This window comes from Solanum dulcamara, chromosome 8 (genome assembly GCF_947179165.1).
Source record: "Solanum dulcamara chromosome 8, daSolDulc1.2, whole genome shotgun sequence".
In the NCBI taxonomy this organism is placed as follows: domain Eukaryota; kingdom Viridiplantae; phylum Streptophyta; class Magnoliopsida; order Solanales; family Solanaceae; genus Solanum; species Solanum dulcamara.
Window position 1 is genome coordinate 42441973 of NC_077244.1, and position 72089 is coordinate 42514061.

Sequence of the window (72089 nt, forward strand, 5' to 3'; positions counted from 1 at the left end):
TAGAGACTCCACCGGTGCTTGTTAGACATCAGAGTGAACCAGATCTAGTATTTCCTTGCTTTTAGCAGAGAAACTGTTAAAGTTTAGTCTATTTTGCTTGCTGGTAACACAATGCTCACAAAAGGGTAGTGAAACCTTTTTGAGCCCTAGAAGAAGTTTTTGCTCAGCAAGAATCTTCAAACCTCGTTCCGACATATGGCCATGTTTACAATGCCACATCATTGTTGATTCTTCAAATGAACTTACTGACGCGGTTGATGCTTCTCCTTCTTGGTGTGTTTCACCTTTAAGAACATATAGATTTGCAGCAAGTTTTTCTGCTTTCATCACTACAAGCGCTTCTTTGGATATTCGCATGACTCCACCATGAGTCTTATACGAACATCTAGTTGTCCTAAAGACAATAGATTCTTCTTTATGTATTTTACATGTCGTACCTCCTGGATGGTGCGAATCGTACCATCATACATCTTTATTTTGATGGACCCAATACCAATAACATCCAAAGCATGATCGTTTCCCATGAACACAGACCCTCCTAAGATAGGATTATATTGATGTAACCATTCTCTCCTGGAAGTCATGTGCCATGTTGCTCCTGTGTCCATGATCTAGACATCAGCGAAACGTTTTTTGCCTTCATTATTTGATATTGCCTCACTACATAAAATATCGCCATCATCCGAGGTACATGCAACATTCCCTTGAGCATTTGATGGCTCAGGATTTTCACTCTTCTTCTTGAACCGACAATCTTTCTTGAAGTGCCCTTTCTTGCCATAGTTGTAGCACTTGATATTCTTCTTACTTCTTGATTGAGATCTGCCATGATTGTGACTCCCACTAGGGCCACGTTCCGTTGGTCTTCCTCTCACCATCATCAAGGCTTCAGCTTGCTGCGAACTTGCTTGTCTGTCTTCCTTATTTTTGCGCCGATTTTCTTCTTCCAAAACAGCGGCTGCAATTTCATCGAAAACTAGACTGTCTGTATTGTTCGTCAGGTTGATGATGAGTTGATCATATGAGTCAGGCAGACTTTGAAGTAGAAGCTCCGCATGTTCAGTCCCCTCTATTTTGCAACCCATTGTCGTAAGTTGTGAAAACAGAGTATTTAAAGTATTGATGTGTTCAGTAACTGACATGGGCTCTGCCATTCGAAGAGTATACAGTCTTCTTTTTAAGAAGATTTTATTATGCAAAGACTTGGCCTCATACAACCCTGTAAGAGTATCACATATTTCCTTCGCCGTCCCCTTTTCTGCCATACTAGACAATACTTGATCAGCTAGTGCCAAGTGTAGATCAGCAACTGCGTTGCTGTCTATGTCATTCCACTTGTTGTCATCAACAAAGTCTGTGGGCCTGCCTTCAATTACAGCTAAGCAATTATCTTTTCTCAGTATTACTTTTATTTTCAATTTCCACAATGAGAAATTAGTCCCATTGAATTTCTCCTAATTTCTCAACGTCAAACTTTATTGTACTCGACATTGTTATTTGCTTCACACCCTTCTAGATCGTTTCTGAATATTTTTGCGAACAATCGTGACAAACTGTATCGTCACCGAAATTTACTATTCACGTGAATAGTACTATTCACGTGAATAGTACTATTCACCGAATTTTACTATTCACGAAAAGTTACTATTCACAAATAGTACCTCCGCATAAAATAGACAGAATAACCGAGGGCTCTGATACCACTGTTGGGGGGAGGAAGTACCACAATTAAAGTTTGATATGATAAAAATAATGAAAATAAATTGGACACAAGAATTTTACGTGGAAACCCCTCTAATTGATAGAAGGGAAAAACCACGGGGTAGAAGGATTTCACTATTATTGTATGAAGTACACAACTCTCAAATACAAGGAGAAAACAACAATTAATATTTCTCTCTTGTAAAAGGAACAACTACTAAAGAGGACACTCAAGACTACAATATTTATCTTGGTGTATTACTCTCTTTGTATTCTTACTCTCTCTTTTTGGGATGATTTCAAATGAGGGCAAGAGACCCTATTTATAGAAGAATGAAAACGCATAAAATTATTTTACGAATTTTCAAAACGCGTATGATCAATTCAACAAAGGAAGGCTGCAACAAAGTCATTAGGGAGGCAGCCTTTTTGACTTTGTTGGCCTCCCTTTTTGACTCTGTTGGCCTCCTTTGTTGACTTTCTTTCACCTACATCATTGAGCAGGAATACGATAAACCACTCTAAATGAATTTTTATATATTTCTGTATTTGACCCAAACATCACAAACTAGGTACATTTTCATCCTAGCTTCTAATCTATCTACAAATTAACCCTAATTCCCTTATCCATATTTTATTCCTAACTTTCTTGTGTACATTTCTACTAACAATTATTCATGCATTTTATGGATTGGAAAACTATAAAATAGTCAAGTATAAGATTAAAAAAACAAAATATATATGTATGGTAGAACGCACTAAATGATCATATAATCATAAGAAGATGTTCATACAATGATCATAACCTTAGAATGAGGAATTTTAATCACCCATTATCTGATTACATATAAAAAAACTCATGAACACTAAATAAAGTAATAATCTAATGGTGAAGTTTCGAAGAAATCCTAAAATATTGATGAATATGTTTCTCATTGTGCCTATAAAGTTCCTAACTTCAAAAAAGTTGAACTCTTCTTTTAAAACACATAAATATGATAATTCATAGAGTTTAAAATATCTTGGAGAGCCCATAAAATTAGTCTAGAAAACTGTCCAAAATTAAAAGCACTAGGACAAATCGCGGTGCGAGGTAAACTGCCTCGCTTTGCCCCTTGACAGGGAAGGTCCCTTCTCTCACCATCCCTTTTCTTCGTGCAGGGGATAAACTTTAGAGGGTGAATTTTTGACCCCTCTCACTTTCTATCTCACCTATCGATCTTCAAATCTCATTTTTAGATTTTGTTTTATGAATTTTATCCAATTTTTGCTCTATACTTAAATTTTGACTCCTTTCACCTACAAAATATAAAACATCATTCATAAATTAAATTTTATGTAATTGAGTAAAAATGAGGAGTATCAATATAGAAATTACTCAAAATAATATTTAAAAATGGTGAAATATCATAAAAGTGTAAATTTCCCCTAATGTTGTTAAATCAAATGAATCTTCATAATCTGATGAACTGAATAAAAAAGAGAGCTAATGACTTTAAAAATTGACATAATTAGAACATGTTAGAGGGGGGGCTGGAATGAATATCATGTGTTGTTGGAGGACATGCTTTAAGCATGTGTTGAAGCCAAAAAGAATGAGGATGACCCTTGTTATTATGCGAAAAAGTGAGCAAATTATTCTAGTGAGTAACATCTGTTGCATAAATTGAAAGAAAACAATGGTGCATGTGAAATAAATCGACTCTAGTAGAAAAAAAATTCAACTTTAGTCCCCGTGGTTATGGTCATTCCAATTTTTAGATTATAAACAACATAATCACTGGGTGAGAATTTTACAACTCAGTTATGATCGATTAGTTGACCAACATAACGAAATTCATTATGTAAGAACATTCAAGAAATTTTCAATAGATTCAATTCTCAATGCATGCAATGTATATCCATTTGTCGTACGAATAACATATTATTAACATTCGATAATAAATAAAATTGGGAGAAATCTCCCATATATTACTATCACAATTTGAGACTACGCCTTGTCGTAATATGGTGTTTAGAGACACACGTGATCCTAATCTAACCCATGATCTGGCATGACACTAAGATTCATATAAATGACAACTAAAAATAAATAATGCAAAAACTAAGCCTGATAAATAAATAAAGTTTAAATCACAAAATTTAATACTCAAACTGGAGTTAATCTGAATATAACATAAACCGAAGAACTAACATCTGACCGCCTGTCTGAAAATCTCTACTAAGATGAGTTACTAGGATAAATCCCTAGCTAACTCTAACGGTCTGAAAACTAGAAGATAAAATAAATGACATAAACTCACCAACACTGCTCTCAGGCTGATCGAAAATTGTACTAACCAAAACATGAATGTTGAGCGTCTAAACCTATATTATAAAATAATATAATGTAAAAAAGTTTATGGTCAGTATTTTGAGTATATCGAGTATGTGAGACATGCACTATAAACTAATATGATGAACATGATAAATATGAGATATTGGACCAAATATGAAACGAACATATATATATATAGAAGAACTTATACAATGACCAAGTAAGAAACATGCGATTGATCAATACTGAATTGAAATAATTAAGACGTGGGAGATGCTATTAACCAAGATATAACCATATGAGCTAAATATGGAGTTCGATGTATAATTTTCATCGAAAAGGGCCAAATATTCCTTGTTAGGGTATGGAGGTTGATATGATCTGATATGATACCAATAAACTGAAAGCATGTGCCCACAGAAGGTTAAATAAATCTATGGTGGCACATAGTTCTGGGACTTAGGTAAATTGTGTCTAGTTCAACTCGGTGCTAAGTACTACTCCATTTGAATATAACTGATAGCTCCTGAAAATGTTATCCATAATCATGGATGCCATACTACTAGTGAACTTTGCTTCTATAAGAAAACTGATCCACAATTATTGATGGCATTTTAAATACCATACTAATCGAGCACTTATGTTTGAAAAAAATATTCAAAAGTATTAATGGCATATATGGATGTCATGTATATCATGTATCTTACTATTATAAGCCGAATCTTCTGATTTTTGAGATGAGTACACATATATATAAGTTATGTATTTGTGAATTTTGAGACTTATAAGTATATGGGAGACATGATATGACTGAAGTAAAATGCATAAAAAAATACCAGTACTGAAATTTTGAAAGGAATCCATAAGGTTGGACCTAAATCCTAAATCTCGACTCATGAAACTACTAATAACTAAAAAATTATATATATTATCTAAACATACTTTTGAGAGTATACTTCATCGGAAATCACTCTAATGTTCTGTAAACGGATAATACTGAAGTTTACTAACTCTGATGTCTGAGATGAGTGATAGACACTTTATCTAAAAGCATCCTAAAATTTTCAGAACTGATAAACCAATTATAAAGCTAATCATGACAATTTCAATATCTTGAAAAAATATGCAAATTAAAATAACACAATCCAGAGACATGAAATATTGGTATTCTGAGGGTTCATGAGAATATACTTTAAGTAAAAATACTGAATCATAGAAAACTATGTATTTATAGACTATTCATGAGAAGAGACTGATATAAAAGGTAATCATGCTTTTCGTAAAACTCTAAATTTTCATAGAAGTGAAATACTAGAGAACCGAGTTTTCTTTCTGAATCAATGGGTTAAACGATAAACACTGATGAAATTTCATATACCTGAAAGGATAACACTTGATGGAACTCTTAAACTTGCTTGAAGATGAAGAATTCCAGTTTCTTGCTTTGAAGAGGAAGGGTCGCTTATTTTTCTGATTTTACTAAATTTGATATTTTCTTAGGGAATTAAGGGATTAAGAGCAGTTTACACTTAATATTCTCTTTTGGAATAGTCAAAAAGTCATAGTCTAGGAGTTAACAGAGTGGAAAAAGACTGAAACAATCCTAAGAGAAAACTGTCGGCACGTTCCACGAGGGTCATCTACAAGCTGTGGTTTGATCTATGGGTTGTAGATCCTGTCCATGAAATTCAAGATGGAATTTTAAGTCTCTAAATTTCATTCCAAGAGATCCATCTACAATCTGTAGATTGATCCACGATTAGTAGATTGGGTCCATGAAAATCAGGCCTAAAAATCAAGTTTCAAAAGTTTATTCTACGAGCCCAATTTACTATCCGTAGATAAATTTACAACTCATAGTTGAATCTTTGAAAATTAAGTTGAAACATTACCTGCAAAAGTTCATTTTATGAGCTCAAACTACGGACCACCATTTGATTTATGACTCGTAGATTGGACCCGTAAAATTCAGGTCCTGAAATATCAATTGGGAGTGTCTCTGGTAAAATGATCATGACTTTTTACTCTAGATTCAGATTGATGCGATCTTGGTGGTTTCAAAAAGAATGGTCATAAACCTTTAATTTGATTGGTTATGGGCCACCTAACTCTTAATATGCTATGAGCTATAATCGTTTGAATGTGACTCTTATAGGAACTCGTGTGAAAACTTACCTAATAAGAAATCTATGAGCTCAACTTAGTGCTAGAGGTCCCTTATGACCTAACCATATACGATATGCTTCCTACACTTGTTAATGAACCTTAACACACATGAACAAGTAGGACATCTCGCGATCCAAATTGATATACATACGATGAATGTCTCGCGATCCAAATTGATATGCTTATGATGAATGATTTGAATCTTTAACATATAATTTTGTGAGGTGTTATAATTACTCGAAGAAGCTAACTTTAGATGCTGAATAGATTTAATAAAATTACTTGTACTTGAAGAGGATATTGAGAGTTCACTTAAGATGACTTTGGAAAGGAAAGCTTCTATAAAATCTCAAATTAGTCTTTCGAGATCATAATCAACATGGAAGGAGCCATATGGTGAAGTGAAGCATATCTAGTATATTTGCCTACAAAGTCTCGAATGGTTTGAATAATGATGACAGTCTAAAATATGGCTGTAAGCACATCTTCTTAGGATAATTGATTATGTGATCGAAGTCTTGACATTTATAGCACTGGACATGTTGCTTAATATTTTTAATCGAATCAATAACAATTGATCTTTTTGTAAGAATGCAATAACAAGTAATGACATATATGGACTCCATAACAACCTGAGTTTCAAGACTGGTTTTTTCACGCAAGATGACTACCAACACAACGTCAAGAGTAGGTGTCACTTCTCTATTAAATCAACTATCATGAAATGACTCAAATTCTGGCTTGAGTTTCATTAATAATTGCACCATCCTTATCTTGTGTCATTCTCTCAAGACCTCCTTAATTCCTTTCTAGATATATTCTAACTAAAATTTTGATCATGTTCTGACTAGAGTAACTGCAAGCTAGCATACAAGGAGCAAACATTTTTCTCCCCCTTTTTATATTTGACAATGTTGCGTTTCACTTAAAACTCTCGTGTGAGATTGCATTGTTGATAGACTATACTCTAGTGGAGCCATATCTCAAAAGCACAACAGAATACCTGTGATCCACAACGATATCAACATGTACGGAATTCAACATCCAAGTGATTATCTTTGCATTATTCAATTTTAGAAATTCAACTCTTTTGTATTTGGTGGTGAACGAGCAGAAATATCTAACCGACCATAAAAGCTCTTACCTTGAACAAAGATTCCAAAATGGAATTTTTATATAGAAAAATTAGAACCATCCAATATTATGAAGAGCAAATAGTGCGAGGATGGGTGTGAACTATTAAGCGACAACATATATCAAGAAAAAAATGGAAGAGGAAAAATGTGTAGAAAAATAAGAGAGAACAGAAGGAATGCATGAGTTACCAAAGTACATGTACAAAGAAAATAGAGAGCACATGAAAAAGAATTAGATGGTATTCCTGATACCATCCTAGATAGACGTGAGATATTTTGAATGGTATTTTCTATTATTCAATGATACAATTGGAAATATTTCTAGATACATAATTGTAAGGTTAAAGTCTTATTCTAGAAAGTTGTATCTATTTTTTTTGGTAAGTAAATTTTATTTACCAAAGTGAGCATTACAAGTATCAAAACTCCAGTAGCCTTGGACAAGAAATCTCCAAGATATGCCAAACATAAATCACTCTATCTCTACTCCTTTAGTAAAAAAATCCTAAGGATAACCATTTTTAAAGTATTCTTGAGTTATGCTCCATTCATAGGTGATAGATAGTACCATCCATAGTCATCCTGTACACTTGTGCTATAGTGTTCCTGCATTTCATGTGTGTGACTTCCTATTGTATTTCGTCTGACCATTTCATCCCTACTCTTTGTATTCCTTGCCAAGTAAGCAGCTTATTCCATACTCCTGCAGTAAAAGAGAATTCAAAGAAAAGGTGTTCTATGTCCTCATCCTTCATTTTACATAAAGGGCATGTCATTGTATCTATTAGCCCCCATTTTGAAAACTGATCCTTTGATGAGAGCCTCTTGTTCAATGCAATATATTATATGAATAACCATTTAGGAGCTCTATAGTTATTCCATACCAGCTTCCTCCATTTCACTTTTCCTATGTCACCTCTCATCTTCCCATAGACATTTTTAATGGAGTACTGTTCCATTTGCATCAAATTTTATTCACTGTAACCCATAGCTTGAAGGTGTTTGTGAGTCTTGCGAATTCTCTAAACTATCCAAGATGCATGCTTAGCCTCAATGCACTATATTTCTTCTTGTCCATAGTAGCTATGTATCCATTCGACCCACAACTTGTCCTTCTTTTTGCACAAATTCCACAAGAGTTTTCCTATTGCAACATTATTCCATGTATACATATCAAGAAAATTTAACCCCCCACTAGCTTTGGGCCAACATAATTTTTCCCATGCAATGAGTGTTTTTTAGATGCCTCTACACTTTCTATCCATATAAATCTTTTGCAAATACTTTCAACAGCCTGAATGATCTTCTTAGGCAAGGAAAAGATTTGTGACCAAAAGGTTTGCATAGCAAATAATACATACTTAACTAGTCGAGATCTTCCAGTATAAGATAAGAACTTTGTAGTCCAACTAGTAACTCTTCTTATCATCTTGTTAATAAGAGGCTTACATTGTACTATAGACATTTTTTTAGTACTCAAGGGAACCTCAAGTATCTAAAAGGTAGCTCTCCCTTCACAAATTGTAACTCTTGAAATATTTATTCTTGGACATACATCTTTACCTTTTCAAAGTATACACTGCTTTTCTCCACATTTGTCACCAGTCCTGCAGTAGTAGAAAACAACAAATAACATTTATGTAAGTTCTTCACAGACTTTATATCACCTCTGCAAAATAGCAATAAATCATCAACAAAGCTTAATTGGATAATTCTCTGTCTCTTGCATTTGGGATGATAATGGAACTCATGATTTATGTGTAGACTCCTTAATATTCTTGTGAGATAGTCCATAGCCAACACAAAGAGACAAGTGATAAAGGGTCCCCTTGTCTAACACCTCTTTGAACTTGAAGAGGCTTTGTGTTTTTTTCATTGACCAGGAATGAATAGCTTACAGATGTGACACACTTTAGTATCCATTTGATCATTACGAAAAGAAACTTCATTTCAAATAAGATTTGTTCCAAGAATTTCCACTCAATTGAGTCATACGCTTTCTTCATGTCCACCTTTATCATACATCTAGTAGAAATATCCTTCCTACCATAACCTTTTACTAGTTCATGGCTTAAGATAATATTATCATTTATTGCTCTCCTCGGCACAAAAACTGATTGGATAGGATCAATTATGGAATTCATCACCTTCTGCAATCTAGTTATGATCACTTTAGAGATAATTTTATAAATTATTGTGCAACAAGAAATAGGTTTGTACTCCCCAATCATTGTAGGACTAACAACCTTAGGAATAAGAGTCATTCTTGTACAATTTATGGGTGAATACATATGCCCTGTGTCAAAGAAATTTATTACTTCTCCAATAACATCTTCTCCTATTATAGGCCAAGTCTTCTTAAAAAAATAAGCATTGATACCATCTAGTCCAGGTGCCTTCATATCACTTATACTTTTAAGAGTTATCTCCACCTCCTTCCTTGTCACCTTTGCTGCCAGCATGAGTTGTTCTCTATTTAGAGTATTACCATTTCTCATAATAATGGGATTAACACTAGGTAGATTCTGAGTAGCCTTACCAAGTAGATTTTTATAGAATGTATTCATTTCCATCTCTATTTCTTCCTGCTATTGGATTTTAATACCATATATTGTCATGAGACTAGTAATTGTATTTTGAGCCACCTCATTTTTCATGTGAGAAAAGAAATATGCAAAGTATTTAGTATTTGCATCCTCTAGCTTCAACCATTGTACTCTGGAGTTCTGTTGCATATCATTCTCTTCAACCATACTCCATTTTTCTATCTAGATTTGCAGTTTCTTTTCTTTTTGTCTATTCAAGTCTACTATTAATGGATCCCTCATGTTCTCTTGTAGCTGCTATAATTTCTCTTTAAGGTCGGTCATTTTAATTTTTACACCCTTAAACTCACTATTGTTGAGTTGTTTGATGCTTATTTTCACCTTCTTGAACTTCTGCCATACTATTTGTAAATCTTTCTATTGTCCACCCCTACATGCTTCTCTCACTCTTTGAAAGAACTCTGGATGCTTAGAAATACAATTAAAAAATTTAAAGGCCCTGTTAGTGCTTCCTATATTCCTGTCCAATTCCAAGCCCAATGGAAAGTGATCAGATAAACCTGACTGCATAATAGTGATTTCAAGCTGCTCCATATTCAACATCCATTCAACATTCACCATAGCTCTATCTATCTTGCTATAAGTGCGACCATTAGACCAAGTATAAGCTTTGCCTATTGATTTTAGTTCTGTCATACCAGCATCAATCATAAATTCATTAAAGTCTTTTATTTCTGCCACCTGAGCTGGATTACCTTGAAGCCTATCATCCCCTGATAAAACAGTATTGAAATCACCCATACATATCATAGGCTCCTTTATACCTAATATCAAGACCTTCAAATCCTCCCATAGCTTTAGTCTTGAATGTACAGTATGTAGACCATAGACTGCCACCAAGCAAAAGGTCATGTTACTTCTTTTCACTGTCACTCTTCCATGGATATATTGCTCAGACTTGTTTAAGATCAGACAATCAATTATTTGAGGATCCCACATTATCCAGATTCTTCCCCTATCTGTGTATTCATAATTTGCTTCTCACTTCCATCCTTGTGCTATTTTATGTATTTCTCTACTAGCTACATGCTCCTTTACTTTATGTTCCCAAACTACTATAATACCTATATTATTTTACTTCATAAACAATTTGAGTTCCTTTTGTTTATGAAGTTTATTTTTCTCCCTTGTATTTCAACTGACAAATTTCATGGGATCAAATCAGCAAAATTGCCTCCACCCCCTTCTTCTCTTCCCTTTTCCTCTCCTGATGTACTAGTTGTGTCTTTCCCCAAAGCTATTAGAGTTCCAAATCCACTTGTTGTACATCCCTCTTTGTTCTATATAATTGGAGAACCTCGAGGAACTGCTTTAGGAGTTACTTGCTGCCATAGCCCTACATCATCAGTTTGTATTGCCTTACTCCTTTCCTTTACTTCAATAGTTGTTTTTGGTATCCCACTCTCTATAAAAACCACTTGTTTCTGAAGCTATTTATTAACCACCTTAGGAGATGCTTTAGGTCGCAATCCTTCTCTATCTTGGCATTTGTATCCAACCTGCATACATTTGGTACAATACTCTGGTACCCATTCATATTGCACTATCTGTTCAAACACTCTTCCATTCAGATCTTCAACCTTGAGCTTTTTTGGCAGGTCCCTAGCTACATCCATTTCTACTAGCACTCTTGCAAATGATATTCTATTAACCTTTGTAGTGCATTCATCTATGTACAATAGTATTCCCAGACCACTTCTTATTCTACTTAGCGAATCCATACTCCAGCAGTTCAAAGGCAGGTTGAGATATTTCACCCAGATTGGTACTGTCTATAAAACTTTCTTATTGAAGTCAAAATCTGCACTCCACACCTTAACTATAATGGGTTTATTATTTAGCATATGAGGCCCAGAGTATAACAATTCACTCCTATCATCCATACTAGCAAATCGAACTAAGAAGTAGCCGTCATTGTGATAGTACACCTTAGGCTTACTTACAATATTCATATATATTGCAATGTATCTCTCAATAGCAATAATTATGGGAGAATCCCCAACCACATGTAGTATGAGAGCTTGCTTCCACTGCCCTGTTGCTTTGTTAATTTCCTTCTTCTTCATCTCTATGACCTTCTCCCCATTTTTCATAACTGGAGTGACATAGCTCAGACTCATCCTTTAGCCGATAAACTATTTGTATCAAAGAAATTTTCCCATTTCTTAGTAGGTTCAGTGTTCATATCTAGCTTCCTCTGCACATCTGCTCTTTGTACATTTTCCTTTTCTCGAATCTCCAAGGGTTGATTCGATCTAGCAAGAGTTTCATTCTCTTCATTAATTTTTGATTTTTCTGAGCCACGCACATTTAGGGTGACCTCGTTCGTCGGAAGTTGTGGCCACTGTTCCATTGCCTGTTTTCCCTTTGCGCCCTCATTTTCTTTTGAGTTCTCCAAATCTGCTTTCTCCAGTCCCGTAGGTGTCATTACCAGCTTAGTTACTTTCTTTTTCTTCTGTCCTCTCTCCATTCCGATCAGTGGGCGCACGTTAGCAGGTCACGCTATCGTGCACCTAGAGAGAGTATGTTATCCCTTTTACAAATTACTTGTTAGGGATTCAAGAATATACTGATGTATATATTGTTATAACTATACAGTCTGTACTTAACTCTATTTTAAGAAGGCGTATATTTTGTAATTACTATACAATTATAACATTGCCTAATAGATAGAATATGTAACAAGAATGTAAATATTAGTAATGCATGTCGATTAAAACTACTAAAATGACAAATCCAACTCCTAATTGTATGAAATATGTTATTTTGCTTAATAACTACTCAAATATTTCAATTATACATTGTATACTAGGTTGCATTATCAAATTACAAATTTCATGAAAAATAGTTTCTAGAATACATATTCATGTATTACGAATCTTTACATTAATAAAATTCAAAATTCCTGCATAACTTACCACAGATTAACCAAACTTGCCCTATACATAATATATCTATCTGATCACGAGATGTCATGATACTGCTAATTAATAGTAGTGTACGGTAGAAAGGTAAAAAGTAAATTGATCATGCATTAGGAATATTGAATTATATATTTCAAATAATGAATACTTAGATAGATATTTATTTTTGAAAAAATAGAGAAAAAGAAATAGTGATGGAGGAAGAAAGGCACGTGTAGAAAGAGAGGAAAATAAAGAGGACTGAGGAGTGAAGACAAAGGTGACGGCTGGAGTAAAGGGGGAACTCCAAATTCCCCGTGAAAACTATTTGGATTCATCCAAAATTCACAAAAATATAAACATCCATCCATTTTTTTTCCCTCCACTACTTTCCATATTATAAATGCCTCCATGTAAACTATATATGCATGGATTATTACCACTTCCAATCCTTCATGTCCCATCTCACTGGTAGATGCTTTTTTTTTAAAAAAAATAATTTAACTTCCACTGTACAATCTAATTATTGAGTACTAGTATATATTATATTTCATTTTCACTACCGATTGGAAATTTTGAGTTTTGACGGGTAAAATAAAAAATCTAGTTGAAAAAATATTCTTGTCCGCGGTAATTTCATATTCGACATGACCCTTAGGTTGTCAATAATATATAGCTAGCATTCTGAACTACTTTTCAAATGTATAATTTTATACAGTGATACCATAAGATATTTTTATACTATCAACATTGTAAGTATTAAAATTTTATTGAATTTAAATTCGTAAATTAAATTGGACTATATTAAATTCAAGAAAATAATCTAAATGTTGTGGCAATTCAAGTCAAATTAAATGAGCCACTAAAAGCACACCACCTGTCAAAGTTATGTGGCAATCCAAGTCAAACTAAATGAGCCATTAGAATCATGCCACGTGCCAAAATTATGTGGCAATCCAAGTCAAATTAAATAAGCCACTAAAATCATACCACATGTCGAAGTTATGTGGCAATCTAAATCAAATTAAATGAGCCACTAGAATAATGTCACGTATATATGTGACATGTTCTAACCAATCAAATTAAAGTTCTTCACCAAAAGAATCTGATTGGTCAGTTCAAACTGACCAATCAAATCACACCGGCATACTACTCCCTACAACTATTAATAGAGGTCCTCGTTATTCTGAGAGAGCGGAGTTTTTGAAGAACAAGAAGCAAGAAGAGAGCTTGTGGATCAAAGGCCGTAAATTTTCTACAAAGCTATAAAGTTCAAGTAATCAAATTCAAAGTTCAAGTTCAAGATCAAGAACGAAGGCAAATATCAAAAGTTCAAGATCAAGTTACTTGTTCATAATTATTATTCGTCATAACCATACAAGTGTTCGTGACGAATAATTCAAATCCAAATTTGAAGACGAAGATTAAAGATCAAGTTATTCAAGCCCTTGACTCTAAATCAAATTCAAGTTCAACATATTCCATATTATTTGAAGAATCAGAGGATTATCATAGAGATTGTAACATGCACTACATTTTGAAATCAAATATTATTCTTTGTTACTCCAATTTTTCGGTCTTGATTATTTATTTTCTTGGCTCGAAAATTTGTTGTTTACAAATTTTGGCACGTCCAGTGGGACAATCTCTACCTCTCATTTCTTTACATCGATCATCAAACTTCAAGAATACTTAAATGGCATCTAAGAAGTTTGACTATAGGACTATTGTTGCTAAGGCTACTGATTCCAAGTTTTCCTATACGGTGGAGAACATACTGGATGCTACTATGGGAAGTTTGGGACCCATCACTAGGAACAGAGCAAACTTGCTAGGACAACAAGCACTTCAAGTGTCGTCCGCATCAGTTCCCATTTTTGATCTTCCATCTTCAAAGAGGGCAAGATTCTTTTCGAATGAATTAGAAAAAGGAGAGAATGTAGATGATATTGTTGAAAAGACATTGGCTTAACTAGTCCTTTTAACACAAGGAATTATACTGTTCAAGATAAAGATGATGTCTTGATCACTAGATCTGCCCCAATCACTCCATGTAACCTGTTTCAAAGAAATTTCAATTTGAGGGAAAATCCATGATCTACTCCATCACCCATAATGGCCATCCAAGTGATGATGACTAACGCCTCAACTGTTGAAGAACAACTGGCGAGTTTGACAAAGGCAATTGAAGGTATAATAAAATATATGCAAGATCAGGATAATTGAATTGTCAAATTGACAGACAGAGTTGAAAATTTTATGGAGGGGGACTCAAGTCATGCACCTGAAAAACGTCCCATGATACAAGAAAAGGGAGATTCAGTTACAAAGCAAATAAATGTGGGTGATGAGCTGCAAGTATCCATTGAAGAAGGAATTCTTATTCATCAACTGAAGGACTTCATTATGGGAACAATCAAAGATAAGTATGACGTGTCTTCAAAGTTATCATTTATGTATTCAAAACCATACACTTTAAGAATGGATGTTTTGAAGATGCCTGCAGGTTATCAACCTCCAAAATTTCAACAATTTGATGGAAAGGGAAATCCAAAGCAATAAATTGTTAATTTTGTTGAAACTTGCAATAATGCTGGAACATATGGAGATTATCTGATCAAAAAATTTGTGCTCTCCTTACAAGAAAATACCTTTGACTGGTATATGGATCTCGAGTCTAGCTCTATTGATAATTGGGAATAACTTGAGCATGTTTTTCTCAATCGTTTCTATAGCACAAGGCGTAATGTGATCATGGTTGAACTCACAAATACACGTCAATGGGAAGATGAATATGTCATCGAGTTCATCAACCGATGGAGAAATGCAAGCCTCAATTGTAAATATAGTCTTAGTGAAACTTCCAAAATAGAAATGTGTATTCAAGAAATGCATTGGGGACTTCGTTATATCCTATAGGGTATTAAACCCAAATCATTTGAGGAGCTATCCACACGTGCTCATGATATGGAGTTGAGCATGTCTGCAAGCGGAATTGAAGGACTACTTATTTATGAGCCTTGCAAGGGAAAAGACAAAATGAAGGTAAAAAAAAGAGGAAAATTGGCACCTAAATTTGGAAATAAGGAGTCAATGAATGTTAATGTCGTTCCTTTAAAAGTGGTTACAAATCTAAGCAAGAATCAAAGGGTGAAGACCACAACTTTTTAGAATAACGCTATTAGAAAGCTGACTTTGAAGGAAATGCAGGCAAAAGAGTATCCTTTCTTGGACTCAGATGTCCCAATAATTTTTGAAGAGCTTCTGACATTAAGACTCTTTAAGCTACCTGAAATAAAGTATCCTGATAAGGCTGGGAGGATTAATAATCCAAATTACTGTAAATATCACTATTTGATGGGTCATTCTATTGAAAAGTATTTTATCTTTAAGGAAAAGATTATGGACTTGGCCCGTGAAGGAAAGATATTGCTTGAAGATGAGAAGGAGAGTTCAAATCAAGTCTCTGTCACTTTTGGTTCACTCGACCCCATAATTCTTTGCAACTTTATTGAAATACATGATGATGGTGATGTCCTAGCCATATCACCATAAGAAATGGTTAAATTTGGTGACTTCAAACCGATGTTAACACATCATCGCTCGTTCCTTTGATGAATGAAGTAATAGGGAAAGATAAACCTCTAGAGGAAAACCAATCTTGCGATGCTTATACTGATGATGAAGGATGGATTTTAGTGATACGATGAAGACGTTGTAAAACAAGCTTGGAAAGAGATCCAAGTAAGAAAGTGACAAGAGCAAAGATGAAAAAAACTACCTAAAACTCAAAGGGTAAAGAAGAATGTGAAGAAGTCAAGAGTTGGGGAGAATTACTATCAAAAGCAATGTTCTCCGGTGATATTAGAGAAATTCTTGCCAAGCTGGTTCCTTGAAAAGATTTCTCATTGGGACACGAAGGCCTTGTGTTATAACATTGATAAAGAAGAGAAAATGGGACAAGGCTCATAGCCATCATTACTTCCATCACATGAAGGCCCTATCAAGTCTCACTCTGAAGAAGTGGACACTTGTGATGCGAAGTTTATATTCACTAATGATGATCTTTTATTAGGTGAAGTGTTGCATAATCGTCCTTTATATATGGTAGGTTTTTTGCATAGAGATAAAGTAAATAGGATCATGGTGGATGATGGATCTAGGGTCAATATTCTCCCTATTCGTATTGTGAAGGAACTTGGAATCCCGATAAATAAACTGTGTGAAAGTCGTCTACTGATTCAAGGATTTAACCAGGGGGCAGAGAGCCATTTGTGCTGTCAAATTAGATATAACGATGGAAAATATGTGTTTGAGTGCATAGATGCATGTTATTGACTCAAAGACCTCGTATAATATCTTGTTAGGAAGGCCATGGATACATGAGAACAAAGTGGTACCGTCCACCTACCATCAGTGTTTTAAATACTTTGAAGAAGGGGTTCAAAAGAAGGTAGTTACTGATGATGAACCTTTCACCGAGATAGAAGCGCACTTTGCTGATGCGAAATTCTACTTAAAGAATCATATTTCAAAAGAAGTCAAAGTTGATAACACGATACCTACTGATGTCACAAAAAAGGTTGATGTAGTACCTCATAATGCGAGGGTCATGATTGAAAAGAATAAAATGCTTTCAGATATAAGTAAAGTATCTATGGCAAGTGAGGCATCTTAAAGTAAGAGAATGATTTCTATTTCTCACTATGTCCCAAAGACAAACAAGGTCAAAATCCCACCCTCTGAGTTGTAGAGTAGCAAGTTGACATTTCCTATCAAGCAAACTAATGTAATCAAATCACCTTAAAAAATAATAGAAAAATTTGTCAGACCATCGAATCATGATTCATATGAATCACTTCCTAAAAAGTATACAAATAAGGGTTTTGACCCAAATGCATATAGGTTGTTGGTGAAAGAAGGATACAATCCCAATGAAGCTTTTAAAGTAGGGAAGCTTCCAAATGAAGTTATTGAAAAGGCAAATCACGGCCTAAAACCAACTCAAAGGATGATGATAGAGAGATGGTATGTTGTCAAGCAATTACGCGAAGGCTTGGGTTACAAACAACCATCGCCAATTCGAATCTCTATAAAAAGGATGAGCATAAACTACATTACCCCTGTGGAAAAACCTATGATATTCAACAAGAAGCCTTCTGTGTTTGATCGACTTAGTGGCATGACTCCTAACATTTCTTTATTTGATCGGCTAATCGAATCAACTCCAAAACCTTTAGTGTTTTATCGATTCGGACCAATGAAGAAGAAATACAAGCGCTAAGGAAATTATAAAATAATGGAAGAACGGGTATATGCTCGAGAGCATAATTCACCTAAGAATTGCCCCAGTTTGATTCCTTCTAGAATGAGGCGAGAAACAAAACTTGTAGTTTCATGTGGAGATGTCTTGAGAGTAAGAACTCATACCATAGTTCACACTAGGGAGAGAGATGAAGATGAAGAAAGTGTGGGATCATCAAATCACATCACAATTTGTGACAAGGAAAGTACTTCACTATATGCAAAAATTGAGGATGGTTTGTTGATATTCATGCATGCCATCACATATCTTTTAACGATGGTGAAGAAGATGAGGATGCTGAAGATGCACCACCTGAACTCGAGGAAGGGATAAAGAATATTTTTGATGCATTGAAGGAAGTAAATATTGGGGTTGATGATGATATAAGGCCTACATATGTAAGTGTTTCACTGGATGATGATGAAGAGAAGAAATATATTGAGTTACTTATGAAATTTAGAGATGTATTTGTTTGGAGTTACAAAGAGATGCCAGGATTAGACCCTAAAGTTGAAGTTCATCGTCTTGCTGCGAAACGAGGCACTCATCCTGTTAAACAAGATCAACGTCGCTTTAGACCTGAATTAGTTCCTTTGATCAAAACTAAAGTTAACAAGCTCATTGAAGCAGGTTTTATTCGTGAAGTCAAATATCCTACATGAATTTCAAGCATTGTACTTGTAAGAAAGAAGAATGGCTAAATACGAGTTTGTGTTGACTTTAGAGATCTTAATAATGCATGCCCTAAGGATGAATTTCCTCTTCTAATCCCTGAAATTATGATTGATGCCACAACTAGATACGAGACAATGTCTTTCATGGATGGTTCATCTTGATATAATCAAATTTGAATTGCACCAAGGGATGAAGAACTTACTGCATTTCGCACTCCTAAAGGTATATATTGCTACAAAGTAATTCCTTTTGGTTTAAAAAATATTGGGGCTACTTATCAACGAGCCATGCAGAATATCTTTGATGACATGCTTCATAAAACCATTGAATGTTATGTTGATGATTTAGTGATGAAATAAAGAAAGAGTGATGACCACTTGCAAGATTTGAGAATGGTGTTCGAACGACTTCGAAGATACCAACTCAAAATGAACCCTTTAAAATGTGCCTTTGGAGTTACTTTGAAAAAGTTTCTCAGTTTTATTGTTCGACATCGAAGAATCGAGATTGACCAAGATAAGATAGATGCTGCTTTGAAAATGCCTGAGCCAAAAAATATTCATGAGTTAAAAAACTTACAGGAAAAAATAGCATATCTTAGGAGGTTTATCTCAAATCTGATCGGGAGATGTCAATCATTCAGTCGCCTTATGAAGAAAGATGTTCCTTTTGAATGGGACCAAGCTTGTACCAATGCTTTCAAGAACATAAAGTTTTATTTGATGAAGCCTCCAGTACTTGTAGCTCCTATACCTAGAAAACCATTGATTTTATACATTGTAGCACAAGAAAGGTCAGTAGGAGCACTTCTCGCACAAGAAAATAATGAAGGAAAAGAAAATGCCCTATATTACTTGAGTAGGATGATAACACAAAACGATATCAAATATTCACCTATTGAGAAGTTATGTCTAGCACTCATATTCTCAATTCAAAAGATGAAGCATTACTTCCAAGCTCATATTGTACAACTTGTCTCTAAAGCGAATCCTATCAAGTTTGTCATGTTCAAGCCTGTCTTAAGTGATCGACTAGAAAGGTGGTACCTCTAATTTAAACAATTTGAAATTGAGTATATATCTCAGAAGTCAGTACAAGGACAAGTACTAGCAGATTTCTTGGCCAATCATCCAATTTCGAATGATTGGGAGTTATCTGATGAATTGCCTGACAAAAATGCAATGCTAGTGGAAATTCAGCCACCTTGGAAGATGTATTTTGATGGTACTGCACATTATAAAGGAGCCGGTGCTGGAGTGATATTTTTCACTTCCAATAAAGAAGTTTTGCCATACTCCTTCACTCTAACACAACACTGCTCCAATAATGTTGTTGAATATCCAGCACTTTAACTTAGACTTAAAATGGCCGATTGAAATGAAATAATTGCAACTACAATTTTTTGGGGATTCTAAGTTGGTGATCAATCAAGTCTTGGGTAATTATGAAGTAAAGAAGCATGAGTTACTCCCATATTGCAATTATGCTCAAAAGATGATAGGATGGCTTGGAGAGGTGACTATTCAACATGTTCCTAGAAAGGAAAATAAGAAGGATGATGCGTTGGCAGCTTTAGCTTTTCCATTAGTATCGCCTGATGAAATACAAGTTGTGGTTTACCAAAAATGGATAAATCTTCCTCCAGATGAGCATGAAGAAGAATTTCGATAAATTATCGCCACTTCGGAGGCTAAAATTGAAGATTGGCGACAACCAATAATAGATTACTTGTGTTATGGAATATTTCCAGAAAAGCTTCAAAGAAGGACAAAAACCCAATGATGGGCCCTTTTTTTTATTATAAAAATACACTTTACAGGCGGTTGTTTGATGGAGTTCTTTTACGATATTTGGGGGAAGATGAACCTACTCAAGCTATGCAAGAAGCACATTTTGGAGTATGTGGAGTGCATCAATCTGGGCCAAAACTTCATTTTCACATAAAAAGAATGGGATATTACTGACAAACCATGGTGAAAGATTGTCTGGATTACCTTTGAAGATGTAAAGCTTGCCAATTCCATGAGAATTTTATACATCAACCCCCAGAAGTATTGCACCTAACTATTGTCTCATGGCCATTTGAAGCTTGGGGTTTGGATGTTGTTGGACCATTGCCTAAGTCCTCTGGTGGACATTTATACATCCTAGATGCAACTCACTAATTCTCAAAATGAACAGAAGTTGTTTCTCTCAGAGAAGTGAAGAAAGAGAATGTTGCTAACTTCATTCGAGTCAATATTATCTACCGTTATGGTATTCCTCGATACATATTGACAGATAATGGCAAGCTATTTGATAACAAGTTAATGACTAAGATATGTGATCTTTTTGTCTTCAAGAAACACAATTCTTCTATGTATCATGCGGCTGCTAATGGTCTCGCTGAAGGATTTAACAAGACACTCTGCAACTTATTGAAGAAAGTTGTTTCCAATTCTAAGAGAGATTGGTATGAAAGAATGGAAGAAGCACTTTGGGCATATAGGACTACGTATCGCATGCCAATACAAGCGACTCCCTATTCTCTTGTTTATAGAGTTGAAGCAGTCCTTCCACTTGAGCATCAAATTACATCATTGCACCTTTTCATTCAAGAAGGACTCACTAATGAAGAAAATGATCGATTACGGCTTGAAGAATTGGAGGCTCTTGATGAAAAAAGACTAGAGGCCCAACAAAGTTTGGAATGTTATCAAGCTTGATCTTTTAATAAGAAGGTTCATCTTAGATGCTTCCAAGTAGGTGATCAAGTTCTTATTGTAAGAAGGCCTATTATTATTTCTCGTCGGTCTAGAAGCAAATTCTCCGCTAAATGGGATGGACCATATGTGGTACAAGAAGTATACTCAAGTGGCGCTTACAAACTGGTTGACTTAGAAGAATTGCGCATTGGCTCCATTAATGGAAAGTTCATAAAGAGATACTATCATTGAAGAAAAGAAGCACGCTTCTTAAGGTACGAGCATAAACTGCATGTTACTCCTGGCTCGCAAAAGCATAAACTGTGCACAACATAAAAAAAAATAAAAAAAATATCCACTAGGTTGAAAATATCGAAAATGGCGGCCTAGGCAAAATTTAGGACACAAAAAAATAAAAATAAAAAATAAAAAATCACTCTTTCAGAACTACGTTATGACTTGATCCTCTTCACTAAGGTACGTAGGCACTTGGAATTACATTCTGAGTTCAGTCGCATGAGTATTCAAAAAATACATAGTCTCACTTGACCCTCTTTGCCGAGGTCCGTGGTGCTTAGAGTTACATCCTAAGTTTAGTCTGATAAGTTCAAAAAAATGGGGTACGCTATAATTTGAGCATCACAATGTTCTTGTAGATTGTCATATATAACGTGTGAATTAGAGAAGTCCAATCAAGACAGAATTTGAATTGACTTCAAGGAAATATTCGTACAAATCCGTAAAGCTATTAGCTATAATTATTGTATATGATATAGTTCTATGAATCTTCTTTTCGACTTCTCTATGCTAAGATATGAGTATTTTAATAAGATCATGCGAATATGAATCTGTCAGCTTTTTTGCATGTGAAATTCATTTTTGATGTTTGTTTAGAATGATCCTGAGGGACTTGAGCTATAAATTTTGGATATGTTTTAGATTAAGAAGTTTGGTTTCTTATTAAAAAAAATTATTAGCTCTTAAATTAGTAATTCAATAATCATGGTCATGAATCTCAATAATGAACGATTATATTCTTTGAGCAATAACTATGCCTAATCTAAATGGTGGAAAGTCTTTACAAATCACGTAAAGTCTTTGCCTTAGATGTTATAAAGTCTTTGGGCTTGGACTATGGGATGCCTTTGACTCAGGCGGTGTAAAGTCTTTGCCTCAAATCATGTAAAGTCTTTGCCTTAGATGATGTAAAGTCTTTGGCTTGGACTATGAGATACTTTTGACTCAGACGGTGTAAAGTCTTTGCCACAAATCATGTAAAGTCTTTGCCTTAGATGGTGTAAAGTCTTTGTCTTGGACGAGTGATACCTTCAATTCAAATCATGTAAAGTCTTTGTCTTAGACGGTGTAAAGTCTTTGTCTTGAACTATGTGATGTCGTTGACTTAAACGGTATAAAGTTTTTATCTTGGACTATGTGGTGTTTTTTGACTCAAATAGTGTAAAGTCTTTGCCATAAATTATGTAAAATATTTGCCGTAGATAGTGTAAAGCCTTTGGCTCAAACAATGCGGCACCTTTAAGTCAGATGGTGTAAAGTCTTCGCCAAGGATGATGTAAAATTATTGGCTTCATAAGATACAACTATTTCTTCTATTGATTAAAAAACACACACAAAAGAACAAAGCAAAAAAAAAGATAAAAAAAACGTACCTCATATCTTGATTCTGCACGATGAACTCAAGAGTGTATGCAAAAAGGAGCATCAAAATTGTCAATGTCAATGTTAAAAATAAATAAAAGGAGAGAGTCTATTTATAGACAAATAGTGACGGTGAAGGAGTCCTTCTCCCAAAGTAACTATAATTACTTTTTGGGTTAGGACTCTAGTGGAATGGTGCAAATTTATTTTCTCCAAATCCTAATTGATTGTGGAATTGTGAAAATTTGGGCTATCCGTATTCTTAAAGAAGTGTGTCCTTTTCGAATTCTAATTGGATTATTATTATTATTATTATTATTATTATTATTATTATTATTATTGGTTAGCAAATACCTACCCTTTATTTTGTTGATCTCTATGCTATTCTAATTGTTCAAATCTAGTTAAAAAATTGCATTAGCCACGTGATCAAGTTTCAATTGCAGTCTTATTATTTACACCAACTATGTCACTCTAATTGGAGGAACGTATTAATTTAATATGTTCATGGTGCATATTAAATTGTATGACATACGATTATCGTTTAGTTAATACTTCAAGGCTAGTCTTTGTATAAAATACTTCGACAAGACTTGAAGTAGGGGGCATTTGTAAGTATTAAACTTTTTTTGAATTTAAATCCGTAAATTAAATTGGACTATATTAAATTTAATAAAATAATCTAAATGATGTGGCAATTCAAGTCAAATTAAACGAGCCACTAAAAGCACACCACGTGTCAAAGTTATGTGGCAATCCAAGTCAAATTAAATAAGCCACTAAAATTACACCAAGTGTCAAAGTTATATGGCAATCCAAGCCAAATTAAATGAGCCATTAGAATTATGCCACGTGCCAAAATTATATGACAATTCAAGTCAAATTAAATAAGCCACTAAACTCATGCCACGTGTTGAAGTTATGTGGCAATCTAAATCAAATTAAATGAGCCACTAGAATAATGTCACGTATATATGTGACATGTTCTGACCAATCAAATTAAAGTTCTTCACCAAAAGAATCTGATTGGTCAGTTCAAACCGACCAATTCAATCACACCAGCACACTACTCCCTACAACTATTAATAGAGGTCCTCATTATTCTGAGAGGGCGGAGTTTTTGAAGAACATGAAGCAAGAAGAGAGCTCGTGGATCAAAGGCTGTAAATTCTCTACAAAGCTACAAAGTTCAAGTAATCAAATTTAAGTTCAAGTTCAAGATCAAGTTACTTGTTCATATTTATTATTCGTCATAACCATACAAGTGTTTGTGACGAATAATTCAAATCCAAATTTGAAGACGAAGATTAAAGATCAAGTTATTCAAGCCCTTGACTCTAAATCAAATTCAAGTTCAACATATTCCATATTATTTGAAGAATCAGAGGATTATCATAAAGATTATAACACACACTACATTTTGAAATCAAATATTACTCTTTATTACTCCAAATTTTCGATCTTGATTATTTATTTTTCTCGGCTCGAAAATTTGTTGTTTACTAACATAGTTTTGCTAGTGGCAAGATTAATACTATGTAATTGGCATTAAATGAAAATATAAACAATTGTGAGATTTATTCAACATAGTCCAAACGTGGGAATATTAATTAATGATACTACCATGAAAAAAAGGTTTCTACGTACATTAGTGCCTAAAAAGCTAGCCTCCGGGGTTTCTACGTATATATATATATATATATATATATATATATATATATATATATATATATATATGTCACGAGCCCATTATTACTAACTTATGTTGCTGATACTATTAGACATTAAAAAAAAAGTTCTAATGTTAGTAGGAAAAATAAGAAATATAAAAAATTGACCTTCGAAAAGAGTGTCAAATTATAACAAGGCATCAAGCTAATTACTCTCTTCGATCTTAAGTAATTGATATTTTAGTTTTGGGCACATGGATTAAGAAATGCACTTATTTCTTAATTATTCTTAAAAAGTAAGAGAAGTTTTGACTAAAATATTTTTATAGGTTGAAATAACTGTCATTAAATTTATAGATTGAATTAGGAATGTGACAAGGATAAATTTGAGAAACAGAATTAAATAGCTTGTTGATTTTGTGGAACATTAGTTAATTATTTTGGATCAACTTTTAAAAGTTAACACATCAATTATTTTTTACTAGAGGGAATATATATTAGTGCATTCATTATTGCTCATCCATGTCTAGTAATGATAAATACCCAACTAACAATATTCATTTAACCAATATGAGTTGTGTTAAGATTGTTATCCTTAATCAGAGGTCTCGAGTTCATGAGTAATTGTAGGCTAATGTTTATTATGTTTTGTCGTGAAGGCGAGTGAATTATTAATTTATGTGTTTCTTATCCAAAGGGCATCTTTTGTTTGATAATAATGTATGAGAATAAGAAATAAACTTGTGATGGGATGAGGTGTCATGGAAGCAAACAAATTAAAGAGGGGATATTGATATGAGAGGAGACCTCCTTTACTTTATTTATTTAAAGAGACTTAGAGCTGAGGAAGAGAAAATATTAAAACTTAGAAAAGAAAGAATGGTATCAAGGGAGCAGAAAAGAGCTGCAGTGCTGCATGAGAAATTGCAACTTCTTCGATCAATCACTAAATCTCATGCTGTAATTATCCCATGCGTCTTTTCAATCCATTCCACTTATATATTTATATTTACACAACAACAATATATATTCTCCATCTATTAAAACTACACTTTTTCTTCTTCTCCTCATTTTTCCTTTAGAAAATGAAATACCTTCATTCTTCAACACTGATCATTTTTCATTGATTTAGTCTTTTTGTGCCAATCCCCACCTTAAACACAGTAACTGAAAAGGGAATTAAACACAAAGTCTTGTTGAGTTCTTCTTCTTCTTCTATATATGTAGGCATTCATTTTCTAATACTTTTTGTAGTAGTAAATATATAGATGAATTATTGATGAATATACAAGTACAAAATTACCAAGTTTGAGGTTTTAAAATTTTGACCCTCTCAATTGTAGATTTGCTTCTTTAATTTGTTGCAATTCCAAAGTGTGACTAATTATTATGACATGCAGCTTAGTGAAAGCTCAATCATAGTAGATGCGTCAAAGTATATTCAAGAACTCAAAGACAAAGTGGAAAGGCTAAATCAAGACATAACTACCACTTCCCCTCAAATTAATTCAAACAACACGACTTCTTCATGGCCCGTAAGTGTATATATATAATATTTCTTCATGACCCATCTCCTTTCCTTGAGATGATTCAAAAGTGATCGACGATTCTCTATTTTGCTTTACAGCAAATTGAAGTGGAAACCCTAGAAAAAGGTTTCTTGGTAAATGTATATTCAGAAAGAAGTTGCCCTGGCTTGCTTGTTGCCATATTACAAGTTCTTGAAGACCTTGGCCTTAACGTCCTTGAAGCTAGGGTTTCTTGCACCGACACCTTTCGTTTAGAAGCATTTGGGGGAGAGGTACGTCTACTATTACTCTTCAATTTACAAATTAAACCCGCCCGGACCCCTTTAATTTGCTTCTTCTTCTTTGTAGTATTATCTTTGTTTTATAAAAGACGTCGTCAATATATTATACAAATTAGTTTTTGCAGGATGAAGATGCCATGATTAATGCCCAAGTGGTGACAGAGGCAGTTTTTCAAGCTATTAAGAACTGGAGTGAAAGCAACGAACAAGGCTAATTAATCAAATCAATATAATGTAGCTTAATTAGCTATTATTACTATCATTCCTCTTTATTTTAAACTTTCCCCCTCATCTTCCTAGCTAGCTATCATAGTTATATTAATCGATAAGGAATTATTGGCTAGTACATTGATTCATCAATATTAATGATCAAAGATCATTCATTTTGCCCAGTCAAATGACTCTTGAGGGTTCTGTTTAATTTTCACGTGACAGGTGTAATTACAATTTCAATTTTTTAAAAAAAGTAGGCTAGCTACTCTTTAAATTATTTGTTCTGTATACTCTAAAGTTTGGTTCTTTGTGTATAAGTTGAATAGTGTTATCCCTATTCTGTTAAGTAGTACTCACTATGTCAGTTTATTCAAATTTAGTCTCCAGGAAAGTGGGAAAGGCATACGCCTTCTGGCTACTTATGTGTGTCTATTACAAGAAGTTACCGTAACTAATTAAATTACTTAAAAGGTGTGATTAATTTAAGCAGATCAATCTTAAAAAAATTATTATTAAAAATTTATGAGTTGAGGTAGGTGCTATTATATATATGTGTGTATGTTGTTGTCTGAGGTACATTAGAAGACAATTTGAAGTGTCTTATGCGTGTATGTGATTTAGACACTTGCTGGTGTTTCTGTTTGTTATATATAATAATTTAAGATTCTGAATGAAAAAAAAACAGATATTCAAAATAATTAATGTCATGGGAAAAACTGGCCATTTTACCAACTTTCTCCTGACAATATTTGTTTGAGAAACGCGAAATCTACATTTTATCAAGTACAGTCGGGCCATTCTTGCCAGCCTAATATATACCTGTGATAAATGCCAAAAGGTAATCTTTTACATTCAGAAAATGGAACCCTAAGTAAAAAAAAAAAGTTTTTAGTGCAACATATGTATATTTCCTTCTGGTAAAGTTACTGTCATGTGACCAGGAGGTTATCGGTTCAAGCCTTGGAAACAGTCTCTTACAAAAATGCAAGGTAAGGCTGCGTACAATAGACTCTTGTGGTCGGACCCTTCCCCTGACCCTGCACATAGCGGGAGCTTTAGTGCATCGAGCTGCCCTTTATACGTATGTTTCCTTCTCTTCTTTTGTCCTTTAATTATTGATGGTCAGTGTCCTCGTGATACTAGGCGCAGTAATACTAGATTAAATGTGTTACAGTAAATTAACCAGGATTGATATGGTATATATAGCTCCGTATAGAAGGTCATATAATTCTATAAGTAGCCTAATTTTTCTGAAGTTTCATCATATTTTTGCCAAAAATGAATACAAAGGTATGCTATTATTGAAGTACAGTAGACACACAATATATATGCTTATTCAAATAAGTATCACAATGATGTTTATCAAAATTGAAATTCATCAATTGAGATCTAGGTCAAAATGCTCAACATGCTTGAATTAGGAAAGAGGAATAAAAGGAGTTTTTTTTTCTTTCAATCCTTTGATTAAATGTTTTGTATTGCCATGATAAAGGTTAAGGTGTCATGTGCAAAACATGGTATGGCAGCAGTATAAGCTACATACAATATATTAGTGTAAATTATTTTTTATATTATCAGGTTATTAAGAATAAGACAAATGTTTTAGGCGGTAAATATGACGTAATCATGTAAAAAATCTTTACATTTTGACGATATATATACAATTTAAACTCAAATTGAATTTGAACTCAGTAAATATTGTCAAACATACATTTGTGGTGTAGAAAGGAGAAATACGGAAGTATGGATGGAGAGCGATAGTTTCATAGTCCCTTTTATCATTCCTTTCCTTTTCATTCACACATGTCAACACACTGAATAAGCATCATCACCCTTTTCTCCCTTTTATTCCTGGTTTCCCGCCCCGACAATATCCACTTGCATGCTTGTTATTGTGCTAAAACAAAGGCAAATGTAGAACGATAGATTTTTATGGATTGAATCGAACTCATAACTTTTGTCCTCAATTTAAATTGACTCTAAATTTTGAATTAAAATTTTAAATTAGGAAATGAATTAATGAGTTCATACTTCATAAGCACACTTTTAAATATGAGAAACTTACAAAAATCCTACTATTTAAGAGTTAATTACCTTGATACACTCTAGTTTGTAGTAGTATGAATCTTACTAGATTTTGATGCATTCAGATACGTCTAGATACATGTATCTCGGGATACATGAGGTCCAAATTAAGTGTAATTTGTTCTAGATACATTGTATCTAAGTGAATTCGCATGTATTTGAAATACATAACAAATCTTGCTCGCCTCGAATCACACCAAATACATGTAGATACATGTATCTAGTGTGATTCACATGTATTTGGGATACATGACTATCTCGCTTGTCTCTCTTCCTATTTTAGTGTATCTGATATTAAAAATACATGTATCTAGATGTATATTTCTCAATATATGATAGAAAGCTCTTAATTAGTGATAATATACGTAATTATTTGAAAGCATAGGTAGAATTAGTATATATGGTATGACTGTATGTCTAATAAGGTAGTTTTCCTTTAAACATCCACCACATAGAAACTTCACATGATCTTAAGATCAACACCACACAAGGGGGTTGGGCCTTTTGGGCTTGGACAGCACAAGGTGCCTATGCTATGGTTTCAGGCCCAATATTTAGCTCCAATCCCATCGAACACATAATTCTATGGGCCGAGCCGAAGACTAAATAATACAAGAAGAGATTATAGAAGTAACAAGCTAAGCAAGCAACATTGTATAATTTGCCAATTTCCTTTGTCCATGCATGTATCCCTCTTCTAGGTGTTTGTGTAGCATACAATTATATTAACACAAGAATCAAAGAGCAAGCCTTCTATTTTTAATGTCAATAAAAGAAGCCCTAGTAATCTGTACAGTTAAATGAGGATTCTTAAGTGCAAATGCATCAAATCTAGGTGTAAATACAATATCCTCCATGTTCTTAACAATAAAGTTCAAGGCTGTTTCCTTTAAAGAGTGATTAGAACAAGTGTCAGAAATCTCTAATACATCGAGAGAATTCGATGTGTTCAATGATCCCAACATTTGATTGTCGCAGAATTTCTGCAAGAAGGGGATTTCGTACTTATCTGCTGCAATTGACAAGGAGTAAACGTGTTTGTCCATCTTCTCTTTAGGCAAATCTCCACTGTAGAGGAACTCTAGTAGACACTCTAATTCATCGTAGTTTAGTTCAGGCAAGGTTATTGTGTCGTCAATTGGTGGAGCTTTACATCCATCTGACTCCAGTATGTTCTTGAAGATATCAGATCTTGCTGCCTGTTACATAAAATGCTTTACATTTGTGAGGAAACCAAAAATCCCCTTAGCTTGAACCATGTTAAATTGTTCAGTTAATAGTTAGTCTAAATATGTCTTTAATTTGCCGTCAATAGTTTGATCTCTCTATTATTAATTAATGGGTTAATAACAACTTTCACATAGTTCAATGACATTTTTGACCCGTATTTGTTAAGGAAATACCAAATATTATTACCAGAAGAGCTCTATGTGCTGGTATAGAAGGAGCATCATTCCCAGGCTTAATTAAAATATCTGTATGAATATGATCTCTCAAGGCAACAACAAAACCACTAAGATAATTCAGCTTCTCCTTTAATTCCTCCTCCATCTCCTTCATTTCTTTCACCCATTTCAACGCATTTCCAAATCCCTGTACGTAATTATTTTAAATATGTGAATTTTGAGTCCAAAAACAAAATAATCAACCATATATATCATTATTTATGATAGATAAGCAAGCAAGTAAAACAAATAGGTTTTGAATTTATATTAGAGCATTGGGTTTTCCAATTTCTCTTTGTGCTGCATAAGCTTAGCTTAGCCACAATCTACTGCTTTGCAAATTGTTTTTGCACGCTATACTTTTCAAAATTTCTCTTTTTACAGAATAACTCCATGCTCATTTATAATCAAAATTAAAGGAAATATAACCTCCTCCCAATTATCTCCTTTCTTTTATCTTGAAAATGTCTTACAATGGAGCCTACTATTAATATTGTCTGTTTCTATCCTAGATTCCCAAATCTTTAATTAGGAACTAAGACTAGCTTCTTTACACACACATCTCTACTGTATTTTGCTGAGAGATTTGCCTAGGATTTAATGTCGTACAAGCCTAGGCTGTTACAAAATGTTAGACAACACCCATCATCAAAGGACAATGATGTGAAGTTGTAAAAATTTAGCTGGTCTAGTCTTGGGGTCGAACTTTTTTTTTATTTTTTTTTTATTTTTTTTTTGTGGGTGTAAACAATAATTGTTATAGCATTTATGATGGAGGAAATCCTCTATCGCACCAAAAAATTAAAAAAATTAAAAAACACTTAAAAAGAAGAAGAAAAAACTTATATTCCATTTCCATCTTGTCATCATATATATGCATGATGTCTCCATGTAGGAATAATGTATTACTACTAGAAAACATGAAATTAGTTAGCAATCCATAACTAATCCATCGCTAAAAAACTCCTAGATAATTGAATTTTCTTATAATCCATTATTAATCCATAGCTAAATGAAATTAACATGAAATTTTTGTTGTTTAGGTACGAAATCTTATATATTGCTAATTCTATGTTTTCTAGTAGTAGTGTATTATAAGCAACCATGAGAAAGAGATGATGATATATATATATATAGATATATACCTTAATAGATGGATTTGATGAAGAAGCAGAAAGTAGTCCAGTTACTGTTTTATTATTATCACTTCCTTTTGTGTTGTCAATATGATCAAGCTTGTTGGTCGTCAACGTAATTACGGTTCTGGCTCCCTCGTAACAAGTTGCACATATTGTATTCCTCGGTGGCCTTAGAATAAATGGCATCGCGCTACATATTGAACAATCCATCTTTAATTCCTTCTATTAATTTTTCTGATCAAATATTGGATGAAGAAACTGAAATGATCAATGAAGAAGAGATGATGATGGAAAACAAGACAAGTGGGACTTGGAAATGCTTTTTTCATTTCTCCATAATTATAAAGTTTAATAGACTTTATGCTCCATTAATATTAAAGAATTGAAAAGGGGAGGCAAAACTATTTGTCATGCTTCTTTTATAAGCTGACATTTATTAATTAGTCGCAACTTAATTATCTCCGTTTGTATAATAAGTATGATTGATCCATATGATGTGGGGTAAGCTAGCTAGCATTATGTTCCTACTTTTATACAAAAGTGTAAATAAATGCTTTATTCTTAATTCAAAACCTTCATCTAAGCAGATCTTAGAAAAATTAAAGAAAAAAAGGGCTCAATGTACGTTTTTGAGAAAGATGCAAGAATATCTTTTTTATTAACTCTTAACCGAAATTATATTTGATTCGAAGAAGGGAATATTAAACTAATAATCCACCAGCTTGACTTAATTATTAAGTTCATGTAATCTACCAGCTAATTAGAGGACATCATTTAGTTCCAGCGAGGCAGGAGTATTAAATATTGGGTAAAAGAGAATAAAAAAAGAATGGGTTTGTTTAAAAGCATTAAGAAATAAAATTAATTGAGGGTGTTGGTTGGCCATGTCTCTTTTGAGTAGGTTTCAAGAAGAAACAAATTGGTTAAGAATTGAGCTTAAAGAATATAAAGGTAGGAAGTGGAAAAGGACTTTCCAACCTCACAAAGAGCTAAAATAAGGTAAGCCAAGCACCTCCTTCAATACAAATTACTCCCTCCCGTCAATATTAGTTGACACATTTTTTTACACTTTCCTTAAAAACTCATAAATAAAACAATATTTTTTTATATTAATTTCGTAAACAAGGCTAAGCTAATCTTTTTTAAATATAAGCCCAATCACCCTGGTCAATGACCAAATCAAAGGGCTTTAATTTGGGGGATTTAACATGACCCCAACCTTGTATACTTCATTTTTGAACCAACAAAAAGAGTAGAGGGGGACAAGGATCTAACCTCAATTTTACATAAGGTTGAATGATCAAACATAACAAAAAAGGGACATGAAAGGGAAAAGAACCACATACAAGATACATTGTTACAAAAGTAAAGTTAACTAACCAAAAAATTAGCCTTGTCATATCTACTCCTCAAGCATGGCAGCTACCAATTGTCCAAATGCAAAGTGTCTTTCACATTCCTTGGAAGCTGCTGGTAGGAAAAGAAGTAGCAAGCATTACCGCTATGAGCAGGGTTTTTTTCTAGCAAATTGGACACTTGGTTGGCTTTTCTATAGCAATGATTAGTAGTAGCACAAGCCCCTTCTAGAACACTGATTGTGTTGTGAATAATTTTCTTTGGCATGAGATTGTTGGTCTCCTTGATATTATCACTACAAAAAAAAACATATTTCCAAACTAGTGACCTCACAAGGAGTCTTTAACAAAAAACATAATACGCAATCTCATAAGGTTGTCTTTTTCAAAAATAAAAACTCCAGAAAGGCGACCTCCTTTGTAAGGTCGCCTTTACACATTTTATGGAAAATGAAATTGCAGAAAAAAGACCTCAAGAAGTCTCTTTTATGAAGAAAAAAATCGGTAGTAGATTGCTTCTTTTACAGCTGCCCACGTGTCATTTTAATTCAATTCAACAATATATACATTCTAATTAGTTAAATCAAGCTCAAAGAGTTGAAAACGATTAATCTAACTACAACAAATACATATACTAAGTATCCTTCAATCAACACTACATGAAAATTAACGATAGAATACTTTGAAATTGAACAAATCAAATCATAGAAGTCATAAGTTATACAATAGGATTTCAAACTACTTCAACGTTCTCAAGCATTCACAAAACACATAATAAGTCTTTAAAATCACCATAAAGTATATAATTTAGATTATCTAATACAACTCTAATTATCACTATTGGAATCATCTATCAAACATCTGCATTGACCATATACTTGATGTTGAATAGGTCGATAACGGGAAGGTCGAGGAGGGAAAACTGTATCACTAGGACAAAGGGGAATCCTCCCGAAGTAAGTAATGCATCTAATTAGATTTAAACCCCGCATACTCTATGTTTCTCTGCCTTTTCTATCCTGAGAGGCTTTGACTTGGCTAGATAGCTCAACTATCTTCTGCCAATTGTGGAATATTTTAATCTGATTTGATAATTAATAACCTAACAACAATAGATAGTTGGGAGCAGGCTCCCCTCATATAAAGGCCTACTAGAAACTTCCAATTGTTTAAAGAAAATTCTAGATTCAGCATTGGGAGCATCTTCAACATGGTCATGAAATTCAAAATCAGATGCACCCCCATATGTATTCTGAACCATGTCGTTCATTTTATAATTTTGGTCATTAGGTTTCACTACCCTACTACTTTCATCAATGACATAGTGTTGGAATATATCAAAACTATTAATCATTCTATCTCATTTTATGTGGCACCGCTGACTTGGGATATTGTCTTTAAAAAAGAAGACTTTTGAAACTTGTGGTCTAAGACAATCCTTAGATATTTGTGTGATTGTAAATTATTTTATTAAAGGTAAAAGGAAAATTTTTAAGCTAAATTATTTCTAATTTATCACGATCCAATCCTAGGGTCTAGACGTGTATCACGACTCAAGCCTAGGGCGTAGACGCGACATGGCGAATGAGACACCCGTAGGTACCTCACCCAAGCCTCTTAGCATTCATTTAGCTTTTCATAGGTAATGACATTCAAAATAAGCGGAAATCAAAAGGGAAACGGGACTAAGGGAAACATCATAGAACAAGATTCATTAACAACTTCAAAATATCATCTATTTGTCCAACGATACCTCTACTTTTCTTAGACTTGGCGGTAATATGTCCCTAGCTCACCTTCAAATGTAGTACCAAAAATACCAAAAGATAACCAAAGTCTATACATGTCATAAGCAAGAAAAGAAATGGAATGTTGTTACCGAAATATGGAAACTCACCAACTAAATAGCCTTCAAGGATCAAACTAGCCATGTGGAGGAGAATGTGGAGCAACACCGGTCCCTACATGGTGATATCATGTAGTCAATAGAGTATGCGTTAGTAGTTTGAATGTACTAAGTATGTGCGCAATGCAATGCATGCCATTATAATGTGCAATTGATCAAGTTAGAAAACAGATTAAGTAAATAATTAAATCATGATAGTAATTCATGAACAACTTCAGTGCAATTTGGAAACTATAATGGAGTCACTTGAAGACATAAACACTATAGTGATCATCATAAGTCAATGTAAGAAGTCATTTCCCTTATAGAATGCCATGATACAATAAGGTGATACAATGGGCCATTTTAAAACCATGAAGTCATTTGAAATACTATTTGAAATCATGAGACTTGGCCAATGCAATATAGGAACCATCATGAATCATAAAAGAACTTAAACACTATAATAGAAATCATGAGTTATTATAGGAGAACATATACTTTGAACTACCATGAATTGTAACGAAGTATACCATAAATCCTTTGGGAGAAACTTTTAATCTTGTTAGAGCACATACTTTACCCTGTGAGAGATACCGCTGTAGTAAGAAATACCTTAAACATTTTGAGAGAGACTTTTTATATTTTTGTTAGAGCAATCGTTAACCGACATAAACTATGCGAGCTATAACATGGAGTCCCAATGTTACCCCTACATTGGAGAAAAGGGGGAGACTACTTACCAAGGTAGACCCTATACGCCTAAATGGATCCATTAAGCTATTGTGTGAACCAGGTACTCACCCCTAGATCTTAGACTTGGGTACTCATCTCCAAGCCTTGATATCACTACAAGAAATAAGACTTATTGTGGCGCCAAACGTCGCTACAAAATAATCCAAAGTCGCCACTAAAGGTATATATCAGCGACAATTGCTCCGTTCGTAGTAGTTCCATAACTAAAGGTTATTTGTGAAGATTAAATAATATCGCCACAATAAAACTCCATCTGTGGCGACATAATTCGTCACAATATATAAACAAATATGCCATAAAAAATAATAATTTACAACATAAATATTTGGAAAGTCGCTCCTAAAATATGTTGTTTAGTGGCGACATAGTTGCCACAAAATCTTATACGCTAACTGTGGCAACTGTTATGTCGCTCCTAAAATATGACCTATAGTGGCGACATAATTGCCACAAAAACTTATTAACTGACTGTGGAAACTTTTATGTCGCTCCTAAAGTATGCCCTATAGTGGCGACATAGTTGCCACAAAAACTTATAAGCTAACTCTGGCAACTTTTATGTCGCTGATAAATATTGATATTAATTAGTAGCGTCTCCTATCGCTGCAAAAAAGTATAAACTATTAACATCAACTTTTATGTCGCTGCTACACGTCATTAATTAACAGCCGCAAAAATCCGCTAAATATCAGTGGCAACGTTTTTGTCATTGCAAAAGGTAATATTCATCTCGTTACTAAAGACCAATATTTAGTGTTTTAAAAACAAATTCTCTAAAATTAGTAAATATATAGATATTAAAAACATCTAATATATAGTATTTCACAAAATTAGAACAAAAGCATTTACGAGTACGTACATATTAGCTAGTACTTCAGTTATCATTGTATCTCACAAAATTAGAACAAAAATATTTCGTGTTTGCATATACAAGTACGAAAAGCAAAAACTCCCATTGGACGCCTTCAAACTACTTCTTGATTGGGCCCTATTGCATAAGAACCTTGTCCCTGAAAATAGAAAAAAAATATCAACTTCCTCGAATGACTTCAATGTCTCAAATTGTCTTCCATAGTATTCCTTTTCTCCTATAATCAGTAAAAAAGTAGTCAAAAAAGGATTGAGGGTGTTAAAGATAAGAGCTTTTCATATAGCTTCTATTGAGTCCTAATTTAACATCAAACAATACTTAGTCTACAGAAAAGGAAAATTACCACTTTTTTCCTTGCCAAGAACATGTTTCTTGGGATGTTACTCTTCATATCCCAACCTAAAATCTTAACTTTTCCTTATACTTCACAACATAAAGTAGCAGCTAAAGCAACAATATTTTGTAAATAACAACTAAAAGAAGTAGGATTTTGACTCCAAAAATGGAAACACAAAAACTAAAAAGTTTACAAAACAAAAACCTACAATAACACAAGACTTGAGCACTTTATCTGGAAGCCTTAACAAAAAATCATGCCTTAGTGACTTATTAAATGAGTTTCGCTGGCTGAAACCAAGAGAAGCTTTCCCAAAAGTGTCCTATAGATAATGATGAGGTTATTGATAGCTTATCAGAAGCCTTCACTAGTTTTCAGTAAATAGATAACACAAAAAACTTCCAACAATCTTCCACTTACTGTTGATAACTAAAGTAGTTCTTGTTGGCCATAAGCCATAGCTTTATTGGATTCGGCATGTCTAAAGCCATGTAAAGCTTTCCAGAAAACATTTCAGTTATTGTATTTCCCAAATAACTAGTCCAACTTTTAATGTAACTATTTTCTACACCAAGATAACAATTTATTATATTCCAAAAGAGCAAGAGAAAGTACCTGTTGCATTCTAGTCATAATAGTAGCCATTTGTTCTTGGAACATCTTGTCTACCTCGCCTTTCATGTGTTCACGCTCCTCTTCCAATTTTTTCTGCAAATTTTCTTTCATATTCTTTTTTAAATCAGCAGTCATTTGTTCACGTTCTTCTTGTAACTTTTGATCCATGTCAACTTGCATTTCTTGATGAATACTTTCCATTGCTGTTGATACACTTGCCTCTATGTCTGACTGATGTAGTTGAGTCTTTTTAGGAGGATTCTTTCCATATCCTTTTCCCCGAACATAGCCTGATCTCTCACCGAGAACCGATGATAAAATCTCATCCCTAGTCATGAGATGCTCGATCTCTTCAGATTATTGTTCAACAACAAGTTATTGAAGCTCACCCTGCAATAACATTTAATTATTTCACCAAAATATAATGTACATATTGAAAGTAACTTTGGAATTTCTTTGGTCCAGATTTTGGACTTCTTCCAATGCAAACATGTAATCCGAGAAGCAAACTTCCCTGCAGATACATTGTCCAAATGCAGTCATATGCTTGAACATACATAATATTTCTATAATTTTCAGCAACTACCATAAGAAACTATGGGCTACATCAAGTTGGACAAGCTAGGGATGACAAGTTTTAGAAGAAGAAAACTAAAAAGTATCAAACAACCTCCTTGAACTCTTCTTACAACGTTAGTGTTCTAACTTCTTCTTCTTCTTCAATTTGGATGTATCTATTTCATAGCTATATCGACTTTGAAGATTTAATAGTTAGGACCTTTGTAAAGGGGAGAGTCTCTCGTTTATAGTTTTCCTAGACTAAACAACTTATCATTAGAGATAAGGACTAGAGTAGGTATTTCTTTTCTATTTTTGCTGTGCAGGTACATTGCAGACCTGCAATACTTGATACAACACTTGAAATTCCTCTCTTTTTTGCTTCCATTGTGCAGGTAAATAAAGTGCTGCAGCACTTGATGACTTGGTTGTCGAATTGCAGCATACATCTAAAACCTGCAGGTTGATTTAGCATGGTGCAATGGAGTAGATTACTACATCAACATCTAAGTTTACTACAGAGCTGCAACATCCAATAACAAATACCTCAACTACACAACCATGTACACATCTACAATACAACCATACTTAGAACCTTTAGCATCCAACAACCTGCAACACCTTACAATAGTCATCCTTATCTTCACCTTCAGAACCTGCAGAAATATAGGGCAGAAACTGCAGCTGCAGTTAAGTCCTCAATGGTGTTCTCATTTCCATGTCTTCAAGGGTGTTTATTTACATAGACAAAGCAAATTTACCGCTGATGTTTTGCCCAAACATAGCCACAAATCCAAAGAAGAAAGATTACATATTGAAGTAGACAAGGTGAAAATGACTATCTTGAGAAGAAGTTGTCTCCAAAAAAAAGAAGAAAGTAACTTGTAGTAGATCAAAAAGATAATAAGGCAATGTCTTTAGGGAATTACATGAATCTGTTGGGATTGCGGATCCAACCATACACGTTCTCCGTTATCTTTTTTACGTACATGCCAACACTAATAGTAAAGTGTTGTTTTAGTGAACACTTACACGTGCACGAAACCAAACAATAAACTCATTATTATGCATCCCATGAGATCTCGTTGAACCTTGTATTTCAATATCTCTCATGTATTCCCTACATTTTGTGTTGGTTAAGATTAGTTAAATTATATTAATATAAAATTATATTTGAATTAATAAGAGACTTACTCCATGAATTTTGAAACCTCTTCGCAATTTTGAAGAACATACATACATGCTTGGTTGAACTCATAATGAGGTAGTTTCTTTCGCACTGAAGCCCCTTTTGTTTTCCCACTTAATTTAAATATAGACATCCCACCATGTAATTCAAATCCATCATCATTTCTTATTGGTTGATTGAACTTGGTTGAGATATTTTTTAAATATTGTGAGTAAAGAGTAAGGTTTTCCCTTGCCATATGACCTTCAGCAATTGAACCTTCTGGACGACCTGGGTTGCGAACATCTCCCTTAAGTGTTCGCAAATACCTACATATAGATTTCTCATCAATAGAGTTATAGAATATGATAGTTTAAAAATATTGGTTTTCAATAAATAGAATAAGATGTTACCTCTCAATAGGGTACATATCCTGGTATTGAACTGGTCCACCAAGTTTTGCCTCTCTTGCCAAGTGTATTAGCAAATGAATCATGACATCAAACAATGTCAGAGGAAAATCCATTTGAAGTTTGCATAATATGATAGGAATTTCAGCTTCTAGGATATCAAGATCTTCAATTTTCAGGCACTTAGCATATGGATTCTTGAAAAATTTACCTAAGGCTATAATTGGTTCACACACTTCCTTAGGTAACAAACCACGTAGAGCTACGGGTAAAATATCTTGCAATAATACATGATGATCATGACACTTCAATCCATGTATTTTTTTTCAAGTACATTAACACACCTTGAAATATTTGATGAAAAGATATCTGGAACCTTGAAATTAGCTAAGAAATTGCATAACTTCAACTTCTCTTGAGGGGACAATGCATAGCAAGCTGCCGGCAACAAAATATTATCCCCGTCCTCAATTGGATGCAACCCTTGCCTAATACCAAAGTCCACCAAATTATATCTATTTTTCAATGTGTCCTTTGTCTTACCAACCATAGTCATCACAGTTGATAAAATATTATCGGATACATTTCTTTCTATGTGCATCACATCAAGGTTATGTCTTAACTTAAGACTCTTCCAATAAGGTAATTAAAAAAATATACTTTTCTTCTTCCAATTGTAAGCATTGTTAGAAAAATTACGCTTTCGCTTTTGAACTTCACCAAAACTCACATTGCCCAACTCATGTAATTGCATAAGTGCTTCATCACCTGTTAAAGGGCTAGGTGCGATCCCTATTTCCACTTTCCCATCAAATAACATCCTATTTTTACGCCATGGATGGTTCATGGGAAGGAAGCAACGATGCCCCATATAACACAATTTGTTGCATAAGGAAAATAATTGTGTGTCTTTATGGCAACAGGGGCATGCAAACTTGCCTTTGGTTGACCATCCTGGAAGATTTCCATATGCTGGAAAGTCATTAATCGTCCAGAGCAGAGCCACATGCATAAAACATTAGATTTTGAGTGTACATCATAAGTCTCCACCCCATCCCATAATTCTTTTAACTCATCAATCATTGGTTGTAAATATACATCAATATCATTCCCTGGAGACTTAGGTCCTGGAATAAGAAGTATCATCATGAAATATGGATCTTTCATACAATCCCATGGTGGCAAATTATAAGTAACTAGAACGACAGGCCATATACTATGATTGGAACTCATATTCCCAAAAGGTTGAAACCCATCACTTGCTAAACCTAATCGCATATTTCTTAACTCAGCTAAAAAAGTAGGATGACGCTCATTGAAAAATTTCCATTCTATTGAGTCAGATGGATGACGCATGACACCGTCATCAATATTCTCCTCCTTGTGCCACCTCATCTTCTTTGATGTCTCTTTGGCCATGTATAATCTTTGAAGCCTTGATTTGATTGGAAAATATCGCAACAATTTATGAGCTACTTTCTTGCCTTTGGGTTTTACTAACTTCCATCTAGACTTGCCACACTTAGGACATGATTGAGCATTGACATAATCGATCCAATATAAAATACAATCATTCTGGCATGCATCTATTTTGGTATATCCCAAGCCTAGGTCATGAAGAACTTTCTTTGCTTCATAGAAAGAACTAGGTACAAATGATCCCTCGAGAAGAACTTCTTTAAAGAACCTTAATAACTCATCCATCGATTTGTTGCTCCAATGGTTAAGTGACTTCAAGTGAAGTAATTTAACAACAAAAGACAACTTTGAGACTTTTGTGCAACCAGGATAAAGTTCTGTCTTACCATCTTCAAACAATTTGTAGAACTTTGTAGCATGCATATTTGGCTCTTCATTTCCCTCCGAATAAGTAGCATTATTATCCAGATTCATATATCTACAAGCATCGTGGATCATTTGAGTAATGTCATTCTCTTCAGCGCTATCAACTTCTACTTCATCATTAAGTGCAACATTAGAATTTTCAACTCTAACCAACACTTCTCCATGCAAGTCACACACCTTATAAGAATCCCAGAATCCCTTCTTCAATAAGTCTACTCTTATATCAATTCTTAGCTTGAACACAGTGTTCATACATCCTTTACAAGGACATCGAATCATAGTGTTCACCTTGGGTTAACTGAATGCCCAATTAAGAAAACCTTCTACTCCATCTCAATATTTTTGGTCAACTCTATTCCTAATATTCAACCAACTTTTATCCATTTCTATTTCAATAAAAAAATCAATAAGTTAATTAATTTAATTATTCATAATGATAAATATTGGATAGACAAGTACTGAGAAATAAATTTATAGGAAAATATCAATAATGAGGTTGTGACTAGAAGTTGGAAATTCTCACAATCAAATGCTAATAATAAAAAGGGAGCGTAGATCACATATGATTGTGACTAGCACAACCTACTGTGTTTGTAGTGATTATCTTGCAAAATACAAGTAAATATTCAGCTGTGCTGTTGAGCCTCATATACATTGGCACTTACTGTGTTGTGCTGCAGACACTCTTTCCAAGCACAGCCATATGGTTGACAGGTTGTATCAAGCCTACAATTTTCAGCAACTTCCTATGAAGACAAGGGGGTACTACATACTAGACAAACTGGAATGTCAAGTTTCAGAAGGCAAAAGCTGAAGAGGATCATGGAACCACCTTAAATGAGCTGCAGACTGTCTCAAGAGGAAGCACCATGAGCTCTTCTTCTAATTTTCTTTTGTTTCTTTCTTTTTTTGTGTTCTCTCTTCTTTCTTTATTTTTTGAGGCTATGTATTTCCTTGAAGTTATAGCCTCTTTGAAGAATCCTTATTTAGGATTATATTGCAAAGGGGAGAGTATCCCTTATTTTATGGTTTTCCTAGATACTTTGTATCGAGAGGAGTCCTCTCATTTATGCTTAGCTACCTAGGATCCATTGTTCTCTATTATCTACTACTGTGCAGGTACATTGCAAATCTGTAGAAGCTGCAGGTTGTGACTAAACCACCTAGGAGAAAATGTTGTGGATAAGATCACCAACTACAGAAACACTGCAGAGCTGCAGCACAAACCTGGAGGATGCTGCAACAATTAATACAAAACTGTAGCTCCTTGTATAATTCAGAGCTGCAACATCCAACAACAACATCACACAACAACCCGAAACACACTGCAGAACTGAAGCAGTACAATGCAGGTAATAAAAAGTTCAACTCGGATGATCTCATGGCCTTTTCTAAGCAACAGGTAGTGAATTTGTTCATATTAGTAGCACTTTTCTGATGCACTCACAATTTACGTAGTTGTTTTAATCAAAAACGTAGATAGACCGTCTATTAGAAAAAAGCTTTTTTCACATAATAGATCAATCGATAATTTATAATCTCCTTTTCACATTCTAATAGCACCAAATTCTTAATTTATCAACTATCTACTGCACAATAATGTCAATCTCATATCTCTCCTCCAAATTATATAATTATACGGTTATTGTTATTCCTATAATTTTTAAGTATTATCATATCTTTTTGTATCTCAGAAAAGATAAGGACAGATACTAAAATTCTCCATACATTCTGCGACTATTTACATTGAGTCTTATCGACTCTACACATCTCCAGAAAATGAAACTTCAAATAAAGAGAATCGATTGATCAGCTAACTAGACAAAACTGCATAAAGTATAAAAAATAAATCTCTGTAAAAATTTTTTATGAATACTTCTTTCTCCAACAAAGGTGTCAATTCTTTAACTAGTCAAAACTACAAATCCATGAAGAGATAAAGATGTAAACAATGAAGAGACTCTCAATTTCAAGATAGATTTTCCAATTTGCAATCCAAATGCAGAATTTCCATCAACAGACATAGAAACACCCACACAAAGGATATCGAGAATACAAAATACAAAATACAAATGAGAATACATAATTTCATCTTCTAGTTTACCTCACAAGATCGAGAATACAAAATACAAAAATATCTTTAGAACTTTCAGCTTTTAACTTACCTCGAACTGATTTTCAAAACTTCAAATGGGCGAACTGGTTCAATCCTTTAGAACTTCGAACTTCTTACGCTCACAGTGATTTTCAAACTAGGAACTCTCTTCCTTCTCCATCGACTTTAGAGAACCCCATTCCTACAAAATTCAAGTGGGTTATAGAAATTACATGTGAAATCTTAAAATACATAAACCTAAAAGCGGATTTGAGCACATACCTGATGAAATACATACTTTATAGAACCCTATTAGTCAAAAATTGAAGAATATTCAGCAAAAAGGAACCCTATTCATATATATTTCACCAACAGATCGACACTACTTGTTCCTATAAATCGAGCAAAGAGGAACCTCTGTTAGCAGTGTTGTCTCTATTTTTCTTTCCTCCGATCCCTTTTCCCGAATCTATATAATATCCATTTTTTTGTTTAGCTTAGCTAAGAGATGTTCTTTTAATATCTCAAAGCTTTCCAAAATTTTACAGATTTTTTAGTTTATTTTTCTTTTAAATTTAATTTAGTTGGATTAACATTAGCGGCGACTAGGTCGCTACAAAATCTTATTTGAGGTGACATTTCAAAATTTGCTACTAAATATTTAGCGCCCAAATTTTATTTTAGCGGGACTTTATAATTTTCGAATTAGTGACAGCTCTTAACAACGACACAAAATAAGTCGCCACTGAAACTAAACATTTTGGAACGACCATATATGTCCCTACTGAATATGAAGCTTTTGTAGCAACAAGTAGGGTCTCCACTAAGTCTCGCCACAATAAGTCTTATTTCTTGTAGTGTATTTTGGATACTCACCTCTTAGAGATTTGAGTATTCGCCTATAATCCTTCTATACCTGCAGTGGCATGCAGTTTTGGGACAAGGGTATTCTCCCCTAGTCCAACTCGGGGCTAGGTAGGCTCTCAATGAAATAGACAAATCATAAAACATAAAGTCAACATCATGTGGGAGGGGCCATATCTACTACCTGTCCACTATTTATAAAATAAAATCATAGAAGCTCCTTAATCATTAATTCGGTGAGAGATCCTCCACCAACATTCTTACTTAACTCGAATTTCATCATTCTTTCATTTTGTAAGACTTTTTTTTGATCATAGACATTGCTTTCAAATATATTCATTTGGAGTCAAAAAGCTTTAAAGTCAAATCTCATTGAAACGTAGTAAAACTAGGTGGGTTCTATTCAATCATCTTTCAAACATATTTTTGAATAGAACCATTCATGAACATTATTAATTAAGTCAATTCAAAACATACTTCAAATAACTCACCATTTATTTCAAAGACCCATAGGTACTTGAGGTAGGAAATTACTTGAAATTAATAATTCATGCAATTGAGTAGTAGTATAAGCTTATTTGAACATAATATCAATAATTTGAACCATAATCTAGCCATTTGAGAAGGATTGAACAAACACCATTTGAAAATTCATAAATCCAAGATAGGAAATTAAGGCATTCATAGGTAGTAATTAATTTAATGCAATTTGAGTCAATAACCAAAATTTCAATCATGCTCCGTGCTAATAAGAAGAAATTAGAATTACCCATAAAGAATCAATACTTGAATTTAAAGGAATTAGTTGGAAAGGGTTTTGGGCTCCATGGGTGCAAGAACCCATGGATGAAGAACCCACATACCTTGAGGGATGAAACCCTTAATGGAAAACTTTGAGAAGAATGGAAGCTTGACCTTCTTAGAGTGAAACTCTAGAACCTTTCTTGAAGATGGAGGAAGACTTTAGAGCACTTGGGAGATAGGGTTTTTGCCCTTAGAGTGTGAGTGAGAGCGAATGAGTGTAGAAATACTTTGGAGTCTTTTAGATAGGTGAAATATACCTTCAAAACGACCTCACTTTGTGTTAAAATACAGGAAAAGACCAAAATATCCCTTTAAAAATCTCGCCAGAATTGGCTTCACGGGGGGGACCTTCATCATTTGTGATGCCCATCACGGACCATGGTGGGGTCCCGTGATGTTTGACTTGGGAGAATATTTTGGAAAGTGTTGTAGAGAATTCTCTGAACTTTCTTCACGAAAGCCAATAGGACCGTACCGAGGTTTACAAAAGACCACCACGGATCGTGGTGCTTATCGGTAATTCCAGGGCTTAAATAGATTGAAAAAGTGGCTTTCACGGGTGGTCACTACAGACCATACTAAGTTTATAGAAGGACACCATGGGTTGTGGTCCTCTCCTGTCTGAGTAGATTCACTAAATTAGCCATAATATTTTACTCCGAACTTCTAATGAGGCAAACTTGGTGGTGTTGGAAATAATTCTCAAAGACCTTTAATTGGATAGGTCATGGGCCACCTAAATATTAATATTCTGAGAGATATGGTCACTTGAAGTTGACCCTTATATGGACTCATTAAAAAACTTAATGGATAGAAATTCTTTGGACTTGGCTTGGTGTCAGAGATCTCTTATGACCCTAAACCACATCTAATACCCTTCAAATACTTAGAAATTGATCCTAACTCATATGTAAAATTAGAAGTCATCGAATTCAAGCCTATACACATAGGAATAATAGTTGGGTCTTGGCATAGAAATTTTCAAGGTGTTACAACGTGACACAGTGAATGAGACATCCGGAGGTACCCCACCCAAGTCTCTTAGAATTCATTTAACTTTGGCTGAAGCCATCAATAACCCCTTAAAGTTGTCACCAAGTTTCATTTAGACACCTCAACTGAGCAATGTTCATTTTAGACACAGTAGGGTCTCATTGTGTCATTTTAACACTTTTTGCTGACTTGCCACATGGTGTGTGTTGCACAGATTCAGAGCGCGTGAACAAATTGTCTTTTCATGAAATAACATTTTTTTTACTTTTTTCTTGACTTTTTCTTCATTCCACCATCCACCTACTCCACCACCATCATATCCACCCTTCTCTTCTCTATTACCACCAAGATCACCAGGCTTTGTTATTTTTTCTCCCCTCGCCACAAGAACTATCAATGTTTCATCCTTCTAATCATTTGTAGTATTAGAAGGTACAAAAAATTAAAAATGGGTTCTAAAATAATTTCCAGTGAAACTCCATTTTTGAATATCCAAAATTTGAATATGTTTCTTGGATAAAAACTATGTGTTAAGATATGTAATTGTTTTTAACCCATTTATTTAATATTCTACATTTTAATGACCTATCTGGGTTATCAAAATAAAAATTATTTTTGCTACAATGATAAAAAAAGATCTGAAAAATGAGGCTTGTATTAAGCACCCATTTGTGCTGAAATTCTTGCCAATAAGAACAATTACATTAATAAGCACTCAAAACCTATGTATCATGATATAGAATTATTCTTATTAAATTTGTTGGATGAAAACCCAAATTTGGAATTCAAATTTGTTGGCTAAATTTTCATTGAAATGAATGATAATCATGGATTTGTGCTAAAAATTTAGATCCACACACTGTCTATTACTTTGCATTGAAGAAATTGAGATGAATTTGAAGACTTCATTAAAGGCCTGTTGAAGTTTCCTGAAAAAAGAAAACACAGATCTTGTTAAAATAGGTAACTTCTTTTATAAACTCAAAAGTCATTATTTAATAATTATTTGGAATCATGGGCTTCGCTAAGGATCAACTGAATCAAGCCCCCAATTTTTGGAACACAGAGATGACCACCAAACCTCAAAACACTATCTGAATCTAGCATAGCCAAGCCAACATCACCTTTCAAAACCTGATCTGAAAGTGCAACTTGGTAGAAAATAGAGAGGTCATAGTCTTTTAGGAGCTCAATCCAATGGCGCTGCCTCAAATTAAGATCCCTCTGGCTCATAATATACTGAAGGCTTATGTGATCCATATAAATATCACATCGAACTTCGTACATGTAGTGTATCCAAATCTTAAGAGCAAATACTACTGCCGCTAACTCTAAGTCATTAGTGGGGTAGTTTTGATCGTGCAACTTAAGCTGCCTCAATGCATAAGAAATAACCTGGCCCTACTGCATCAGTACGCAACCAAAACTAATGCCGGATGCATCATAATAAAAGGTTAAACCCTCGCTCTCAACTGGAAGATTCAATATAGGATCGGTTGTAAGAAACTCCTTGAGCCTCAGAATGCTCCTCTCATACTCCTCCTCTGCACGAATAGAACATCCTGGCGAGTTAATCGAGTTAGAGGTGCCTCTATAGTTGAGAACCCCTCAACAAATCTCCAATAGTACCTTTCTAATCAAAAGAAACTACGAATCTTAGTCACAGATGTGGGTCTAGCCAAATCACGAATAGCCTCAATCTTCGCCGGATCTACCATAATGCCATCCTTGGACACCACTTACCCCAAAAATGCTATGGACTTAAGCTAAAACTTGTACTTTGAGAACTTGGCATAAATCCACTATTCTCTCAATGTCTGGAGCACTACTCTCAAATGTTGTTCATGCTCATCCTGGCTCCATAAGTATACCAGAATGTCATAGATGAGGACTATGACAAATGTGTCCAAGTATGGCCTAAACACTTTAGTCATTAAGTCTATGATCACAGCAGGGGTATTAGTCAACCCAAAAACCATTACTAGGAACTCATAGTGGCCGTAACAAGTCCTAAATACGGTCTTAGGGACATCCGATGCCTTAATCCTCAACTGGTGGTAGCCGGACCTTAAGTAAATCTTAGAAAGTACCACGACACCCTAAAACTGGTCAATTAGGTCATTAATCCTAAGCATGGGGTAACGATTCTTCACCATCACCTATAGTCAATACACATCCGCATAGTATTATACTTTTTCTTAACGAATAGGACTAGGCACCCCATGGTGATACAGTAGGCTAAATAAATCCCTTATCCAAGAGATCTTAAAGCTGAAAACTGAGCTTCTTGAGTTCCGCGGGGGCCATATGGTATGATGGGATGGAAATAGGATGAGTATCCGGATCTAAATCAATGGAAAATTCAATATCATGATCAGGAGGAAAGCCAGGCAGATTGACAGTAAACACCTCCGCATACTCTCGGACTGTATGCACTGAATCAACTGTAAGGCCCTCTCTACTCACATCTCTAACACAAGACATGTATGCCAAACACTCGCTAGCCAATAGCCTTCTAGCTTACGTAAAAGAAATTAGCCCAACCGGTGTGCGACTATACGAGCCCCACTACACCACCAGTGAAATACTAGGCATGGAAAATGTAACGGTCTTGGTATAGAAATCTAAGACTACTCGATGAGGGGATAACCAGTACATGCCTAGAATCAAATCAAAATCCACCATATTAAGAAAATTGAGAATAACCCTAGTGTCACATGCCTGAATAGTCACCACACAGGATCTAAAGACCTGATCCACTACTAAAGAATGACCTACCAAGGTCAAAACACTCAATGGCTCAACTAAGGGCTCGGGGCTCATACTCAGTCGAGGGGTACAATATATAGATATATAAGAATATATGGAGCCTGGATAAAATAAAGCGAATGCGAACTGATTACATAATAGGACCGTACCTATGATCATATCATCTGAGGCCTCAGCCTCTACTCAAGATGGAGCTGCATAGAAGTGGGACTGGGCTCCTCTACCCTACAGATCGACTCTGTCTCCTGATCTGCCTCCTTAAGGACCTTCCCGTGCACCCTGATGACTACCCCTGCAGTCCTTGCCCTTGCCTCTGCCTATAACTAGAGGTACTAGTGCCAGTGGAGGTGTAGGTCTAGCTGCCTGTGGAGCTGGTAAGGCTAGTCTATGGTGAGGGCACTCACGAGACTAGTGATCTAGCTCCCCAAACTCATAGCACCCTTAGGACTGTTGGATGAAACCTGGAGGTCGGCCACCTCACCCAGAAGAACCTATTTGCGAACTACCTCATCCTTGACTCAGACCGATAGTAAAGCCACCCTAAACATGGTGATCACCCTCTGAAGAGAGGTATAGAAGAGGCGACTAGATTGACCTGGGTAAGATCTCTGGCAAGATCTATCAGAGGACTCCCAGGGTCTAAAGCAGCACTCACCCTGACCATCATCCTATCTAGCTGTCTTGCTGCTGTCCCCTTGGGCCTTGCAATGGATCTGCTCAGGTGTGCGAGCATGATCTACCACCTCTAAAAACAAGCGGCCCGTCAAGACTAAAGACTGAGTCTTAATTCGTAGATGAAGTCTCAATCCTCTAACGAAACACCAAACTCTCTCCTCCTCTGTAGGTAAGATGATGGTGGCATAACTGGAGAGCTCATGAAATTGACACTTGACACGATAGGTCATGGAGACCTTCTCCAATCAGGATAAATGATCTTGAAGTTGATCTTTGATGCTCCTGGGAATAAACCAAGCCATGAAGGCCTCTGAAAACTCAGCCTATATCACCGATGGAGACCCAACTGACCTAGTCTCCAAATATGTACGCCACTACTATTAGGTGGGATCGTCTAGCAAATAAGCAGTGAAGTCAGTTCCTCTTGACTCCATTAGACCCAAGGTCTGCAGTCGCTCGCAACAAGTAAGTAGAAACTCGTGGGCATCCTCACCCACAGGCCCTAGAAAACCTCGGTGGTGATAGTCTAAGGAATACCTCGAGCATCGTCTTCTCCCAAAGCGGTATGACACCCTCTAAATCATTCGGCTGAGTGGTTGGTGTTGGTGGCTGTTGAATAACTATTACCTCTGGAATAGTCTGGTCCTGTGAAACTAGAGTAGATAGAGTTAGGGCATACTGCATATCCCCAATGGCAGCCAAAATCTTGGCAAACATCGCCTGTAAGTTTTGAGCTACGACTGGCTCGGGCCGTGGCTGGGCTGGTCCCAGGCCAACTAGCTGTTGATTTACTGGAGCTATTGGTTCCTCCACCGCTGACTTTGGAGTCTGATATTGATCCCTTGCTGGTAATGCAGCCCTGGTCCGACTTCCAGGTCATCTTCTACCTCTAGCACGCGTGCGAGCCATCCTGTAAAAGAGTAGAACAAGTGAGATTTCCAGAAACTGATAAGACACACATTGCACAACAGTGATACATGAGATCCACTCTTCTAAAGACATCCTTTAGCCTCTTAAAGATAAGTCACGGATGTCTCTATATCGATCCATAGGACTATACTAGACGTTAGCTATGTACAAGTGAGACCAGTGAACCTGAGCTCTGATACCAACTTATCACGACCTAATTTCTCAGGTCATGATGGTGCCTACCATGATCCACTAGTAGGCAAGCCGACCCATATCTCGGAACTATGAGTAATAAGATGTCAGGGTAGAAGACCAACAATTCAATCTAAGAACGTTAATGAAATAATAGGAACATAAATAAATAGGCGAAAGCAAAACTAAATATATACAAATAAAATATCCCTCCCAGAACCTGTAAGTCACATGTACAGAGCTATTACAAAATGAATACAAGTCCCAAAAATGAACCATAGAAACAAGACTGTCTTGCAGAGCAAAAGATGAACAAAATATATATAAAGAGGGAGAAGGGTAAATCCAGAATGCAATATGCTCACCCTGGACTTGGATCACGACCCCAACTAGTTCGAATCAATGCCGATAGCTAGTACTCAGACCTACATCACAAAAGTAGATACAAAGTATAGTATAAGTACCAAAACAACACATACTCGATAGGCATCATAGGCCGACTGAGCAAGATAAGCAAAAGTAAATGGGAATGCAAGTAAATAACCACAACTAAAGACAGGGAAAGAAGTAAATGTAGGTATTTACACAAGCGTACTCAACAAACAAAGAGAAAGAATCTAGCTAAATCCGCCAGGCTCCCATAAAACCGATGTGTACACCTGTACACAAATCTAAGGTAACAACTTGAACAACCCCCATAAGACCGACAGGAGTAAAGGTAGTTGAAGTAAAAGAACGGAGTTAATAGAGTTCCAACAATACCACCAATATCTCAGACTTGAACTGAACCATCCCAAAAGCCTGAAACTTTAACCCAAAGCTGAGAGTAGATGTAGACTTGAACTAAAATTCATCAGAGAATCTATCATTGAACCACGTATAAGATGCACCACAGACTTTAATAGGGTAACTATGGAAAATGAGTCGACGCGAGTAAGATAAACCACGAACTTTAACGGGTAATGGTAGCCAAGGGGATCGAACATCGGTAAGATAGACCATGGACTTCGATGGGGTAACTGTAGCTAAGGAGATGATCAAAAGTAACCTAGACTACGGACTTCAATCGGGTAACTGTAGCTAAGGAGCCGAACAAAAGTAGGCTAGGCCACGAGCTCAAATCGGGTAATTGTAGAGAGGGATCGAACCAAATTAGAATCAATGGCTAATTAAACATCATGAGGAGTACCTCTAAAACGAGCACCATCAATACGACACTCCAACCCAAATGATACACAACTAAAATCATTCAGAAGACCCCCAGAATCAAGAACTAAGGGATATAGGACCGATAGGGGAATATGGCATTATGAAGGTAAGGTCACAAGCTGTGTTACTGCCTAGGTAAACTTCAGACTATCAAATCCAAGTCTTCTATATCAGTCTTCAGGGAGCTAACCACCCTAAACAACGTTGGAGAAGTTCTAAGGCCCAACGATACCAAAATCATGCAAATCTAAGGCAACACTAGTCTATTACTAGACTAAGGTCAAATATGCTTCCAAACATATAACCACAGGAACATCATACATCACAAGGAATTGATAATTAATAGTAGTAGAAGTCATGCTTAAACAGTCCAACAATTTCCCTAAATAATTCCTTAGGCGTGAATTCAAGGAATTTAGCATATTAGACACGCAAACCCCTCAAGCTCATACTATTCAGTATACTATTGCCTAAACATGTTGTCTTACGAGGGGAAAGCCATAACCTACTTGAAGGCCGACCACACACCTTTGAATATTGCCACGCTATCACGAAATTGGAGCTTTTCTCTTTCGAATGGCCTTCAAATGTTGCCAAGCTATCAATAGTAGAGTCACAATGTTAATATGATCGTTATGACAATAAAATTATTGAATTCGCAAATGGGCCAATTTCAAAGTTAAAAATCGGAAATTATGGGACTCGCTCCATAACTTACGAAATTGACTTTGATAATAGGATCCATTTACTACCCCTAGATAATATTTCAAAAAGGAACACAATTCATACCCCAAAATAGACTCAAACCATTATTCCATTAATGGTCAATTACAAAGCCCAAGAACGCTAGAAATGCAAGAAAAAGGGGAAACTTACCTCACAAAAGCCTCAATTCCTAATGCCGAACACACCACTAGGTTCCCCTCTAAAACCCACATAATTTAGCATTTTGAATCATCAAAATTGACCAAGAATTGAAGGAGAAAATAAAGTTTGAAGTTGGGGAGAAAATCTGGAAAAAGGGTTTTAAGAATGACCCTCTGATGTCACTTTAGCAACCCCCCAGTGATTGCTTAAGCGACGCCCACCAAAAGACCATGTCATTTAAGAGACCAGTCGCTTTAGCAACAAGTCTTTCGCTTAAGCGACACCTGCTCAAGAGGGTAGGTCGTTTTAGCGACCAGGAGTCACTTTAGCGACCAGGAGTCACTTTAGCGATGGCACCAGACTCAGCTAGTACAAAATGGACTTTGGCATGTCCAATCCTCCAATGGGGTGCTCAGAATTTTTTTGGAACCCCGTTCATAAAAATGAGATATTCTACCCTACCAAAATCGACATTTTGGACTCAATGATGCATTTAAAATTCTCATATGAGGTCATTTCAATGAAAAGTGGGTCCCACACCCAAGTGTCATTTTGAGCCTATTTCCACAACGGGCCTCGAGATTAGAATGAAGGGTTGTTCTAGACCAAATTTTATATTTTAGAGCTAACCATGTTATCAAAATTCTCATCCAAGTGTATTTTCCAAGAATGTTGATAAAAGTCAACCACATGCCAAATTTCAAAGGCAAAAGCACTAAATAGCCCCAAACTTGCACTAATTGCCTTGGGTATACGTGCCGACCATACTTGTAGCCTAATTTGGCTATTCTGGAGCTGATAAAATTATTAGAATTCTATTTGGAGGTTGTTTTCCTGAAGTATGACTAAAGTCAACTTTTCAAGTTATAAAATCTCAAAAACAGGGAAATGGGTCTACAACCCAAACGAACGACCAAGCAACCGAACAATTAGTGCCAGCAAGTCATATATGACTTGGGGTGGCTACAAAAATGCTCTAAATGATGAAATGAATGCTTTAATTCAAAAATGACATGGGATTCATTACAATGGGTAGGGTAATTACTCTCATGCACTTTCTATTGTCTATAAGCATAGGCTATAACCTTACCGTTTTGCATCAAGATACAACCCAAATCAATCTTTGAAGCATCACAATACACTACAAACCCTTATAATCCTTCTGGTAAGGTCAAAATAGTAGTGGAGGTAAGTCGATATTTCAAAGTTTGGAAACTCCTTTCACAATATGAATTTTGCCTTATTTTGAGTCAATATCATCATAGGAGATGAGATGGAAGAGCATCCTTCAAAAAATCTTCAATAGTACCCGACTAGACCTAAAAGCTCGTAATGTTCGAAGGAGACAATAGTCTAGGCAAATTCTTTACGGACTTCATTTTCTTAGGATCAACCTTGATCCTATCATCGGATACTATGTGATCAAGAAAAGCCATCACTTTCAACCAAAATTCACATTTACTAAATTTCGCAAACAATTTCCTATACCTCAAGTTTTGAAGCACAACCCTCAAGTGATTCTTGTGTTCTTCCTCACCCCGAGAGTAAATCAAGATGTCATCAATGAAGACCACCACAAAGGTATCAAGGTAGGGTTTGAACACCCTATTCATTAAGTCCATAAACAACACCGGTGCATTCATCAACCCAAAAGACATCACTATAAATTCAAAGTGACCATACCTTGTTCGGAATGCCATCTTCAGAATGTCACATTTTCTCACCCTTAGTTGGTGATAGCCAGACCGAAGATAGATCTTAGAGAAATGACTTGCCACTTGCAATTGATCAAACAAATCATCTATCATAGGGATTGGGTACTTGTTCTTAATAGTCACCGTGTTCAATTGACGGTAATCTATGCACATCCGAAGTGACCCATCCTTCTTCCTTACAAAAAACATGGGAGAACCCCATGGTGAAATACTTGGCCTAATAAATCCCTTTTCCAACAAGTCCTTCAATTGTTCCTTCAACTCTTTTAACTCTACCAGGGCCATTTGGTTGGAGGAATAGAGATAGCTTGGGTATTTGAGAGAAAATCAATACCAAAATCAACTTCCCTTTTAGGAGGGATACTAGAATGTCATTGGAAAAGACATCGAAAAACTTATTAACTATGGGAACCGACTCAATAGAAGGACTTTCAGAGTCGATACTCCTAACCCTCACAATGTGGTAAATGCAAATTTTAGCAATCAACTTTTGTGCCTTAAGACAAGTAATGAACCTACCCTTCACCACCAAATCATGACCCTCCCATTCAAGAATAGACTCATTTGGGAATTGAAACTTGACTCTATGAGTTCTACAATTTATAGAAGCATAAGATGCATGCAACCAATCCATCCCAAGTATAACAACAAAATCTACCATGTTAAGTCCAATTAGATCACAAAGAACAACTTTATGCAAGATAGACACGGGACAATCCTTATAGAGTTTTCTAGACACAACCGACTCACCAATAGGGCTAGATACCAAATAAGGCTCTATTAATATTTTAGGTGAAACATCAAACCTATTATCTAGGAATTGAGTAATAAACGATAAATTTTCACTTGAATCTAATAATGCATACACATCAAAAGTGAAGACCTTAAACATATCAATAACAACATTAGGTGTTTTCTCAACCTGTTGTCTCTCATGCAAATCATAAAAGCAGTTGGTGCGTTGGCCACCTCCTTGAGCTTGTTGACAATGCGAGATTTGGCCTTGAGGACTACCACCATCCCCCTATAATCCCATGCATGATGACCCATTTTACTACACTTAAAGCACGCATTGGAGCCTACTAAGCATTCCCCCTTATGTGTCCATCCACACTTCTTACAAGTGGGGAAAATTTGGGCACCAACATTATTTGTTAGAACCATTGGGTTAGAACCCTTGTCCTTGTAAAATCTTAGAGGAGGAGCATATGTGGAACCTTTCCCCATGAATCATTACCCACCATAGCCTTTTCTGTTACTACCATAACCAAATCTTTGAGGATTGAACCCTCCACCATCAACTCTAGCCTTCTTGAACCCTCTTGAACTCTCCATCAACTTTTCCTCTTCAATTTATTCTGCATATTTCATGGTCAAAAGATGTCCATCTCTTTAACCAACATGGCCATCTTTTACTCCTTAGACATGAAATTAGAAATGTCTAAAATGAACTGGCTCATCCTTTCCCTTGGGTCGAAGACCATGAAAGGAGCATACTTAGATAATTTAGTGAATTTGAGGGCATACTCCGTCACATTCATGCTCCCTTGGTGAAGATTGATGAACTCTTGTATCTTTGCCTTCCTTAGCTCCAAAGGAAAGAAGCGGTTTAGGAAGACACCTTTGAACTCTTTCCATTCTATAGGCCCCATATGTTCACCCCTCTCAATCACTCATTTCTCATACCAAACTCTTGCCATATCCTTAAGTTGATAGGCCACTAGTTCAGCCTTTTCATTTGGAAGCATATCCATGATGGGCACAATTCAATACACTTTATCCATGAACTCTATAGGGTCCTTATCAACTTTGGAACTATCAAACTCAGGTGGATTCATTCTCTTGAAGTCCCAAATCCTAGAAGATGGATTGGGATTTTTAGGAGGAGGAGAAGGAAGAGCATTTCCTTGGTTAGTTTGGTTGGATACGACTTGAGCCAATAATGTGATAATATTCTGGAACTCCACATGTGTCTCTCCCTCCTAATGATACTGAGCATCAGGAACCGAAGGAGCTTGGTCCTCATCTTTAACTCTTGCCCTAGGTAGGGGTGCTTTTCCATGAGGCATGATATAGAAGGCATAAAATGATTTTTTAGTTAAAAAAAGTCTTAAGACAACTCTAGAACACGACATGAATTTGAAAAAAAGGGAAAATTTTGCTAAACGTCCCATAGTCTCTTATTCATAATTATGGCATGCTTTATAACCATGAACGAGACCCTATTATATATGGTATATTAGAATCTGTGGACTATTCAAAACCTCGAGCTCTAGTACCAATTTTATCACGACCCAAGCTTAGGGCGTAGATGTGACACGACGAATAAGACACCCGAAGGTACCCCATCCAAGCCTCTTAGCTTGATTTAGCTTTTCATAGGTATTGACATTCAATAACAAGTGAAAATAAAGGGATAATGATACTAAGGAAAATATCATAGAATAAAAGTCAAGAGTCAAACCTTAACATCTTACATTTACATCCAAACATGCATGTACTAAAAAGGCGAGGGCTAATACATGTCCCTAGCTCACCCTCCTAGTAAGTCTCAAAAGTACCAAAAGAAATCAAGAGTCTATAAGTGTCATAAGCTAGAAATGGAAAGGGGATGTTGTTCCCGAAACATGGGAACCCCCAACTATGTAGCCTTCAACGTAATCAACTAGCCACGTGGAGGAGAGTGTGGATCAATATCGGTCCCTACATGGTGATGTCATGTAGGCAAAAGAGTATGCATAAGTACTTTGAATGTACTAATTATGTAGGCATGCATGGACATTTTAAAAATAATAGAACACTTATCTAGTATAAAACATAGTGCAATGCATGCATAATCAATCATGTACATAGCATTTGAAACATTCATTTTGTGGGAACATGATCTTAATAGACATTTAAGACCAAGAGAGCTACTACATGGAATTCAACATAACCCCCTACGTTGGAAAGGAGAGACTACTTTCTGGGTAGAATTCTGTCAACTTTAATTATTTTATTAACTTTAACTTTAAGGGCTATTTGTGGATCCATTAGCCTAAATAGTCTACAAGGGACCCTATGGTGGCAAATAATTAATGTAACATGAGACTTTACTTAAGGACCCCTTAGGTTGAGTTCCCATCTATATGCTATATTCGATACTAGGTCAAATCCCATGGAATGACATTTAAATATCATAATAACATAAGCATTCACATAACTTTAGCAATCAAATCATCATTCTATATAATATCTCATTAAAATCTTTCATTTGATTCCAATATATGAGAATTGTCCTTATCACATAGAATCCATTCTTTGTCTAAGAAGCCCTTACATCATCATTCAATCATTCTTTCATTTTTCATTTCATAAGACTCCAATTTTATCATAATCATTGCTTTTATAAACTTTCATTTTGGAGTCAAAACTTTCAATTTGACTTCATTCCAACATAATGAAACTAGGTGAGTTTATCTTATTCAATCTTCAAATACATTTAAAACCGCTAACATGCATGACGATAATGGAAATGCATCAATTAAAACATCTTAAAATAACTCACCAAAAATACCTTGAAACCCTTTTCATGCCTTCACATAAGGACCTTTAATAAAGTCATCAAGGATCATGCAATTAAGAGTCATTATAGACTAAGATGGATACATAAACTTTAAATAAATGGTAAACCATACATTTGGAATCATAATATAGAAACTCATAAGATTTCACCATTTAAAATTGAAATATGGAGTTGAGAAATGACTTGAGCTCCATGGGTGGAAGAACTCATGAATGAAACCAATATAGAATGTGATTTTACAGTAAAATTCCAAAATTTCCCCTTTTATGAAATTAATCGATTGTTTAGACTATTTTACCCCCAATTTTGAAACCTATCAATATGTGTGTCATTGGACTCTTTGTGATGTGCATGTTCATTCTTGATAGTGGATTGTTAATTTAGACATTGAATTCGAGGGTTGTTTATTTGATGGAAGTGTTCAAGTGTGATTTCAGCAATTGAGGAAGATTTGACTATCCTTCTTGAGACGAGTTGGGGTAATTAGTCAATCCTATATTTTTAGACTTTGGGATGGAATTGTAGTGTAGATTAGGAATGTTTAATTACTTGTGATACTCATGTGGGAGCTTATCTATGTTGTGTCGCCCATGTGGGGGCTTTATTTGCTATATTATCTGCTCTTAGCATGTGTAATTCATTATCTACCTGTGATTGGGTCGTGAGGGGACTAATTCACTTGAAATACCCGCCTGAGGGGTTAAATTGTGAGTGAGCATGTTTTATAAGAAAATTCCTTCCTATTTCTAGTTATTGAGGGTGATAATCATGCCTAGGTTTAATTTAGAGAACTGGAACCTAGTTCACATATTAAGTAGTATGTTATTTTCATGTCATATATGTTGCAATGCATACATACTCATTCATTTACTACATTGGTATTGGGAAGTTGAGAACTATGATAGTCTTTTAGAGAAAGAAAATATGTCACCTTTTTGATCCTTGACCACGAGCTAGGTGACAAGTTGATGATATTTGAGTTGCGATTCAGTAAATAGACTATGATTCCCCCATGGGTCTTTTTCTAGAAGTCTTAGCTCGACAAGTGTATACGACAGGTTGTGCAACAACCTTGAATCTACTGTACCACCATATCATTACATTCGTATATTGCATTGCATTGCATTGATATCTGTGATACTTGACTAATCTGATTAATTGTGATACAAAGTGTACTTATATGTTTACTTTAATGTTGCTGTTCTATATAAATTGGCGGCACCATAGCTGGAGTGAGACTTTTTTATGTGCAGGTGGAAGCGTTCCTTAGTTTGTTTCATAGGTTTGATTAATTCCTTATACTCAGTCGGCTTAACCTACTGAGTACATGTGAATTATAATCACCCCTACTTCTGGGTTTATTTTTGATAAAGATTCTAGTCAGGCCATTTCATGCGACAGTTGATTCTCTAGCAGCCTTGTAGCTCCAGATTAGTGGTGAGATCTCGGGGATTTTTGGATCCTTACTAGGATATCCTTACTTTTTAGTCTTTAGTTCCTTTCAAGAGGCTTATGTGTATTTTCGGATTCAAATACTGTATTAGTTGCTCTTATTCTTATGACACCAAATTTTTAAATTATTTCTTTGCCTTTCTCTCCTTTTTATTTAAATTATGGTCTGACATCCCCTTGAAAGTCTCATATGAGTTTTAATTTTAGGATTGAACATTGAGGTGAGTTTTAGATGTGTGCCATCATGACCTCAAATTTTGGGTCATGACATTAGGCTAGGCCTACTTCCCCTACCCAGATTCAGAGTTTCATTAGGCTAGAGGGTTTTTATCATCGATTCATCTAGGGTTTCTCTTTCATTGTATCGTATTAGCTAAGTTGATGTGTTTCGGTGGAAGTATTAGTGTGAGGCTAGATTTTAAAAGTTAAAAGGATTTGTTGACCTCGGCACTTATTTTGGCATTACCCAAGAAAGTTGTAGCAGTTGTCAAGTTTTGTGATACTTCAAGTGTTGGTTCAGTGGTGTATTGATGTAAAAAAAGAGAATTATAGCTTATTATTCTCATCAGTTAAAGGTGCATGAGAAGAACTACCTTACTCATGTTTTGGAGTTAGCAGAAATGGTCTTCTTTTTTAAGTTATCTAATCATTATCTCTATGGTATGCATTGTGATATCTTTATCGTTCATCGTAGACTCTAATATCTCTTTTCTCATTCAAATTTGAACATAAGATGACGTATATAGTTAGGGTTGTTGAAATATTATGATCTCACCTTTCTAGAGTTGGAAAGCTCCAAGTATGGGTGATTTAGCCTTTTTAAAGCGAAGGGGAGACCTTTGGTATTAGAGGTTCAATCGTTAGCTAGATAATTGGTTTTACTTGATATTTCAACATCTCATCATATTTTTTCCTTCGTAGAGTTGGTGATTGTGTGCGTATGATATTGGAGTAGGCTCACTGCTCTAAGTATTCTATTCATCTAGGGGCAATAAAGATGCATCATGATTTGAAGCAACACCTTTGGTGGTATGGTATGAAGAGGGACATTGTGGAGTATTAGCCAATTTTTTGAATTGCCAGCACGTGAAGTATGAGCATCAAAGACTGGGTTGTACGATGTAGAGGATGCCCATTCTTGAGTGGAAGTGGAAGCACATTATTATGGACTTTGTGGCTACATAACCCTTGTCTTTGAGTAGGTGTGATTCTGCTAGGGTGATTGTGGATCGATTGGCCAAGATCTACATTCATGAAATTGTTTGTTTGCATGATGTAACTATATCCACTGTCTCTGATAGAGGTATATAGCTTACCTCACATTTCTAGAGTTCTATGCAGAAGCAAATAGGTACTAAGCTTGAGTTGAGCACCACTTTTCATCCTCAGACTTATGGTCAATTCAAGCAGACTATTCAGGTGCTTGAGGATATGCTTCAAGCTTGTTGTCACGACCCAACCCCGTGGGCCGCGACTGGGGTCCGACCTGGACCCCCATATACATATTTTTCAACTGTAGTCAAATTGAACTATGAACAAAGCAATACTACTCACAAAAACCCCCAATGAGTTAAAACCTTTTCGTGTACGTGTGGCCTCTTTCATTCATATTGTATCATGAAAGAGAATGCAAGCCGACAAGACTTCCATAATGTAAAAACATTTACAACGTGTCGTATAGGCCCAGCCGAAATAAACTCATAAACAACCCACACATACATGTCTACAGACCTCTAAGAATAGGAATGACAACATATGATGGGACAGGGCCCCTGCCGTACCCCTGTGTAACCAAATATATACATCGGTGGTTTGGTACCAAAACTTGGCTCCAAATCAATGGAGCTTCTTCTAAACTTGCTGAGTGGAATCCTGAGATGGTGAACTCCCAAAATCTGTATTGTACCAGCAGGCATGAAACGCAGACCCCCCCCCCCCCAAAGAAAGGGGGTCAGTACGATATATTTACTGAGTATATAAGCATAACATAACTGAGATAACAACTGAACCAAGGATGCAGGAAACCAAGTATAACATTTAATAGGGTACTGTACCTGCACCTTACAAAATAAAGTCATGTATACCACTATCATATACCATATCTGGCCCGCTCGGGGACTCGTTGTTACAAATTTATCTTTATGTCATCATAAGCATAAATATACCATAACCGGCCCATTAATGAGACTCGGTATGCAATTATGTCGTCTTATCATTGCATTCACATAGCATACCCGGCCCTTGGTGGGGCTCAGTCATACCCGGCCCTTGTTGGGACTCGGTGAATATTTATATCATCTTATATCATACCCGGCCCCTTTTTGGCACTTCGGTCGTACCCGGCCCTCTATGGGACTCGGTAATGATATGTAAACCATATGCACAAGCAGAGTAGTAAGTAACCATATGCAAGCTAGTTCATTACCTCAGAGATCGTATCATGTTTAACTTATAGCTAAGATATGCCAAAAGAAGAAAGAGAATAAGCTCTATATAGTCTGTACTTTCCTTCAGGTGATCTTCATATACATATTTCATACCAGACCCTTCATGGGGCTCGGTGAACCACTATGGAAGCGTAATCTCATTTTTGTATTAAACATATCTCACTGGGAATGAAAGATAGCTTCCCATACATTATATTCTAACACATAGAAGCCCTACTAGGCAATACTTAATCTTCACAGAAACTCTAATACTGAACAGTAGATAGGGGTAATGAAGCGTACTCGGAATTTTGGAAATGGAATTATCCCCGCGCTTCATATACAATTCACTTAAGGCTAAACATTGCCAAAAGGAAAGAAAGATAGTTGTACGAACTTATACCAAAACATGCCAAGAGAAAGCTTTACATACCTTGTCTGAATTATTCCTTATCCTGCTTGTCTCTCCGTCCTTTGAACCTATTCAACATGAAAGTAGTATGAATATCAACCCCTTTTACTTTCCAGCACCCTAGGTTACATCTTAGTATTAATGGAATCTATTTCCTTAGTCGTTTTCCCGACTAGTTTTGTTATTCGCTAAGGAGTCGACGAAAATTGGGCATCACCTCCCCAATAATGTGCCCTATCCAAATTTACAATTAGGTCCCTAATACTTAAATCCAACCAACAACAACAACATGCAGCAATTCACACCAACAATATATAACATAACCTCCAAACGACTTATTCAAAATACGGTAGCACAATAGGGCGTCTAGCCTTTATTTTGTAACGCCTTTCATTATACGCAATGAGGGGTCATGTGGCTGCAACCAGAAGCATACACACCCCTTTTAGAATGCATTTAGGCCCTTTAACAATACATTACACCCCTTCAGCAACAACTTACAAGAACGACACTTTATTTCGACGACAATTCACTTCTAGCGACTCCAATTTAGTTTATTTCGGGCGTCAAACATATTTATCATATTTTCACATTTACAGCAACTTAAACAACGTATAATACCCTCTATAACAACACCATAAACTTCAATTTAAAAGGAAAGGCCTTACCTTACGTTAAACTTGTCAAACTGCCAAAACTATCCAAAACGTGAAATCTGGACAGCCCACTGTCTTATATTGTCGCTTAGTTTCAGAGGGGTAATTGAGGGAAACAGCATTTTTAGCCTCAATGAAAGTTATATACATGTTTATCAAGGTCTCAAAAAAATTTTAATTACCCCTACAACAATTTTGTACGAAAATATATGACCAAAATACTCACAGCTGTCCGTGTAGGATTTCCAAAGCAAAATCTGGGCAGCAGCTCCCCCATGCTTCACCACCATTGTTCGAGCAGAGAAAAGAAAATATGGGTTGTAGAGTCTAAATTAAAGTTGTATACCCATGAAATATCTTTCCAAAACATCTTGAATCACTCAAAAATAATCCTTACACAAGGAGTTATACTCGTATTACTAACTTGGCGTTTCTCCAAACCAGGGCTGCCTTTGCTTTCTTCTCCACGTTTTTCTCTCTATTTTTGTTCAAGTTTTTGGCTAAAAATGACTTAATAGTCATCCATACATATATATATATATATATATATATATATATATATATATATATCTTTTGGATAGTGACACATGTCATCCCCTAAGGGTGACACGTGTCACACCCTTAAGCAGCCACCTCAATTATGCAACCAATCCATGGGTGCCACGTGGAAGGTACGGGGTCCACCCCATGGTGTGTCACCTACTGCCACGTGTCACTTTAATGTGATTCCATGTGCCTATCACGTTCTTCCATGTGTCAAGTAGGTGAGTCACCTACTTGCTTCAAGTAGGTGCGTCGTTTCCTTATTTCTCTTCCGTGGGTTCGTAAATTCGTCGCACTTTAAGAGCCTATGTATTACTTGCTACTTAGTCTCAACACGCACTCGAGTAGATTAAGTACGTAATACCTCCAAGTTGGTAGTTTACGCGAGTCAATCGAGTGCTACGACTCATTTTTTGGCCTCCAACTCCTTTCGAATTTTTATAACCTTATTTCCAATCTTCCTTATTATGAAGTATTTCGTTCTCCTTTCCTTGGAGTTATTTGATAGCATTATAAATTATCCAACTCACATAACGACTTTTGAGAAACTTAAGAGCCTTCCCAGAAACTTGAGAAGCTTATGAAGCATTCTAAGGTACCAAAGTACGGGGTGTAACATCCTTACCCCCTTTAGAACATTCATCCCCGAATGTTAACTAGCCTCATAAGGTCTTACGAGTGCTTCAGGATTCTTCTATACTGGCTGCCGTTCATAGGCCTTGTATCAACTCATATGGTCTATTTAATAAGGTAGATTACCTGTAGGCATAGAGAACAGGTGATATTTCTTTTCCATTACTTCTTTCCAGTTTCTTTACCACCCATCATATTGCACCCTTTACACGAACATGTGTAGGAGCTTAAAATAGCCCGAAAGATGCTTTAGCATCACCATACTAGTCTGTACGTAAACCTGTATCGTTTCTTACTTCCTTCCTTTACTTACCCTTGAGTTTCCTCATATTCCAGTATAGGACAGATCTCTCATCCTTTCCTTGTTTTGCTGCTTGTACACCACAATATTAGTAGTCAGTAACTTTGTTACCAACATCTTACCTTCAGTCGAGTATAGCCTGGATATTCCTTACAATATGTTTAAGTTCTTATTGTAATTCTCTTGTTGTATTCATCCCCTTTGTATGAACCTATTCTTTGATGTCATACTATTCAAGTCCTTACTATTAATTCTCCGCACTGTCTCTGGTATCATGGATTTTATCCATTTATTGCTGGCCTTTAGATCTTATTAACTCGTGCCAGTATGGGATCTCACTTGAAGCCACTTCACCCCTTTAGGGTGTACCCATGTCACTATCTGTTGTGTTCTACCTTACGCCCTTATTTCCAATTTTCCAATACATATGATTCTTTTCCAACACATTCATTATACTGCACCATATCTATGCCTTCCTTTATAACTTCCATACCTTTGGTTGCCTAGGTACAACAACTTAACACAATCATGAGGTGCTAATCTAGTCTAATTATGGGTACTTGAGTCACGTAGCAATTTATTCGAAGCCACTTTCTCACAAGGCTTTACTTATTTTCATAACTATCCTCATTATATTCACATCATATCCTGTTCGCATTCTACCTCATAGTATAACACTTCTTAACCTTTTTCACGATTCTTACCGTGGGTTACTTACCCTTATTAGTTAATCTTATCCTTAATATATCATTCTATCCAGAACTACTAGTCTTTCCTAAATCATTTTCCTTTTATTTCAAGGAAAATTTAGGCAGAGTTTCCTCTGTATTTCTTACTATCTCAACACCTGCATGCAGAAAATGCCAACAATGCCTCACAGGGGCAACACGTATAAAGATACATATATACATATCATATCACGTTATATCGCAGTCTTACAGGGCGCCTAATATCAACAATAGTATAAACTGATGGACTTACCTCATATGTCCAACTCGAACTGCACCTGTTTAGACTTTCCGTCTACTTTTCCTTTCAATTTTCAACTTTACATGTCAACCGTAATTCAATACCTTACCTGGAACCTATCATTTGTCCCTTGCTTACTTGCATGCTGTGTAACTTCCAATATCGTCACTAACCTTCTTATATTGATGTTGTCCTTCTACTGAAATCACAAGTTAGTATGAGGAATTTCATTCCCTATGACTTGGCTCTATCGCACAATCGTAGATATGAAATAAAGGTAACATCCTAAATGTCCTGTAGCCTCTTGTCTATAGATGTGGTGCACAACACACCAATAAATAAGACTCTACCAGATACGGTCTGTAGATACTGCAAGGACGAACTGCTCTGATACCATTCTATCACAACCCAACCCCGTGGGCTGCGACTGGGGTCCGACCTGGACCTCCGTATACATATTTGTCAACTGTAGTCAAATTGAACTATGAGCAAAGCGATACTACTCACAAAAAACCCCAATGATTTAAAACTTTTTCGTGTACATGTGACCTCTTTCATTCATATTGTATCATGAAAGAGAATGCAAGCTGATAAGACTTCCATAACGTAAAAACATTTACAACGTGTCGTATAGGCACAACCGAAATAAACTCATAAAAAACCCACACATACATGTCTACAGACCTCTAAGAATAGGAACGATAACATTTGGCGGGACAGGGCCCTTGCCGTATCCCTGTGTAACCAAATATATACATCGGTGGTTTGGTACCAAAACTTGGCTCCGAATCAATGGAGCTTCTTCTAAACTTGCTGAGTGGAATTTTGAGCTGGTGGACTCCCGAAATCTATATTGTACCTGCGGGCATGGAACGCAGCCCCCCCCCCCAAAGAAAGGGGGGTCAGTATGATATATGCACTCAGTATATAAGCATAACATAACTTAGATAACAACTGAACCAAGGATGCAGGAAACCAAGTATAACATTTAATAGGGTACTGTACCTGCACCTTACAAAATAAAGTCATGTATACCACTATCACATACCGTATCTGGCCCGCTCGGGGACTCGGTGTTACAAATTTATCTTTATGTCATCATAAGCATAAATATACCATAACCGGCCCATTAAGGAGACTCGGTATGCAATCATATCGTCTTATCATTGCATTCACATAGCATACCCGGCCCTTGGTGGGGCTCGGTCATACCCAGCCCTTGTTGGCACTCGGTGAATATTTATATCATCTTATATCATACCCGGCCCCTTTTTGGGACTTTGGTCGTACCCGGCCCTCTATGGGACTTGGTAAGGATACGTAAACCATATGCATAAGCAGAGTAGTAAGTAATCATATGCAAGCTAGATCATTACCTCAGAGATCGTATCATGGTTAACTTATAGTTAAGATATGCCAAAAGAAGAAAGCGAATAAGCTCTATATAGTCTGTACTTTCCTTCAGGTGATCTTCATATACATATTTCATACCCGTCCCTTCATGGGGATCGGTGAACCACTATGGAATCGTAATCTTATTTTCGTATCAAACACATCTCACTGGAAATGAAAGATAGCTTCCCATACATTATATTCTGACATTGGATAGGGGTTATGAAGCGTACTCAGAATTCTAGGAATGTAATTATCCCCGCACTTCATATACAATTCACTTAAGGCTAAACATTGCCAAAAGGAAAGAAAGATAGTTGTACGAACTTATACCAAAACATGCCAAGAGAAAGCTTTACATACCTTGTCTGAATTATTCCTTATCCTGCTTGTCTCGCCGTCCTTTGAACCTATTCAACATGAAAGTAGTATGAACATCAACCCCTTTTACTTTCCAACACCCTAGGTTACATATTAGTATTAATGGAATCTATTTCCTTAGTCGTTTTCCCGACTAGTTCTGTTATTCGCTAAGGCATCGACGAAAATTGGGCATCACCTCCCCTATAATGTGCCCTATCCAAATTTTCAATTAGGTCCCTAATACCTACAACCAACCAACAACAACAACCTGCAGCAATTCACACCAACAATATATAACATAACCTCCAAACGACTTATTCAAAAATACGGTAGTACAATAGGGCGTCTAGCCTTTATTTTGTAACGTCTTTCATTATACGCAATGAGTGGTTGTGTGGCTGAAACCAGAAGCATCCACACCTATTTTAGAATGCATTTATTTCCTGAAACAATACATTACACCCCTGCAGCAACAACTTACAAGAATGACACTTTATTTCGACGACAATTCACTTCTAGCGACTCCAATTTAGTTTATTTCGGGCGTCAAACATATTTATCATATTTTATCATTTCCAGCCAGTTAAACAACGTATAATACCCTCTATAACAACACCATAAACTTCAATTTAAAATAAAAGGCCTTACCTTACGTTAAACTTGTCAAACTCGCCAAAACTATCCAAAACGTGAAATCTGGACAACCCACTGTCTTATATTGTCGCTTAGTTTCGGAGGGGTAATTGAGGAAAACAGGATTTGTGGCCTCAATGAAAGTTATATACATGTTTATCGAGGTCGCAAACAATTTTGAATTACCCCTACAACAATTTTGTACGAACATATATGACCAAAATACTCAAAGCTGTCCGTGTAGGATTTCCAAAGCAAAATCTGAACAGCAGCTCCCCCATGCTTCACCACCATTTTTCAAGCAGAGAAAAGCAAATATGGGTTGTAGAGTCTAAATTAAAGTTGTATACCCATGAAATATCTTTCCAAAACATCTTGAATCACTCAAAAATAAGCCTTACACAAGGAGTTATACTCGTATTACTAACTTGGCGTTTCTCCAAACCAGGGCTGCCTTTGCTTTCTTCTCCACGTTTGTCTCTCTATTTTTGTTCAAGTTTTTGGCTAAAAATGACTTAATAATCATCCATACATATATATATATATCTTTTTGGATAGTGACATATGTCATCCCCTAAGGGTGATACGTGTCACACCCTTAAGCAGCCACCTCAATTATGCAACCAATCCATGGTTGCCACGTGGCAAGTGGGGGGGGGGGGGTCCACCCCATGGTGTGTCACCTGCTGCCACGTGTCACTTTCATATGATGCTATGTGTACCTATCATGTGCTTCCATGTGTCAAGTAGGTGAGTCACTTACTTGCTTCAAGTAGGTGCGTCGTTTCCTTATTTCTCTTCCGTGGGTTCGTAATTTCATCGCACTTTAAGAGCCTATGTATTCCTTGCTACTTAGTCTCAATACGCACTCGAGTAGCTTAAGTAAGTAAGACCTCCAAGTTGGTAGTTTACGCGAGTCAATCGAGTGCTACGACTCATTTTTCGGCCTCCAACTCCTTTCAAATTTTTATAACCTTATTTGCAATCTTCCTTATTATGAAGCATTTCGTTCTCCTTTCCTTGGAGTTATTTAATAGAATTATAAACTATCCAACTCACATAACGACTTTTGAGAAACTAAAGAGCCTTCCCAGAAACTTGAGAAGCTTATGAAGCATTCTAAGGTACCAAAGTACGGGGTGTAACACTTGTGTTATGGATTTTGGTAGTCATTAGGATCAACTCTTATCCTTTTGGGGAGGTATAGATCTTCTGTTGGATGGTTTGATTCATTTTAGGTTCAACCTTGGGGTACAATTTGTTGAGAGAGTCCATGGATAGAGTGAGATTGATTCAACATCCTCTTGTAACTGCCTGGAGTAGACAAAAGAGCTATATGGATAGGCATATTCATGAATTATCCTTAGCTATTGGTGAGTGGGTTTCGCTTAAATTGTCACCCACTAAGGGTGTGATATGGTTTGGAAATAAAGAAAAGCTTAGTCAAAGTTTATTAGACTTTTTGAGATTTTGGAGAAGTATGGAGATGTATCTTATATGTTGGTTTTACATCCAAACCTTTCATCGGTGCATCCCGTGTTTCATATTTTGATGCATAAGTAATACCTTTATGATAATTCCATGTGATTCAGTGGGACTCGTTTGCTTTGGATAAGGGTTTGTCCTTTGAAGAAGAGTCTGTCTCCATCTTGTATAGGTAGACTAGATAGTTGAGATCCAATAATATTAATTCAGTGAAAGTTGAGTAAAGACACCTGCTTGTTGAGGAGGCTACCTGGGAGGTTGAGTCCAATATGCATCATAGATACCCTCAACTTTTCACCTCTTTAGGTACTTTATTTGATTTGTTTTTCTAGGGTGAACACATGCTTTAGTGGTGGATAGTGTAATATCCCCTTTTGTGCAATTTTACTTTTCTTTAAAATGATGATTTTGTCCTTCCCTATAGCTTTGTTATGCTTTATTTGTGGTGTGAGGTAGGTTGGCACAATTCCCAAAGCATCCAGAAGTAATTTTAGTAGTTTGAGACTATTGAGGTGATTCATATTAAGAGAATTGACTTGGTAAACATTTTGATATCTGAGCATCAGATAGTGATTCTGTTAGTTTCACTGGTTCTGAAATGTCCAGTTTAAGCTAGTATGGTGGTTATTTTGGGTCCCGAGATTATATTGTGTAGAATGTGCATTAGGATGAGACTCTTAAAAGGGATCCCAAGGGTTAATTTTGAGTAAACGATCTTTTTTTAGAAATCCAATCATTCCACGGGCTTCGAAACATGTTTTTTGATCAATTGCATTACTGAATCATGTATAAAGGTTTCGGAATAAGTTTCGATGGTCAAAACCAAGTTGTTTTTTACAATTGTTGTTTTTCTGGACCCATTGTTTCGCTGACAACTCTCTTTATTACGGATTTCATCCAATTTTTCATTATATCACCATTTTTGACACATTGAGAGCTCGAGAGGGAGATTTTAGGAGATATTTATTAAGGGAATTCATTTGGATAAGTTCCTAACGTAATTTTAAATCAATTCCTACCAATTTTATCTTCTAAATTCTTCAAAATCAAAGATTTCAAAAGATGGTTTTGAAGTTTTCCCCCCAAATTGAAAATTTAGTATTTGTTTGATATGAGACTCAATTCTTACTCGATTTTGTTTGAGTTTTTACCCACGAACTCCTTTTTACTTCAGGATTTGGATTTTTACATAAATTCCATTTTTACCCTTTTTTGATTTCAACGAGATTTTTTGATGATTTTTGCCCCGATTCTAAATCTTAGTAATGTGGGTATCGTTGGAACCCTTTTGATAAGTACTTTCCATTATTTATAGTTGGTATTTTTCTGAGGCCGTAGATGGAGGATTAACACTTGTAGAGAGATTCAAGTGTAGTTTCAACCTTCGAGATAAGTTTGGATTATCTTTCTTTCAGATTGGGTTCGGTAGTTAACCATGCTTATAAACTAGACTATGGAATGGGATCCTAGTATGAGATTGAAATATTAGAATTGTTGTGTTTATAAATCTGCCCATGTGGGGGCTTATTTATGTTATTTTCCCTAATGGGGGCTTATTTATGTTTTCCATCCGTGTGGAGGCCTATTTGTGTTGTTTGGCCACGACGAGGTCTCTTATATGATATTATTGCTTTAAGAGCATTTTGGTGATATTATTGTTTTAAGAGCATTTTGGTGATATTATTCCTTTGAGAGCACTGTGATGATATTTATTTCTTTGGGAGCACCTTTATAATATTTTTTGCTTTGAGAGAACCTTGATAATATTTATTGCTTTGCGAGCATTTTGGTGATATTATTTCTTTGAGAGAATGATTTACATGAGAAGCTCGAGTTAGGGGCTTGAGTTGACTATTTTAGCATGTTTTACTTCAAATACCCAAGTTAAGGGCTTGAGATGATTTTTATCACTTTTCAAACAAGTTAAACTTCTTTCAAATGATACATACTTTTTTCAATTGATAAATACTTCTTCCAAAATGATAATTACATCTTTTAAATGATTTTCTTGCCAATTAAGGTGCATACTATAATTTAGCATGATTTGGGTATTTTGAGCTCTTTATGTATCCATTGGATTGATTAAATAGTCGTTATCTTTCTGTTATTTTTGTGAATATTCATCCTCATCCATATGTGTGTGTGTTGTTGTTCATAGAAATCTAAGGAATTGTGAAAGTGTCATTTTGAGAAGGAAAGTGAAACACATTACAACACCTTTGACCATGAGGTAGGTGGCAAGCATATGAGATATTGAGATTATGAGATATTTGGTATATGAAATATGAGTCCCCCATGGGTCCTTGTCTTTGGAGCTAAGGCTTAGCGAGGTGTATACGATAGGTTATGCAACAACCTTATAGTAGCATGTCATCATCTCATCATCATATGCATTGTATTACATTGGACAATCTTATTTGTTGGTGTAATTATCTTTTCGATTTGGGAATTTGTGTGTAGAATTACTTATTTATTTTACTCGCGCCATTCATATATAGACAAACTTATGACACTAATGCTGATGTGGGGTTTTTCCATATGTAGGTGAAAGCATTTCGTAGTTTATTTTATAAGCATTAGTACAAGTGGCCTAACCTACTTAGTACAAGTGGATCTTACTCACCCCTACTTTTGTAACCTTTTCTTGCAACTATTAGTATGAGTGGTACTCTAGAAGGCTGATTGATCGTACTGGGCAAGTTGCTTTTGAAGTTGTGTTGAGATCCCCATTTAGGTCATCATTCAAGCTTCATCTTTCATTTCTATCTTTTATGTATATTTCAAATACAAGTGTTGAATTTTTAATTCAAATATTGTGTTAAAATGCTCTTTAATGCTTATGATACTAGGTTT

At 35.6% G+C, this 72089-nt stretch overlaps 2 protein-coding genes across 2 annotated transcripts; one reads left to right on the forward strand and one right to left on the reverse strand.

Annotated features, from left to right (window-relative positions):
- The first annotated feature begins 25594 nt into the window (after nt 1-25594).
- On the forward strand, nt 25595-27122 carry LOC129900340 (transcription factor bHLH61-like). The gene is made up of 4 exons (XM_055975302.1): nt 25595-25782; nt 26223-26357; nt 26450-26623; nt 26758-27122. The coding sequence occupies exons 1-4, from the start codon at nt 25618-25620 to the stop codon at nt 26845-26847; spliced, it is 564 nt and encodes a 187-aa protein (XP_055831277.1). The 5' UTR covers nt 25595-25617; the 3' UTR covers nt 26848-27122.
- A 2465-nt stretch (nt 27123-29587) lies between these two features.
- LOC129900377 (BTB/POZ domain-containing protein At3g56230-like) lies at nt 29588-31837 on the reverse strand. Its single transcript, XM_055975336.1, has 3 exons — nt 31521-31837; nt 30347-30523; nt 29588-30129 (listed from the first exon to the last, which is right to left on the reverse strand). Exons 1-3 carry the CDS (start codon nt 31722-31724, stop codon nt 29668-29670), a joined length of 843 nt encoding a protein of 280 aa, XP_055831311.1. The 5' UTR covers nt 31725-31837; the 3' UTR covers nt 29588-29667.
- Nucleotides 31838-72089: the final 40252 nt, after the last annotated feature.

Excerpts from the sequence above, each read along its gene's own strand:
- LOC129900340 (XM_055975302.1), top strand. The coding sequence starts at position 25,618 with ATGAGAGGAGACCTCCTTTACTTTATTTATTTAAAGAGACTTAGAGCT. Across the intron at positions 25,783-26,222 it reads CAATCACTAAATCTCATGCT|CTTAGTGAAAGCTCAATCAT; the intron begins GTAATTATCCCA and ends TATGACATGCAG. Across the intron at positions 26,624-26,757 it reads TAGAAGCATTTGGGGGAGAG|GATGAAGATGCCATGATTAA; the intron begins GTACGTCTACTA and ends TAGTTTTTGCAG.
- LOC129900377 (XM_055975336.1), bottom strand. The coding sequence starts at position 31,724 with ATGGATTGTTCAATATGTAGCGCGATGCCATTTATTCTAAGGCCACCG. Across the intron at positions 30,524-31,520 it reads CATCAAATCCATCTATTAAG|GGATTTGGAAATGCGTTGAA; the intron begins GTATATATCTAT and ends AATTACGTACAG. Across the intron at positions 30,130-30,346 it reads CAGCACATAGAGCTCTTCTG|GCAGCAAGATCTGATATCTT; the intron begins GTAATAATATTT and ends TTTATGTAACAG.